The 72,089-nt window shown below is 42.8% G+C and overlaps 2 pseudogenes; one reads left to right on the top strand and one right to left on the bottom strand.

Moving 5' to 3' along the window:
* Positions 1-38,221: 38,221 nt before the first annotated feature.
* LOC101696302 (vacuolar protein-sorting-associated protein 36 pseudogene) lies at positions 38,222-39,381 on the top strand (annotated as a pseudogene).
* Positions 39,382-59,918: 20,537 nt separating this feature from the next.
* Positions 59,919-60,794, bottom strand: LOC101696662 (chromobox protein homolog 3 pseudogene; annotated as a pseudogene).
* Positions 60,795-72,089: the final 11,295 nt, after the last annotated feature.

Genomic DNA, 72,089 nt, shown 5'->3' with positions numbered 1-72,089 from the left:
GCAGTGGCCTGGGCTTGGGGGGAAGCGGCAGCAGCTGAGGCCAAGACGAGGAGTTATGGAGGCGGATGGAGTGATGGTGGCTGCCCCGCTGTGGTGAGTGTGTTGGACACCGCTGAGCTGCATACTCACAGGTGATTAAGACGGCCGATTTTATGTTATGTGCGTTGCACCCAATACAGTGGTTACATTTTTTGAGACCGAGTCCTATTATGTAGTTAAGACTGGCCCTGAACTCACTGGGTAGCCCAGCCTGACTTGGAACTCAAAGCAATCCTCTCGCCTCGGCCTCGCTCCTGCTGGGATTGCAGATGTGTGCCACCACTGCAGGCAATAGAGTTTTTTAAAACTGGAAAAAGGAGATGCCCTGATCATAAGAGGAAGTTCACACCAGTGCATCTGACTGGGCACCAGGGCTGCCTGAGGGAGCGCAGTCTCTAAGCTACCACACTTTGCCATATGAGCAACATGAAGAAAAGTCAGCCAGCACCTCACCATCTAGACAGGCCCAGAGGTGGGAATTTACAACACGGCCTGATGGGTGCTCCTGGGCAGTCACTGATGCATTTCAGTGACCACTTCTTGTGAAAGAAACTACATAAAAATATGAAGTTAAAGTTAATTTCTTTAACTAAGCAGAACAAACCAGTTAAAATAAATAAACTCCTTGTGAAAAATGAAATATTTGGCAAAATTTTACTCACTGGGAAAGCAGGAGCATCAGTATCCCATTGGAAATGGTCAGCATTTGGAAAACAAAAAGCTAAATTTTGGTGTGTTGCATGTGTGTGTATTTGTGGGTGGGGGCAGGTGTGGGTGTCTGCTTGAACACACACGTGAAAGGTGTGATTTGGAAAAGTGATATGATACCTGAAAAATATTTGTTATGAAAGTCAGAAAAGCAACACACTCAGACACACATACACACACCAAAACATCTCTCTATGACTTGGCAGAGGGGAGGAACCAAGAAGCTGAAAAAATGTTATTTTCATTCACATCAAAATTCTACTTTCTCCAGGTAGGGAAGGTATATACAGGAAGGAAACAGAAGATATGAAAAATGAGAAGCAAATGGGTTTGAAAGTCCTGTTTTCTTCTTGGTGTTTCCTGGTACCTTCCCTGGGTATTCATCCAATTACCTCTGATCCCTAGAGACAGTGCCAACAGCATGTCTAACCCTCTTCTTTGGTATGAGCCACTGTGTGCATCCCTTCAGAGTCCAGATGTTGGGCCAAATGCCCCATCTGGTAGGAGAAGGCGGGGCCTTCATGATGAAGTCATGAGTGCTCCAGCATCTCAAACGGGAGGGATGCTCTCACACAGGAGGTTGAAGGGAGCATCCCTGTCCTGTTTGTCTTCTACCTTCTGCCTTGTGCAGACCGAGTGCCAAGGTGCCATCTTGAAAGTGGGAAGCAAGCCTTGACCAGATGTGGAAACTGCCAGGTTTCCGGATGGACTTCGCAGCCTCTAGAACTGCAAGAACTACATTACCCTAGTTTATAAGTCAGCTGTCCTGAGCTAAGTTGTCACTGCAGCAAGGACAAACGAAGGCACTTCTAGTTCGGCTTATGATGCAGACTACAAATCCTGAAATCACAGTTGGAAGTCAGAAATCATACTCCCTTAGAGCTGGGAAATCCTTGCCCTTTACAAGCCTCAGTTCCTGCATCTGTTAAGTGTTGTAAAGTCCTGTGTTTACTCACTTTGTTGTTAAATGGAGCAGCTAGGAATGTTTTTAATGAATTATATTGCTTTTTTTTATTAGTCTATGTTTGCAATATAATGTTTACCCTCCTTGTGTGGAGTTGGTCCCTGTACGTAGCACATCTTCATTCCTTTTTCATACCCTTTAAAAAAGATGGAGGAAGGAAAAGGGAATGAAAAAGTAACAATTAAGATATGTTTTGTACAGTTTCCAACTCCATATAAGAAATGTAAATACCATCTTTAGGTTACTTTCCCTTCTATTTTAAGTTTACTGCTCTAGTTAGCATTTCTGAGAGGCACAGGATGACTGGTGATATGTGGCCCTGAGGGTTACCCTATTTTTCTACAGCCTGCGATGGATTAGGAAGGAAGCTCTGTGATACAACCCAAGGAGCAGTTTTCTTTGCTCTTCGGGATTCTGTGGCACACTGGGTGCCAGCAAGTCATGTCTGAGAGACACCGTGTGTCCAGACATCTATGGACAAAAACTGCATATAGTCCAGGCAGTCAGAAGTGCTCACCACATGAAATAGATACCACACCAGACTTACTAGTGTCACTATAAAGTACACATATATTTTATTTGGCAAACACTCATACATCCCTTAGCATATATAAAGTTTATTTCAAAAGCTCTACAAATAGTAACATTTAATGATGGACCCTACAAGAAAAACATAGCCCCTTTTCAGATGAGAACACTGAGATAGATATCCAGAGATTAAGTAATTTTCTCAAGGTCACTCAGCTAGTAAGTAGTAGGGTTAAAATTCTACCTAAGGCAACTCATTCCAAAGTTCCTGTTCTCACCTACCATGTTATGCTGCATAGCTGGAAACAATTATTTTTAAGAAGTTTCTTGATGTTATATAAATGGAAAACTGAAATCACCAATGTCAAACAATGAACTGAAGGGGTTGGTATTTAGAAGCCAACAAGCAAAAGTTAGAATGATTTCACTAATCTCCTCTTGACTGCTGGCATTGTGTAAGTACCTAATCCTATTCAAGCTGAGAATTAAACTTTAGCAAGTGGGTACCTCCTAAAAATCCTGATGGATACACTAAAGTGGGTTTTACAGGCAAAAGCTGTGTTTTAATTGCACTCCCTGGATTAGCAGAAGAGTGGGAGAGTCGGTTTGGGGCTGCAGTAGAGTCTCCCTCCAGTTGACTTCCTACAGCTCTGCAGAGGCTGTCTGAGGCACAGCAATGCTCAGAACTATGAACCTCAAGTCACAGTGGGTATTATGTAGAGGTACGCCCCTTCCTGGGGTGCCTGGTGGGCACAGACTTTCCTCAAGTAGCCCAGTCAGAACTTTGAAACCCATGAAGTCTTTTGTTTCCTTTGCTTATTCTACAGCTTGTCTGAAAATGTCCATCATCAGAGTGCAATACAGAAAGTCATCAACAAGGCCTGAACTGAAGCTCGGAGGAAACATCTGTTTGCTGAAGGACTCTCCATCTTTGCTGGGTGAGCTAGGAGGGTCTCGTGGCAGGGATGGGCTCAGGACAGTGCTACTGCATCTTTAGCGGGAGACCACTGTAGATAAATGTCTCTGTGAATGTTAGCCCCTTGGATGAATAAACACAGACTTCTTATGGAATAAATACACACAGTCGTGATAGCTGTTCTCTCTTAGGTCAATCCACAGCAATCTTCTACTGCTGGAGAAGACAGATGTGCAGCTTAGGACATTTCCTCCGTTTTACATCCCACAACACAGAAGGGCTCCCCTCCCCAGAACCAAGGGAAGCCCAGCTAGGGAGTGGCCTCACTGACATGGAGTGTGGCCCAGGTCAGCCCCTGCTGGATGTGGTGAGGGAGGCAGGGAGGGTGGCTAGGCTGCTGTTGCCTTGTGGGAAGAAGGGGGAGGTCCTGAGAAAGAAGGTGAGAATGGAAAGGTGAAGTGCAGAGACATGGGAAGAGTTAGCTGAAAGAAAAAAATGTCTCACGTGGGACAAACCCCAAAGGCCTGAAGAGCTTGCTGTATCTGTGGTTTCTGCCCATGTCTCCCACTCTCCTTCTGAGTCAAGGGTTTGGATTACCTGGGTGAAATCACAACTCCCAGCCCCCGAATTCCATACCGTCTTCAACCTTTTAACCTGAAAAGTGGTGTGGAGATATTCGGGATGGAGAAGTGGGATGCTGGTAAGAGAGATTGAAAAAAGAAAACAGTCCCAAAGGGCACATCTGCCAGTGTCCTTGGTGTAAACGGCCTGACCATCGTGACATCTGACTGCCAAGTGACTGCGCTGACTGCGAAGTCTGGAAGCAATGCCTAAGTCGCTCTTTTGAGCTTGTGTGAGGCACGTCACGTGACACCACGGGATGAGGCCTTGTCCCTCCAGAGCAGCACACATCGTCTGTGGGCACTGAATTCCAAAGCCTATTATGCCGCAGACCGTGGACTGGTTTCTCTTGCCTTTTCTTTCCCCCAGAAGTTACGAAGGAGATGAACATAAGCCAGGAAAGGCCGTGAAACTATAAGATGATTGTGCATCTCTGCCCAGTACCATGACCCGCTGTGTTCACACAGCTATGACTGTTAACTTGGTTGGCTTGGAAGCCACTCAGGGGATTAGTAAAGCCTACCTCAGGGTCTGTCCAGGTGGGCCGTGCAGGTGAGACCTCGGGACTACATCTGGGCCCTGGCCTTTATGTCCCTGTGCTCCCTCCTGCTTTGCTTCCAGGCTGTCATGGGCTGAGCAGCTTTCTTCCTCTACACCCTTCCTCCATGATGTTTCTGTCTTAGATCCAGCTAACCATGGATTAAACTGAAAAAACCATGAGCCAAAATAAACCTTTCTTCCTTTAAGTTGTGCGTGTTGGGTATCTGGTCCCCGCAACAAAAACCTGACTAATACAGAGGCCAAGTAGTATTCTATACTGCCCTGGTGCTGAGGTCTGCCCGGGCAAAAAGCAAGTCCAAGAGTAAGCAAAAAGCCACTTTATTCCTAGAAATGGCTGTTAGAGACAGGGATAGGGAACAGAGCTCATGTGTGTGGGCAAGCGGGCTTCCAAATGGAAAGCTCCCTGGAAGGAAGAAGTCAGAGAGGAGTGGGCACTTGGAGAATGGAAAACATGACAACTGAGGGTCTGAGTTCTCTGCAGGTAGAATGGGCCCCAAGCAAGTTTAGGAGGAAGGAGCAGAGAGAGGACATTGTCAGAGAGGACCCAGCTAGACATCCATCCTGACAAACAACACTGGACAAGAGCAGGCCCCAGAGGCTCCCCTAGAGTCTGGCTCCTGCTGAGGAGTGAGAATTACAATGCAATGCGGAGGCGCAGAAGGGAGTGCTGCTCCACAGGGGAGTTTTCTGCAGAGACCAGGCAGCCATGCTGAGCCCTGTCTCTCCACACAAAAGGGAGGCAGCTGTCAGTCCACACCCTTATGCTGTCTGGCTTATTTCTGAGCTCAGACATTAAAGTCTGGGTCACAGAGCAACACGGCTGCTCCCTCAGAGTAGAAGATCGGCCTCGACCTGCAGGGAACCCTCTCCCCTCCCCAAGTCTGGGGCTCTGCTTCTTTGTGGGTCCTCATGAGGCTGCTGACAGGCACTATGTAATTTGCCTCCATAAAGTTCAGAAATTGTTTGTAAGAAGTAATTAATTAGAATAACCCCAAGGCCATTTGGATCCAAAGCTGAAAATTTGCTCTCTTTCAATTCTCATCTTAAATTATGTCTGCCCGGCTTGGTGGCTGCAATTCAGACAGACTGCAATAAAAACAAATGAGTAAAGTGTCAGTCAGATATACCCCGGGTTTGATTATCTGTACTCCTTTTACCAAATTCAGGGAGAAATGGAACTCAAAGATTAACACCTTGTCTTGTTAAACCCGTAGTCCATGCCTTCTCATTCAAGGAAGGAGTTATTGTAGAGTCTTACCCATCACCTGGGGTGGCCTCCCAAGAGCTTTCTGGAAGGGTGCGTTGGAGCAACCACTGGGACAGCTGTCGCTTCCCACAGTCTCTCAGCCCTGGTGGAGTGGCACAAAGACAGGCTCCTTGCCTTGAAATTGCACATGCCAGGTCCAAATACTTTTGCATGCTACGTGTCTCTCCTGCCCCTTCTTAGCCTCCATTGCACTACTTTTTTATTATCCGAATAGAAAGAAAGAAAAGAAAATGGAGTGAGATGGAGTTGAAATACACAAATGAACAATGGTCACTGACCTCCAGAGATACTCCACTTTTCAGAAACGACTGATGAACTGGACTTTAGTACTGTTCTGATGTTTTGGTGGTGTTGTTGATGTTGTGGTCCTGGGGTTTGAACCTAGGGCTTCTGTACTGAGATACAATCACAGCCTCCTTCTTTTTTTTTTTTTTTGTCTGAGACTGGGTCTCCATAAGTTGCCAAGTTGCCCACCCTGGGCTCAAACTCAAAATCGCCCTGCCTCAGCCTTCCAGATGCTGGGGTTACAGGTGTCTGTCACCACAGCAAAACTGACATACTGTTTATTTGTTAGTAGGATAAACCCCAAAGTTTCTTTTCCTTTACTTTTGTACCGATCTCTGACTCATCCCTCTTCCAAGATGGGCTGATGTCACCTGCTGAGAATCTGCTCCTCTGCCTTCCGAGCTCTTCCGAGCATTAGCTGTGTCAGGATGCAGGGAGGGCTGTGGTTTTGCGCCTTGCTCCATTCAGAGAGCTTTAGAGGCGCAGTCCTCAGGGCTTGTGCCACGTAACAAGACCCACCTGGTTTTCGAACCTTGCTCACCAAGATGGAAAGGATATTTACTTATCCAAAACTAAAATATCAACTTTTCTCCTTCTCTAATCATAGCAACCAACTTTGATAAATAACGGCTGGCCTTTAAAATGCAGCCCTCAAACCTCCTCATTAAAAGGAAAAAAAAGTAAAATCTTGGAAATAACTATCCCTCCTGGTTCTGTAACTAGGTGGTTCACTTTTTAAATAATTGCTCTCACTATGAAAGTAGAACTTGAATATTAAAGAAAATTTGGAAACCTAGAAAAGGACAGAAAGAAAAAAGCATATTTAGCTTCATAACTCAAGAAAAATAATTGTTAACATTTTAATATTTTCATTTGTTATTTTTTCCTTAGATTTTTTGCTTCTAAAGTATTTTCTTGGATTGAAAATAGGTCAATTAACCCCATTAAGCTATTCATATAATGTAATTTAGATTGTGATTCCTTCCTTATTAGAATGCAATTCTAGCATAAATCCTCAATAGATTTTCTTTAGAACTTGATTAGCTCACTCTAAATTCAACTTAAAGTACAAATGGATGAGATGGTAAGAAAGGTTTTGGAAACAGCTAGGAAAGAAGCAGATGCACTGGGATTAGACTACATATGCTCTTTGACCTAGAAATCCAGTTTGGAGAGACTTGAAAGCGCAGCACTTACAAAGGTGGGACAAGGGCATCTGCAGCAGTGCAGGTGCAGGTGGAGACCTGCAGTCCTCACACTGGTCCGTGCCGGAAGGCTCAGCGGCCCCCGTCCGGGGATGGAAGGATAGCCTCTTCTCAGGGCTGCCTTAGCACAGATTCCTTTTCTTTTCTTACCTCCTTTAGATTCCCAGTCTGCATCCCACTTTTCCCCCTTGCCAGTAATCATACACCACATCAACTGTTCATTCTTTTAGGAAGGGCACCTAAATTGCCTTCAACACTTTTCCCACAAACAGCGCAACAGTGAACATCAGCACGAACTTTGCACTAGGGCCCTGCATAAAAATCTAGGAAGACATCGTGAATAAAACACATAGGTCCTCGACGTCGCAGAGTGCTTTCGAGCAGCTTTCCGTGTTGTTTTGCTCTCCCTATTGACCCGTGTGGCCGCCTTCCTCTCTTTCTCCCCAACACTCCTTACTCACTTTGGGATGCAGCGTGCTTGATACAGGGCCTCCCGGTGCCATCGTTCACACACACGTGTTTGACTATTGCTTCCTACTTGCTGGTCATTTGATTTTCCCTTTGATAGTTTGTCCCCTTTTCTTCTTGGTGTTCTTTTTCCTGATTATTGTGATGAAGTCCCTTAAATTTCAATCTTTGTCAGTCACACAAAGGACAAATACCTTCTGCTAGACCATTTTATATTTCTTAATTTTGTATAAAATTAAAATTTTAATTGAATTAAAATCTCAGTTTGACTTAGTCAAATCTTAATTTTTTATATCATGGCTTATGTTCTTAAGGTTTTCTTTAGGAATATCCACCTGACATGGATTTTAAATGCAACATTCATACCTTCTTTCTCATTAAAAGGAAAAAAATAAAATCTTGGAAATAGCTTTTTTCTTACTCTCTTTATATTTGACCTTTAGTACTTTAATTATCTACTGGAATTCATTCATATTCTTTGTATGATGTACAGTTCTTCATAGGACAAATGGTGTGGTATATCTTACATTAAGTTCCCTCCAATACATGGCTTTCTATGTGCTTCCATTAAATTCTATTCATCAAATCATACCTAAATAGTAAGTCAACATTTTTATGACAAGTTCAATGTATTAAAGCTAATTATAATAGATTTTGTCCTCATTACTTTATTTTCTGAAAATGACTTGAGAACTTGAAAACATGAAAGTTAAAGTAATAAGCCAATAAAATAAAAATTAAAATTTTATTAAGTATAGACATGACCCAAGAGACAAAAATTTTGAGAATCAACTTATCTGGCATACACAGAACTTTGTATCCAACATGTCAGAACCGACATTCTTTTCAAGTGCACATAATACAATAAACCAAAATGATCCTACCCTTGGTTTTCAGAAAAGTCAATAAACTTTGAAATTATTCACATCATCTGTTGTAAGCTCTCTGATTCTAATGGAATCAAAGTAAAATTTCAAATATAAAAATATAAATAGAAATTAAATTATATTCTCTTAAGAAATTGATAGGTCAAAGAAGAGATAGCAGGAATTAGAAAATAGAGAAACTAATGATAATAAAGAGATGCTGTGTCACTCAGTGCTCACTAGAGAAATAGATTTAATGCAGATACACTAATACATAAGAATTTACAAAACTGGCTTACAATGGCTGCCCACAGAGTCAGGTATGGAAGAGTGCAAAAGGGCTGTCTGCACACCTGAGATCTAAATGATCCAGCCAAAGCCCTGAAGCTCACTGTAGTGTCCCGTGTGCTGGAAGCCAAGAGACAATATTCAAGTTGAAGCTGAAGACTGGAGCTCCTCCCAAAAAAACAGAAGCAGACCTTCCTTCTTTGTCTCCCTTTTATATCTTTCACGTGACAAGCCTACCCAGGGTGGGTCTTCTGTCTTCAGTAAATCCCCTCAGCCATACCTAGACTATGCTGATCCAGTTTAGTTGGGTGTTTCTTACTCAAGTTGACACCAATAAACTATCACAGATGATCTAGCCAAATGCGGGGAATGCATGAACTTCTTAGCATGTACATGGAAAGACATCCATCTCAACAACTAAAATGAAATGAAAAAATAAAACAACAAATTAATACTATTATAATAGGAGAAATAAGAAAGAGATGAAATTAATGAAATAAAAACAGTAACATAATATGGAAAATCAAGTAAAAACTGCTTATTTAAAAATGATTAATAAAGTTGAAAAATTCTTAGAAAAAAATGATTATGAAAAATATAAAACATGCAAATGAACAAAATGTCAGGAATGCAAAAGATAACTTACTGTAGATTCTACATACATGTGGCAGATAAATAACTACAGCAAGAATCCTACCCAGACAAAGGCAGCTGGGGAGTGGAGGCCCCAGCCAGAAGCCTGTTCAGACAACATCACAGCTCAGGGATCCAGAAGACCACCATTCAGAGCCCAGAAATTGGTGCAGTGGTGAGCAGTAGAGAGAAGGCCTTTCTGAGACATGTCGAGAATTGAAGCCCACTGGGAGAGCAAAGTGTCACCTCAATAAAGGCACAAAAAGACTGCATTGGTTGAAATGAGAAGACCATGAAACAAGACTCGAAACCAGACTTCCAGATCCCCAAAGGCAATTCCAGGGGGCAAGGAAGTGTAACAATCTGAAATTCAACCACCTGGACTCCCTGAACTGGCAACAAAAGAGAATCTGAAAAAAATAAAATCAGAAATAATTTCTCAGAAAAGAATAGAGATTGTGTCCATAGTGATAGACATGATTAATAACTCTAGAGCAGACACAGATGAAAAATAGAGGAGCTGAGAAACATGATGGAATCCCAACATAGGCAACACATGGAATCCATAAAACATATCCAGGAGATTAAAAACTCTATTGAAAGTTTATGCAGTAGAATGTCCCAAAGTGAGGACATAATATCAGTATTGCAATTACTAACCAGGGAAAGAAAGATTTCTTAATAATAGTAAGAGACCATGAGAAATCAATCCAGCAGCTGCTAGATGATACAAAGAAGAATAACATAAAATTGATTGGAGTCCAGAAACAGGAGACAGCGCAAATGACATAAAAAAAACTACACACAGAAGTAATGGCAGAAAACTTCCCAAGTAGAAGAAAGAATTTGACATACAGATTAGAGAGGCATATAGGACTCCAACTAGCTGTGATAAAAAAACCTACATGCAAGCATATAATAGTCAAGATTCCAGAAACCCAGAAGAAGAACAAAATACTACAAGTAGTTAGAGAAAAGAAACAAATCACATACAAAGGAAAGCCCATCAGAATGACAGCAGACTTCTCCATACAAACCCTCAAGGCAAGAAGAGCTTGGAGTGAAGTATTTCAAGCCCTAAAAGAAAATAACATCCAACCCAGATTGATGTACCCTGCAAAACAATCTTTCAAAATTGATGGAGAAATTAGATACTTTCATAACAAAGAGCACCTGAGAAACTTCATGAATACCAAACACCGCTCCAAGAAATTTTAAACAATATCTGAGTAAAAGACAATGAGGGTCATAATCCCATGAAGCCCAGCAGAATGAATCCATCAGGAAAGACAAGAAATTAAATGCAAAGGGGGAGAATCCAACAACAGGAAAAGGTCATGACAAGGATGAGACAGTACATATCAGTTGTAACTATCAATGTTAATGGTCTCTTATCTGCTCTCCTATTTGCAGATAAAATGGATTTCAGATAAAGACTAATTAAGAGAGACAAAGAAGGCCACTATATCCTTGTAAAGGGAACAATTCAAGAGGAAGAGATGACTACCATAAATATATGTGCAACAAACACTAGTGCACACAACTGTATAAAACAAATATTACTGGACATGAAAAAATCAAATAAGCACTAATACAATAGGAGTGGGGGATCTCAGCACCCCACTGTCACAAAAAGACAGATCATCTAAACAAAAAACAACAACAAAATTCTAGAACTGAATCAAGCTTTTGAACAAATGGACTTAATAGATATCTACAGAGTGTTCCACGCCACAAAATCAGAATACACATTCTTGTCTCTTTTTTTGCTTTTAATTTATTGCTACATTTTAGGTATTCAATATAATGGCATTCATCATTGGAAATTTGGACCTTTACATAATCTCTCTTGGTTCTTATTTTCCTCCCTCCCCTCCCCTCCCTTCAACCCCTCCATCCCTCCCTATTTACAAAGACTTTGTTTCCATTTTTTCTTTTTCTCATATTAATTCCATTCCCTTCTTTCCTTCTCCATAACCCTCCCACTACCCTTCCGCTTTGCCCCTTTTCTTCCTATTTCACATTATCTATTATACCTTATAGTCCTTATTTACACTTTCAGTTTCTCACACTAGAGAAACTATTCTGTATTTACACATGTGTGTCCTGTTTATTTCACTTAAGAGTATTGCCTCAATGTGAATCCATTTAGCTATAAATGTCTCTAATTTCTCATTTTTTATGGCTGAGTAGTACTCCATTTAATTAAAAACCACATTTTCTTTATCCAGTCTTCAGTTGATAGGCATTTGGGCTCTTTCCAAGTTTTAGCTATTACAAATTGTGCTGTTAAGGACCCGAGTTCAATCCCTGGTAACAAAACAAAAAAAAAATTGTGCTGCTATGAATATGGGTACAAATATATCACTGTGGTATGATTCTTTTCATTCTTTGGGGAAGATACCCAGAACGGGAATAGCTGGGTCACATGGGACTTCCAGTCCTAGTTCTTTGAGGTATCCCCATATTGATTTCCACAGTGGTTGCACCAGTCTACACTCCCACCAGCAATGGAATAGTGTTCCACTTTTCCCACAGCCCCACCAGCATTTGCTATTGGTTGATTTCATGATAGCAGCCATTCTTTCTGGAGTGAGGTGAAATCTCAGAGTTGTTTTCATTTGCATCTCTCAAATGACCACTGATGTTGAACATTTTTTCATATGTTTATTTGCTATTTCTACTTCTTTGTCTGAGAAATGTCTTTTCATTTCAGATGCCCATTTTCAGATTGGGTCTTTAAATTTGGGAGGTCTGATTTTTTTTTAAGTTCTTTATAAATTCTACTTAGTAGACCTTTGTCTGAGGCATAGCAGGTGAAAATTTTTTCCCACACTGTGGGTTGTCTCTTCACACTTCTGGTGGTTTCTCTTGCTGTGCAGAAGCTTTTTAGTAAGAAGAGATCCTACTTGTTGATTGTTTGTGCTAGTTCTTAGGCAACTGAGGTTACGTTCATGAAATCTTTTCCTACACCAGTGTCTTCAAGAGTTCTACCTAACCTCTGTTCTAGCCGGTTCAGCATTTCTATTTTAATATTTAGATCTTTAATCCATTTCAATTTTAGTTTAGTGCATGGTGAGAGATACAGGTCTAGTTTTAATCTTTGGTAAGTTGAAACCCAATTTTTCCAGCACCATTTATTAAAGAGGCTATCTTTCCCCCAGGGAGGGTGTTTGGCTCCTTTGTTGAAGATGAGGTGATTGAGTTGTCTGGAGCTGTTTCTGCATTTTCTAATCTGTTCCACCAGTCCTCAGGTCTGTTTCTTTGCTAGTACCATGCTGTTTTTATCACAGAAGCTTTGTAGTATAGTTTCAAGTTGGGGGTTGTCATACTCCATGCCATGTCTCTGTTGCCCAGAATTGCTTTTGCTATTCTGGGTCTCTTCTTGTTCCAAATGAATTTTTGGATTGTTTTCTCAAGGATCGAAAAGTATGATGCTGGGATTTCAATTGGGATTGCATTGAATCTATATAGAAATTTTGGAAGTATGGCCATTTTCACTATGTTGATCCTTTCTACCCAGGAGCAAGGGATGTCTTTACATTTTCTGATATCATCTTCAATCTCTCTTTTCAGAGTACTACAGTTTTCAGAAAGGAGGTCTTTGATTTCTTTTGTTAGGTTGATTCCTAGGTATTTCAGTTTTTTGGATGCTGTTGTGAAAGAAATTATTTGCCCTATTTCTGTCTCAATGAGTCTGTTGTTCATTTAGAGGAAAGCTGTTGATTTTTGTGTGTTGACCTTGTATCCAGCTACTCTACTGAATTTGTTTATTAAGTCTAAAAGACTTTCGTTGGAGTTTTTGGGGTCTTCTATATAGAGTATCATGTCATTCTTCAAATAATTACAATTTAACTTCTTCATTTCCTATCTTTAGTCCTTTTATTTCTTTCTCTTGTCTAATTGCTGTAGCTAATGTTTCCAAAACTATATTGAACGGGAGTGGTAATAGGGGACATCCTTGTCTTGTTCCTGATTTTAGTATGAAGAATTTCAGTTTGTGACCATTTAGTATGATATTGGCTATTGGTTTTTCTTAGATGGCTTTTATCAGATTGAGATAGAGACCATTTTTCCAATTTTTTGTAGGGGTTTTATCATAAATGAGTGATGGATTTTGTCAAATGCTTTTTCTGCATCTATTGAGATGATCATATGGTTTTGTCCTTTGCTCTATTGATATACTCTATTACATTTATTGACTTGCATATGTTGAACCATCCCTGCATTGCTGGGGTGAATCCCACTTGGTCAGGGTGTATGATCTTCTTGGTGATCTTCTGCATTCTATTTGCCAGTAGCTTATTAAGGATTTTTACATTTATGTTCATTAGTGAGATTGGCCTATAGTTCTCTTTTTCAGTTGGGTCTTTCTCTGCTTTGGTGATCAAGCTGATAATTGCTTCCAGGAATGAATTTGGGAGTATTGCTTCCTTTTCAATTTCTTTGAAGAGTTTAAACAGTAGTGGCAGTAGTTCCTCTCTAAATGTCTTGTAGAATTCAGCAGTGAAGTCATCGGGACTTGGGATTTTCTTAGTTGGTAAGTTCTTAATTACATTTTCAATTTCATTGATTGATAATGGGTTTTTTAGGATTTTTAGGTCATCTTTGTTCATCTTTGGTAATTCATATGTATTTAGGAATCCATCTATTTCTTCTGTGTTTTCCATCTTATTGGCGTGTAGGTTCTCAAAGTAGGTATTGATCATCCTCTGGATTTCTGCTGGGTTTCACCCTTTTCATTCCTAATTGCATGGGTTTGGGCCTTTTCTTTCCTTTTTCTGATAAGTTGGCTAAGGGTTTGTCAATTTTGTTTATTCTTTCGAGGAACCAACTGTTGGCTTCATTGATTTTTTGTATCGTTCTCTTAGTCGCCATTGCATTGATTTCTGCTCTGATCTTTATAATTTTCTCCCTTGTATGAGCTTTGGCTTTGTCTTGCTCTTCTTTTTTTAGAAGCTTTAGGTTCACCATCAGGCTGTTTAATTGGGCTCACTCTGTTTTCCTAATATGAGTATTCACTATGAATTTCCCTCATAAGACTGCTTTCATTGTGTCCCATTGATTCCAATATGTTATATTGTCAATGTCATTTAATTGAAGGAACTGTCTGATTTCTTCTTTAATTTCCTCTATGACCCATTGGTTATTCAGAAATGCGTTTTTCAATTTCCATGTGTTTATGAAACTTTTGAGGTTTCTTTTGCTATTGATCTCCAATTTCATTGCACTATGGTCTGATAATATACAGGGGATAACTTCAATTTCTCTGCACTTACTTAAACATGTTCTATGTGTGAGTATGTGGTCTATTTTGGAGAATGACCCATGTGCAGCTGAAAAGAATGTATATTCTGATTTTGTGGGTGGAAGACTCTGTAAACATCTGTTAAGTTCATTTGTTCAACATTTCGATTGAATTCTAGTATTTTCTTGCTTATTTTTTGTCTGGTTGATCTATCTGTTTGTGACAGTGGGTTATTGAGGTCTCCCACTATTATTGCATTAGTGTATATATGATTTTTCATTTCCATTAGTATTTGTTTTGTATAGTTCGGCACACTAGTTTTTGGTGCATAGATATTTATTATTGTCATCTCTTCCTCTTGGATTGTTCCCTTGACAAGGATGTAGTGTCCTTCTTTATCTCTCTCAATCAGTGTTGGTTTGAAATCCACTTGATCTGCAAAGAGGACATCTACTCCTGCTTTTTTGCGGGGTTCCTGTTGCATGGAGTATTGTTTTTCATCCTTTAACTTTTAGTCTATGAGTTTCTTTTTGAACTAAGTGTGTTTCTTGTATGCAGCATATTGTTGTATCTTGCTTCTTGCCCCATTCTGCCAGTCCATTTCTTTTGATTGCTGAATTGAGACCATTAACATTGATGGTTATAACTGAAACGTATTGACTTGTCATTGCCATGACTTTTTCTGTTTGTTGGATTCTCCCCCTTTGCATTTAACTTCTTGTCTTTCCTGATGGATTCATGCTGTTGGACTTCGTGGGTTTGTGATCCTCGTTGTTCTTTCCTAGGATATTATCTAAAATTTTTTTTAGTTCTGATTTGGAATTCATGAAGTTCCTAAGGTGCTCTTTGCCATGAAATTATCTTATTTCTCCATCAATTTTGAAAGATAGTTTTGCAGGGTATATCAATCTGGATTGGAGACTGTTTTCCTTTAAGCCTTGGAATACATCACTCCAAGCTCTTCTTGCCTTGAGGGATTGAATTTGGAAGTCTGCTGTCATTCTGATGGGCTTTCCTTTGTATGTGATTTGTTTCTTTTCTCTAACTGCTTGTAGAACTTTGTTCTTCTGTTGGGTTTCTGGAATCTTGATAATTATATGACTATGAGTAGATATTTTTTTTGATCAAGGCTAGTTGGTGTCCTATATTCCTCACTTATCTGTATGTCAAGTTCTTTTCCCTTGCTTGGGAAGTTTTCTGCCATCACTTCTGTAAACAGTTTTTTTATGTCATCTGCACTCTCTCCTGTTTCTTCATTGACTCTGACCATCTTATGTTATTGTTCTTTGCATTGTCTAGCAGCTGCTGGATTAATTTCTCATGATCCCTTATAATTTTAAAGCAATTTTTCTTTTCCCATTCACTAATTGCCATCTTATCTTCTATATCTGAAATTCTGTCCTCACATTGGCTCATTCTGCTGTGTAGACTTTCAATAGTTTTTAATCTCCTGGAAATCTGTTTGCATCTGTTTTATGGATTCCATTTATTTCCTATATTGGGATTCCATCATGTTCCTCAGCTCCTCTCTAGATTTATTAATCATGTCTTGCACTAAGGGCACAATTTGTCCTGTTATCTGAGAAATTATTTCTGATTTCATTTTTTCCAGATCCTCTTTTGTTGCCATTTCAGGGAGTCCAGGAGGTTGAGTATCAGTGTTCCATCTCCTTTCCCTTTGGGGTTGACGTAGGTGATCTGGAAGTCTGGTTTTATGACTTGTTTCCTTGTCTTCTCATTTTGACGGTGTGGAGGGGTGGGGGGGTGTGTGCTGCTGATGCCTGTGCGGCTCACCTCATCTGCACTGGGAGTGGTGGTACAGTCACCCGGAACCCTCCTCTGTGCTGAGAATACACATTCTTTTCAACTGCACACAGATCGTTCTCCAAAATAGACCACATACTTGCTCATAGAACATGCTTAAGTGAATACAAAGGAATTGAAGATATCCCCTCTATAATATCAGATCATAGTGTGATGAAATTACAAATCAATAGCAAAAGATAGCACAAGAACTTCATAAACACATGAAAATTGAGCAAGACTATCCTGAACAACTGATGGGTCACAGAAGAAATTAAAGAAAAAATTAGACAGTTTCTACAATTAAAAGACAATGCCAGTACAACATATCAGAATCTATGGAACACAATGAAAGCAGTCTTATAAGGGAAACTCATAGCAGTGAATAATCACATTAGGAAAACAAAGAGAGCTCAAATAAACAACCTAATGCTAACATCAAGCTTCTAGAAAAAGAAGAGCAGGACAAACTCAAAGCTCATACATGGGAGGAAATTATAAAGATCAGAGCAGAAATCAATGCAATGGAGACTAAAAGAATGATGTGAAAAATAGCAAAGAGTTGGTTCTTCAAAAGAATAAACAAAATTAACTAACCTTTAGCCAATCTTATCAAAAAAAGGAAAGAAAAGATCCAAATCTATGCAATTAGGAATGAAAAGGGTAAAATTACAATGGACCCAGCACAAGTCCAGAGGATCATCAATACCTACTTTAAAACCTATACACCAATAAGGTGGAAAACACAGAAGAAATTGCCAGATTTCTAGATATGTATGAATTATCAAAGTTGAATGAAGATCTAAAAATTCTAAACAATCCAATATCAATTAATGAAATTGAAAACATGATTAAATCTTACCAACAAAGAAAAGCCCAGGTCTTGATGGATTCACTGCTGAATTCTACAAGACACATAGAGAACTAGTGCCACTACTGTTTAAACTCTTCAATGAAATTGAAAGGGAAGCAATACTCCCAAATTCATTACTGGAAGCAAGTATCACCTTGATCCCAAAAGCAGAGAAAGACACAACCGAAAAAGCAACCTATAGGCCAATCTCACTAATGAATAGATGCAAAATTCCTTAATAAGATACTGGCAAACAGAATGCAAAAGATCATCAAGAAGATCATACACCCTGACCAAGTAGGATTCATTCCAGGGATGCAGGGATGGTTCAACATATACAAAGCAATCAATGTAATACACTATATCAATAGAGCCAAGGACAAAAACCATATGATCATTTCAATAAATGCAGAAAAAGCATTTGACAAAATCCAACACCCATTCATGATAAAAAAAAAAAACCTGCAGAAAATTGGAATACATGGTCTTTATCTCAACCTGATAAAAACCATCTATGAAAAACCAACAGCCAAGATCATATTAAATGGTCAAAAACTGAAATTCTTCATACTAAAATCAGGAGCAAGACAAGGATGTCCACTATCACCACTCCTGTTCAATATAGTTCTGGAAACATTAGCCACGGCAATTAGACAAGAGAAAGAAATAAAAGGAATAAAGATAGGAAAGGAAGAAGTTAAACTGTCATTATTTGCTGACAACATGATACTCTACATAGAAGACCAAAAATCTGCCAAAAGACTTCTAGACTTAATTGACAGATTCAGTAGAGTAGCTGGGTACAAGCTCAACACACAAAAATCAATAGCCTTCCTGTACATGAACAACACACTCACTGAGAGAGAAATGGAGCAATCAATTCCTTTCACAATAGCATCCAAAACAATGAAATAACTAGGAATCAGTCTCACAAAAGAAATCAAAGACCTCTAATCTGAAAACTATAGCACTCTGAAAAAAGAGATTGAAGAGGATATAAGAAAATGGAAAGGCATCCCTTGCTCCTGGGTAGGAAGATCCAGTATAGTGAAAATGGCCATACTTCCGAAACTGCTATACAGATGCAATGCAATCCTGGTTGAAATTCCAACACCATACTTCACAGAACTAGGGAAAACACTCCAAAAATTCATTTGGAAGAAGAAGCAATTCTAGGGAACAAAGACAGTGTAGGGGGTATCACAATTCCCAACTCAAAACTAGACTACAAAGCTACTGTAATAAAAACAGCATGGTACTGGCAAAGAAACAGACTCTAGGACCAGTGGAATAGATTAGAAGATGTAGAAACAACTCCAGACATATTCAGCCACCTCATCTTTTACAAAGGAGCCAAACACCCTCACTGGAGGAAAGATAGCCTCTTTAATAAATGGTCCTGGAAAGATTGAGTTTCAACTTGCCAAAGATTAAAACTAGACCTATATCTCTCACCATGCACTAAAGTAAAATCAAAATAGATTAAAGATCTAAATATTAAAACAGAAACACTAAACTGGCCAGAAGAGAGGTTAGGTAGAACTCTTGAAGACACTGGCGTAGGAAAAGATTTTATGAACAAAACCTTAGTTGCACGTGAACTAACACAAAGAATCAACAAGTGGGATCTCTTCTTATTAAAAACTTCTGCACAGTAAGAGAAACCAGCAACAGCGTGAAGAGACAACCCACAATGTGGGAAAAAATTTTTACCAGCTGTTCCTCAGACAAGGGTCTACTATCTAGAATATATAAAGAACTTAAAAACATTAGACATCTCAAATTTAAGGACCCAATCCAGAAATGAGCAGCTGAAATGAACAGACATTTCTCAGACAAAGAAGGAGAAACAACAAATAATCATGTGAAAAAATGTTGAACATCACTGGTCATTCCAGAGATGCAAATGAAAACAACACTGAGATTCCACTTCACTCCAGAAAGAATGGCTGCTATCTTCCTATTTCACATTATCTATTATACATTTTGATCCTTATTTATGCTTTCAGTTTCTCAAACCAGAGAAACAATTCTTTATTTACACATGTATGTCCTGTTTATTTCACTTAAGAGTATGGCCTCAAAGGTCCAAAGTTGAAGGGGAAGTGGGAGGGGTAGGTGAAGGGAAAAAAGGGAAAGGAATTAATATAAGAAAAGGAAAAAATGGAAGCAAAGTCTTTGTAAATAGAGTGGGGTGGAGGGGTTGAAGGGAAGGCAGGGGAATGGGGAAAAAATAAGTACCAAGATATACTATGTAAAGGTACTAATTCCCAATGATGAATATCATCATATTGTATACCTAAAAGGTACCAATAAACTTAATGAATTAAAAAAATAACTGTACCAGTAAACATGACACCTCATTATAAACTAAGCTATTTTAAAATCACAAATTGGGCACACAAAAACAGAAATACTAAATGTTTCATTATGAAATATGGTTTCACAAAATGATAATAAATGTGGCTCTACAATTAGTAGCAAATATTTTAGAGAAAAAAATCTTATATAATATTTCTGAATAATTTAGACAGAATAACTTTATTTCTTTAATTTCATTTTTTAATTAGTACATATTTGCAATATATAACTAAAACTCTGGAAGGCATAAGCATAGGGAAAGACTTTAAACAGAAACTCAATTGAAGAGGGAATAATTTTAAGAACCTATTATAAGATCTTTTATAGTTTTCATTTTAAAACTTTTTCAAAAGGATATTATTAAAAAAGAAAAATATAGAATAACTGCTTTTATGAGTATACATGCAAAAATTATAAACAAAATAATAGCACTGAATTTTTTTACATTTATATAAAAGTGTGACCAAATGAGATCTATTCCATAATAGCATGTTTATTTCAAATTTGAAAATCAATGTAATTCTATACATTAACAGGAGTTTCAAAAAATTATATAGTTATTTTTGTAGATGTAGTACAAGTATTTGATGAGATTCAAAATTAAATTATAAAAAATCTATTAGCAAATAAGGATAGAAGATACTTTTCCTAATTTAATATGATAAAGAATATCTATTAAAAACCCCACAGAAAAAAATAAACTTCATCATGAAATGTTGAAAGTTTTGCCTTGGAAGTGGGCAAAGTGAAAAGCATACATGTCACTCTCACACCCAACACTATGCAGTCATTCCTATCTAGGGAAGAAGACAAAAAAGAAATAAATCTGTATGAGCAGCAGCACCGGGATTATCATGACATCTGCTAGAAACCAGTGACCAATGTGCCTTCTTTGATAAGATTTCCACCAACTACTTCTGCTCTTTTCCCATTCTGGTACCTTTTGGGAAGCTCACTGCAGGAATGGTACACTGTCAAATTTGGTAGTTTAGAACAGGGGCAGGATCCTGCGACCTGAAAATTTCAGGGCATGCAGTAGCTGGTGTCAACCTCTCTGAAGCCACTTGACCAGAAGGAACACTTGGCCAGGCTCTTTCCTGGGAAGGCTTCGGGGAAAAGCAGAGGGGGAGCTCCAATATTCCCCAGTGGGGAGACAGAGGGGAAGACACCCCCTCCCTAGAGAAGTTCACCCTGGAAAGTACATCTTGGGAGTACGCAGGTGGGAACTTGTGACCCTGGGCTGGTAGTGTTTTTCATGCTTTCCTGTGTTTGCCCTTCAGATCTCTTTCATACAGAGCCATTCTTCTAGAACTGCCAGCATTTCCTACGAAATAGTTCTTGATTAGGTTCCAATCCCTCTGGATTTAGAAATGTACAGTATACCACATTAGACATTTCCCTCTGCGTTCTTGAATAGTCTAGGAAGTCAGACTGGAAAAATAAGTATTTCCATTATTTTCACAATGGGAAATAGATATTTCAGTATCCAAGTATATGGAAAAATTGTAGTTTGGTAAAAAAAATAAGTCTATTTACATCCCTTCTCATGAGAGCAGAGGAATAGATTTTCAATGAAACTTTTTTTAAAAATCATTTTCTATTCTCATTAAGAAACAAAAGATCCATTCAAAATGTATGTTCCATCTTTATATGAAATGTTACTGCCAACAATACTATATTAAGAATGCTTCATATGAGAGATGGAAATTATCCTAATAGATATTCAGTTAGCAAAATACCCCTGTTTCCAGATCCGCACTACCTTTATTTAGTTGTAATAAAAACTGAAATAGTAGTTGAATTAAAGTGTAGATAAAAATAAATTGTTTCCAAAGATTACACAAACTCTTTATCATAGAGGTCACAATTCATAAAAAGAACATGATCAAAATGTATTTTCTGTACTCAGCCTGCCAATTTGTCTTATGTCCTTATCTTTCAAAATAGAGTTTTAAACAAATCAAGACTTTTAATGGTTTTCCCTGTCTTTGTTTTTCTGATCAATATTTTTACCAATGACTGGGGTACGGACAGCCATGATATACTGTCCTAGTAACGTTCGTGAGAGTGTGTGGCCCAGACCAGCCTGGCTGTCCCAGTATGAGAAGTAGAAATTAATATAGCAGATGGTAGAACAAGGGTCCAGTGGGCCACCGTATTGGATGGGAAGCAGCACTGTGAGTATTTGGTTGTGCACCAGTGGTACTGTATGACTTCCCGTAGAGTTGATGTGTATCTTAGGCTAGCATAGCTTTGGGGGAAAGCAGTCATTGCTCCCAGGTGTGCTGAGCCCATCATAGAGATCAGCTGTATGACAGAGTTCTGTTCCAGATCAGCTCAGAACTGGGGGATCCAAAAGAACTGCAGTGAGTTCGAAGGAGGACGCCCAAGATGGTAGGACATCTCCCTTGGGAGAAAGAAGATTTGCGACGGACAGCGCACTGTGCTCCTGTCCTCGTAGGACTGTGGTCAGTGAAGGAGGAGGCCGTGAGCTGTGGCAGTGGAAGGCTGGTCGCATCCTTTAGGGGAAAAGCTGTGAAAGAACAAATGTGGAGGAGTGATTAACTCTGGCCGAGCTGCGCACACAGAGCGCCTGTCGGCGATGTTGAGGGGAGCCTCAGGTCAGAAACCACAGACCTGCGGTGTCTGAGCCTGGAGGACTGGTCCAAGTCGTCTCTGCAGTGCCCTCCACACCAGACTTCTCAGGGCTGTCTGTGTGAAATCAGGCTTTCCTGGGGTGTCTTCCTCCCACCTCTCACTGTGACATGAAAGAACCCTTGTGTGCTGCCTCCTTCATGACCCAAGCAGAGCTCTTTCTCCTCTTACTTTTACTTCCCTGTAGCTCTTGCCACACTTGGCCTATAGCATTTTTCTCTTTCTCCTGTCTTTCTTCCTGGTCTGATGGTCATTTCTGACATGGTGGGGCAGGTTCTTACTCCCTGCCAGCTCCATGCCCTTTGTCCAAAAGCTTCTTGCCAGGTTGTGTATACACATCTTTGCTAATACTCACATAAGCAATGCTGAGAAATAGATGCATCATGTACAGGTACAATTCCCAATGAGAAATGTAATTGTGTTGTATACCTACAATGTGCCAATAAAAGGAAAAAAAAGAATCTGTGTAGAAAGAGGGGTTGGTGAGAGACCTCAAGTACTTTTTTATGTAACCAAAACAATATTGTACTGAACTTTGATTTAAAAAATAATTTCTTCTGAACTAAAGTCCTGCATATGCTTTTGCACACTGAAGAAACTAGTATTTTTGGAGGTCAACCAGACTATTGCTTGGGTTGAAAAGAATAGAAATCAAGAAATCAAAACAACAGGGTCAGGATTTGTTAGAGCCTTCTTTGAGCCCTTGTGTTCTGATCATGGCGAGTTTGTCTGGCTGAGAAAATAACCCCAAGGCCGAAAGTGTTGGTTTTCCAGAATCACTGCGTGGAAAGTCCTGCCTAACCATCTGTGGATCTGTGGGTTCTTCCTGGGGAGTGCAACAGGTGTACCTGAGACCATTTGTACCTGAGCCTCACCCTGTGGGGAGACGTTTCAGATGGACCAGCTTCCGCAGGAGCTGCAGCCCAGGGAGCTCACAGCTATGTGCAACTCGTCACCATCCCTGGACAAAGCCAAGGCGACTTGGCTGTGAGAACAGATATTTCTGAGAGCAATGCATTTGGGTCAGCTAAAGGTAAACATATTAGAAACGTTTCTTGCAGTGGCAGAACTAGAATATGCTTTGATGTCATTGATTAGAATAACTTTAATTTAAAAATAATTTTTCTATGACCACTTGCCCACACATTTAATATTCACCAGCATCATATCATAAGGGTTGGAAAGAGGCATACACTGCCTTCAGTGAGCTCAGAGTGCAAAGAGGTCCCATCTGCCACTGAAGTTCACTGCTGCCACTGGCTGAGGCTCCACTGTTTGTCACAAGGTGAATTTCTACATTGGGTTTTCATTTTGTTTATGCACTGAGTTAGGTTGCAGTTCATTACGTATGGGCTCAATGCGTAAGTACAGAGGCTTTCTTAGGCCAAAATTAGTTTGATCTAACAGGAGAGAGCCACTCCAGCCCAGCTCCCCCGGGTGGGTAAAGAGGTCTTCTTGCTTTCTCACTCAGAGTGACCTAAACCAAAGATAGCAGCTTCTTCGGGATGATTCTAGGAAGCTATCTGGGCCCTTCTCCTCTAGCAACGGCAACCTACCCGAAGACCTGTTGGCTGTGACCTCCTCAACCTCCATCTGAACAACTCTGGACAAGTGTGCTCTACCATGGCCCTGGGACACTGTCCGTGGGCCTCCTTCTGGAGCCCTTCCGCACTTCTCCTTATTCACCTGGATTACACTTTACTTGAGGCCCAGCTTTGACAGCTACCTCTTCCGAGACTACCCAGCTCCCAGGAGAGGTGGGCATCGTGTCCTCTGGGCTGAACAGCTCCTGTTCATCATGACTGCAGGATTTATTAGCTGTCATTTTGACTGTGTGTGAGGTGTCATTTCTCCCACTTCAGTCATCACGTCTTTCAGGGCAGGCAGTGTCCTATTCCTCCCTGTATGCCCAAAGCTCACCCCGGTCTGTGTTGAAGAATTGTGCTAACCTAAAGGAAGCCAACCCGCTCATCATCTTAGTGCACTGCATTCTCAGATTCTGTCAGGCTCCCGCGTCACATGATGTGAGCCAAGACGTGTTTTTCTGAAACAGCCACAGCACCGAAATAGCCAAGTTCACAGAGGGAGTGTGGGAATCACTTGTGGAGTAGATGAAGAGATGAGTGTTCAAGCTGGTTCCTTTTGAACTCAAGCTGTTTATTAGCACAAAGTGGAGTAAATTAATTTTTCTCATATCAGATAAAAGAGTAACTTGATCAAAATTTGATAGCATCTTGTAAACAGAATGCTTAGCTAGCACAATAAATAGCTGTCCAGCAGTCCTAATTCTTGCTCCTGAGACAAATCACGGCAGCAGATCGCCCACTGAGCCTATGCAATGCACTTGCTCGGGTCCGACCTCAGTCTGTTGCATCAGCCTCTGCAAGTGAACTGAGACAGCTGTTTTGCTTCATTTTCCCAAACATCCCAAGATTGATGTGAAATTACGGTTGAGAGCCATCCTGGCCTTATAACTTCCTGGCTGTGATCATTAGAACATTTTTTATTTCTCTGAGCCCCAGTAGTCTGGGCTGTAAAAGGAAGATAATTATTATGCTTTCCTCCTAAAACTGAGTAATAATTAGGTGGAATAATTCCATATGAAATATTTAGCATGGTACCTAAAATACCAAAGGCCTTGTTATTTTCATCTTACAAGTAACCTCATTTTTGTTATGAGAGTGTGGGGCACACACCACCTGTGAACTGCTGCTGCCACACTCGGCCAAGAACCTAACTCCAATTCTTGTCCCTGTAAATACTTGAAACTGAACTGACCCGATACTCCTAACTAAACTTAGCAAGTGAGAGAAAGGTATGTTTGTAAAGTTTCAACTCATCCCTTCCATCAGTCTCTGCCATCAAGCCCCAAATTCCCCCCAGTTATTTCTAAGCATCAAATCATTCAGGCCTTTTTCAGGTGTGAGGTTACCATTTCCCAAAGGAGAAGGAGAGCAACAGAAAACAACCTTGAGAAAAATGTCCTAACTACCACTTCTCCCAAGGGTGACTTCCAGCCGGAGTGACCAGCAGCACAGGAGCCCCTTGGGAAAGGCGATTGGGACTCCTTTGTTCGCCTCCTGGGTGTTCTTCTGCCAGGCATCCCTGTGACCCAAGAACTCTGCAGCATCCATCTCCTGGTCACGAGAAGCAGCCAAGGAAGCGCATTCTGTGCAAATCATAGCTCCCACACCCTTCAAGAGGAGTTCATAAGCCGATTGGTGGACTAGCATCAGGGAGAACAGGTGAATATTTATAAGGGGAATAAATGCTTAAGGCTGGAAAATGAGCCTCTTTGAAAAAAACCAAAAACCCATACGAATTTCTGCACTGTTTTCTTTAAGGGTGCTCATTTTTCCCACCTTAAGCCTTGGTTTTCCTTATACATATTAACCTGTTTGCTCAAATAGCAATAAATAATTTTGTTTTTGAGCTTATCAGAGAAGGAAAAAGGACTTCCTGTGCTGAATGTAAGAGGGGAAGAAGGAACAGTCTAGAGTTGAGAAAATTACCAAATATCAACAGAGATAGTGTCGGTACTGGGTCCACCCCTCCTGCTTCTTCACAACATCGTCAAAGGCGATCTCCTCGTGACCTGGGGGAGTACTGCTCTCCCCATCCTGCAGCACAGAAGTGGAGAATGACAGAAGAGAATTCTCACCCGCACAACTGCTGGGGCAGGGACTCTGCACAAACTCGCTCCATTTCACAGTCCATCTCCTCCTATTAGACATCTCTGTGGAGCAGAGAGGACGCCCACACCTCAGACTGTGCGAACTCAGACAGAATATCACACTCGTCTTGTGTGTGAGGAAAGCTCCACACGCCCCGGCCCGCCCTGAGGGCTGGCCTGCAGAGTGGACGAGACCCCGGGCTACCTGAGGAGTGTGCAGGGCCGACAGACTGATTTTAGGCATTTGGAAGTCGTAAATAAAACAGTTTGAGACTTGGAGCTAAAAGAAATTGGTCATAAAGTAAGGATGATTTTCCCCCTAAGTCTTCATGCTTTAATTAGTAGAAGATTCTTTTTTAAAACTTACTATGAAAAAGAAATGCAAGCTGCAAGACTGCATGTGACATTTCTTCTGTTTCCTCAGATAAGGAAAACGCTAACTTTGTTTAATCTTTCTTTGAATGAAAAATAAAGCTAAGAACATTTTTATTAACAGGTAGCTAATATCATAGGACTCAATGTGATATTTCTAAACAGGCATAATGTGTGCCTGACCAAACCCAGCCTCCCTGCATCCACCCACCCCAACCTCTGGTGCTCACTGGTCGGTTTTCTTTTTTTTTAATTTTCACATGCAAGAGAGAACATGTGCTACTTGAATTTCTGCATCTGCCATATTTCACTTAAGACTGTGTCTTGCACTTCCATCCGCGTTGCTGCAAAGCGACAGCATTTCATCCTTCACTGTGGCTGGAGGATGTTCCCTCGTGTCTGCATGCCACACGTTCTCCACCCAGGCCAACCGGTACCCCGGCTAAGGTGGGTCGTATCATACTGCAGGCCTAGGCATGCACTTTCTCCTTGGTGTGCTGACTTCATTCCTTTTGGCCATAGACTCAGGGGAAGAAAAGCTGGATCATACGGTGGATCTAGTTTCAGTTTCTGAGGCACCTTCATCCTGCCCTCCAACGTGTTTGTGCTGATTTACACCCTGCCCACAGTGGATTAGAGTTCATGTCCTCAGCAGCATAGGTTATTCTTATTTTTATTTTCATATTATAGTCATTATAACTGGGGTGAGATGATGTCTCATTTAGGGTTTATTTTTCTCTGGTGACTGATTATGATGAGCACAGTTTTCATGTATTCATTGACTATTTGTATTTCTTCTTTTGAGAAGTGTCTATTCAGATCATTTGCCCATGTGAATTGCATTACTTGGTTCTACTGCTGTTGACTTTCTATTTGCTGGATATTAATTCTTTGACAGATGAATACTTGGAAAATATTTCTACCCACTGTGCACATTGTCTCTGGACTCTGTTGTTTCCTTTACTGTGCAGAGCTTTTTAGCTGGATGTCGCCACATTTTGTCTGTTTTGTTTTTGTTTCCTGTGTTTTCATACTCACACCCAAAAAGGCATTGCCTACAACAATATCTTGAAGTATTCCCCTGCACTGTCTTCTACAGTTTCATAGTTTCAGACATTTGGGTCTTTGATCCATTCTGAGTTTATTTTTGTACAGAATGAGGAACAAGAGTCAAAATTCAATCTTCTGCATTCAGGATGCAGTTTTCCCAGCACCGTTTATTGAAGACACTCTCCTTTATCCAACGTACGTTTGTGGTGCCTTTGTGAAAAATCCATGGGCTGTTGCCCTTGGGTTTATTTCTGGGATCTCTATTTCTCAGCAGTCTGTGTGCCTGTTTCCGTGCCAGTATCCACTGTGAGAGTTTGTATGGCTCTCTTGAAATCAGGCATGTGAAGGCCCCAGCTTTGTTCTTTTCATTCAAGATTGCCATGGCGATTCAAGGTCTTTTGTGCTTACATGTGAATGGTAGAATTGTCCACAAAGATAAAGTATCAAAGCACTTGGTGTTTCCTCATTAAGTTCTCAAAATCTTACCATGTGCTGAGGAGAAACACTTCTCAGTGCTTTCTGCTCTTTACAAAGGCCTGAGTGAGGAGGAGGAGGACTCAGAAAGTATGATGCTTAGAGAGAGTGGTACCCACGAAATAGGTTTGGAACCATTATTCACAGACTTTCTGAAATGTCCTCTGAAATGTCTATAATTTGGCTTCCCAAAACGGAATTACATATCACAGAGTTTTTACAAGAAAAAAAGAAATAAAAGGAGCACAGTAGGTAAGCGAATCCGTCTGCGAAATTGTACCGGTTTAAAATGATGGTTCGTGCCAGGCGAGAAGCTAGGGCCCCCATAAGCACTGTCCCGTTTAACCCTTAGGACAGCTGTCATTACCCCTTTATCAGAATGGGACACTGAGATCTGGGGAGGTCAGTTAGCTGCCCGACCCATGTAAACCCTTGGAGGGGGAACCCAGTTTCTCTGATCCCTAACCTGCGTACTTGAAAGGCTTGGGTTCAAATTCTGGTTCCACCAGCTCTATGGACATTGGAAAATTTGTTAACTTCCCTGTGTCCTTATCTCCAAACTGGAGGCCAGTAATAGAGTACATAAAGCATAGGATTGCTGTCAGGATGAAATGACTTCAGATTTTCAGGTACTTGGACCTGAGATTCCCATCCAGGACTCCAGGGTGCCCCAGGATGCTGTGGCCAACTCATAGATTGTTGGGCCATTTATGTTTTTTCCAGCAAAATGTGGTGTTGCCTGACATTTGTCCGTCACTGAATGAACTACTCACTGTGGTTCACAGTTTCAACATCAAAGACCTCTGGGTTTCTTTTGATGGTGCTATGTCTTCATCAAGCTAGATTTCCAGCTCTGCTGTGATGAAAGGCAAGTGGCATCCAAGTCAGTGTGGAGCAGGCAGAGAGAGTGGAGAGGAGACGGAGATGGGGAGAGAGAGAGAGAGGGAGGGAGAGAGAGAGAGAGGGAGAGAGGGAGGGAGGGAGGGAGAGAGACAGGGAGGGAGGGAGGGAGGGAGGGAGGGAGAGAGAGCGCAAGCCCATGTTTTTGAGCCAGGCCAGTTATTCAGAAAAGAGTCACCAAACAGTAAGAAGCTACTGCAGCAGCCAGATGCCTTCTTCCAGCCATCCTGTGCCTGGAGAGGGCAGCCTCCTCCTCCCTCCTGAGGAAGCCCTGCCCCCAGAAGCACAGCTCCCTGCTTCCAGCTTTGTGTTCCTTCTGCACTGCTTCCAATACCCTAAAATACATACTATATTGGTTTACCTTTACTATTTTCACAGCATCCCCAACACTACCTAAATGCTTTCTTTCAGCTGCAAGACATTCTGCTGTTTCTTCTAGTCACAGATTCTGCAAAAGATGCTCTGAAACTTGAGGTTCTCAATGACCTTCAAGGGACCTTCAAACATCCAGCTCTGAACCTGTACGTCCTCCCCTTTTTAAGCCCCTTGCAAAGGGCATGCTTAGCACAAATTTTCTGTCCACAGACCCGGTGCTGAGCTACCTTAGCTTATTCCTTAAGGCCTCTTTTCTCGTGCTTATGGGTCTTCCAATGGGTCTCTCACCAGGTCACCCCTAATTCTGATTGGCTTCACTAACGGGCACCATTGCCTTCCTGGCCGTGAACACGCTTCCCGATTAGTGAAAGGGGATAGAGCCTCCATCCCAGTAACACGGCAGACCACTGTAGGCCGCACCCTCTTGGGTTTTGAGTCCACCTCTATGGACTCTCCTTCCCTGGCATCACATGTTGTCATGTCAATACCATAACCTCTTTGTCCATGAGTGCACAACAGGGGTGAGCACATCTATTTCCTAGAGACGGCGCAAGAATGAAATGGAATGCTGAACGTGAAGCTCTTAGCCGAGCCCAGCAGTCTTCAGGGTCATGAAAAGGGAACCCAATTCCCCACCCAGTGAGGACAAGGGAAAGTAGCACCAGGGGTAGTCAGAAAGGCCTCCAAAGTGTTTCATGACATTATTCCTGGATCCATGTCATGTTACGATACCTGGTAAAAAGAAGTTTGCAAGTATCACTAAGGTTAAAACAGGAAGATTACCTGGATTATTAGGTGGTCTCAATCCTTGAACCCTTAAAAATCAAGTGTCCTTTAGCTGGACTTGGGAGTGTAGCAGAAGAAGACGTTAGAGAGACCCGAAGGGTAACATGGAAAGGACAGGAAGGAAGGCAGCCTCGAGGGAAGATCTGCCACATCTGACAGCCAGCTAGGGACTAGGGTCTTGATCCTGCAATGACAAGGAACTGAATTCAGCCAACAATGGATTTAACTTGGAGGCAGATTCACCCCCAGAGTTTCCAGAGAGTGACAACGTCCTCCCAGTATCCTGATTTCAGCCAAGTGTACTCACAGTAGAGGACCCTGAGCTGCCCCAGGCCCCACAACAGAACCATGCAATGATGGGGTGATGCATGCATGTTGTTTAAGCTACTGAAGTCATGGAGATCTGCTCCTGCAGTAGTAAGAGAAACAGGCACACAGCCTGCATCCTGTATTTGGTTTGTGCAGGAAAAGGCTTTCAAGGAAATGCAGGCTCCAAGTCACTGTGCAGTGTCCCCTCTCAGACTGTGGCAGCAGATATTAGCAGTGGCCACACAAAGCCACCAGTTACAACGACACAAGAGTCAGGAGGCTGAGGGACTCAGAAGTGGACCTTGCCTCTCACGGCACCTATGGCTACAGCCAGGTCTGGTGCCAGGGAGGAAGCACAGAGAAACAGGAGGGGATGCCATCCGACAGGACTCAGCCGGAGACCAGGGGTCCGCAGGATCCTGAGCTTGGCATCCAGGGATGCATATGCTGCTGGAAAACATATTAAGGTCAATTCAGCCAGGAGATATGACGCGTGAGAAGAGTTACCGTGGTCCTCCTTCTCCATGGGGAAAGGTTCCAGGAGAGTCCTCTGCATGCCTGAAGCCACAAATACACACTATGCTTCACCTTGCACATACTTAGCTATGACAAATTTTAATTTGTAAATTAGGCAAAGTAAAAACTGAACCACAACTAACAGTAACACAGTGATTATAGTATGTATTGTAATAAAACTTATGTGAATGTCCTCTCTTTCTCCTTTCTCTCTCCCCTCTCTCAATATCTTATTGTACTTTCACCTTGAGACTTAAAGAAGCACTTTGCAATTTCTCTGTTTGAGCTGCCAGTGTCACTTGTGTTTTGGTGCCCTTATTAAGGAAAACATGGGTGACCTGAATACAAGGAGTGTGATATCGTGACGATCGATCTGATAGCTGAAGAAACATCCGAGCGGCCGCCAGGTGCAGGGAAGGGGTGGACACGCTGGACACAGGGAGGATTCACATCCCCTGCAGGACAGAGCCAGCGTGAGATTTCATCATGAAACTCGGAACACAAAGCAAGTTAAAACTTATGAATTGTTTATTCCTGGTATTTTTCATTTCATGTATTTGGACCGCAGCTGACCACTGGTGACTGAAACCACAGAAAGTGAACTTGTAAAGAACAGGAAATCCGCTGCTAACAGGGCTTTTGTTGGTTGTCTGCGTTTATTTCTCCTGCACAGACTTGGTGAACATCCGGTTTAGCACCTTCCAGAGAGTGACCACACCCTTAATTCAAGGATGAAAACACAATTTTAAAGGAACAAAATAGGATCTAACTTCAAGGATAAATGTGGATTTTAAATTTTTTCAAGCCTGTTCCAACATCTGAAGCCACCTGTCTCCCAGAGGTCCCCACTGACCCTCCATCCTGGAAAGGAATGACCTCGCTCTGCTCTCTGTGCTGCCCCTGCGTGCTGTGAGGCCTTGTATCCAGATGTCCCTCAAATCCTCACGCAGTCACAGGAGGGGCTTCTCAGAGGTGGCGGATCTAGGGTGTTGGTGCTGGGAGTGAGGCGCCCTGCCCTGGGTGTGAGTCCTACCTGCACCAGGAGCAGGTAGCCTGGATGGAACATAAGGTACGAAGGAGGGCTGCTGCCCTTGCTTGCTGCTCTTGCTTCTGCTGGCCCTGCTGCAGCTTGGCTGGTGCGGCCTCCTGCTCGCTCTGCGATGCCCTCTGCCATTCCCCCTGCCTGGGAGCCGGCTGACTATGGGCTGAAACCTCTACAAACTGAGCCAAATAAACCCTTCCTCCTTTAACTTTAGGTGTTGGGTATTTTGTCTCAGCAATGAGAAAAGTCACTAAGACCCGCACCCACAGTCCAAGCACATCACAGACCTAGTGTTCTGGCTTTCTTTTGTTATAAGCAGCTATAGGAGTACCTGCTTGACAAATATCTCCATGGTCTCTTCCTGCCAATCATAGTTCTGCTGTGGACAGGTGGACGATGTATCTCTCTGTTGTCGCTCTCCTTTGCTGTGCAGAAGGTTTTAAAGTTGGTGTAGTCCCGTTTGTTCACACTTGGTCATCAAGAGTCCTGTGCAACTTGAGCTGTTTTCAAAGTTATGGCTTCAACTATTTCCCCTGCACTATCCTCAAGCAGTTTTAAAGTTTCTGTTTGTTTATCTAGGTCTTCGACCCATTTCGATTTGATCTTAGCGAAAGGGTGAAAGACATGGGTCTAGTTTCGTTCCTCCGAATTTGCATGACCGGGACTCCCAGCATCGCTTCCTGAAGAGGTTGTCTCACCTGGACTGTGTTTGGGGGCCTACGTCAGACATCAGATGGCTAAGGACGCATGGGGCTATTTCTGTATCCTCTGCTCTACTCCATTGGGCTGCATGTCTGTCTCTGTACCAGCGCCACACTCTTCTTGTTACTCTAGTTTCCTTGGAATCCAGAACTGTGAGGCCTCCTGCTTTTCTCTTTTTGTTTGGGGTTGCTTTGGCTATTCTGGCTCTCTACTTGTTCTGTATAAATTTTGGGATTTTTTTTTCCAGTTCTGTGAAAAATGTTGGCATTTTACAGGGATTGCAATAAATCTATAGATTACTTTTGATAATATGGCTGTCTTTCTTCCTTATGTAACTAACTCCTAATCATGCTTCAGAATTTCACTCAAAGCATTCTTGACAGCCTTGTCTTACTACACCCCTATTCACTCTTCCATAGATATTGGGAGGTTCATTAAAAATTCCCCAAATGTTGGGGAGGTAGAAGTGAACAAAACTGAAATGTGTATTTTCACAGAGGTTACAGTCTAGAAGATATGAATCAAGCACTAATCAAAATCAAATAATTCACATATAATCACAGGTTGTGAGAAAGCTGCAGAGGCGGGATGATGGGAATAGTAATAAAGAAATCACTCTATGTCTTTTTCCCTGTAGCTGATTTATTAAGAAAAAATATACAGGTAATTTTCCCTCTCCCCATAGAAAGACACTCAAGAGATGTGGATGGTGGTTTCCGGTCGTCACCTTGGAGGTGGAGCTGCCAGGTGGAAACAGGGTCTGGTCCTCGGTTCTGCGAGCCCTGAACAACTCTGTGCAGTAGAAATTCAATGTGAGTCACGTGTGTCATCTGCACTCCAGCTGGAGACCGTGAACATCTTCTCTCCCTTAAGTTTTCTCTTTTCTCACATTAGAAACTAGATATTAATGTCTAAGATGTTAAAAGCACTTGCACACACAGGGAAAACTGGAAAGTAACCAGGAAAAGGCCCAGGCTCGGAAAGACCAGAGGTGGTCTTGTGTTATGTTCCTGGCTGCTCTTCGGCACAGGACAGCCTCCAACAATCAAAAATCCAAACACAAGAAACCAAAGCAATATCAAAAACACCAAACCATGTGGAAGGAGTTTCCAGAGTTACCAAATTATTAGATTCAATGTCCAGATTCAATGTACTCAGGGTATACAAAGAAACACACAAAGTATGGAATGTTCAAAGAGAAAACATGCAACAAAAATGGTTCCTGGAAAAGACCTTAGAGCAGATTCACTAGAAAGAGACTTTGAAACGATTGTCATAAAAATGTGCAAAGAAACTAAAGGGAGATGCAGAGAAAATCAAGAAAATAATGCATAACCAAACTGCATATATTAATAAAAAGGCAGAAAACTTTAAAACCATGAATTCTAGAGCTGAAATATATGATAACAGAAATAAGAAAATGCACTTGCGTGAATCAAAAGTAGAGAAAAGTATGAGCAACCTTAAAGATGATAGAATCTCGACTCTGGGGAATTAGAAAAAATGTTGAAGAGAAATGAAGGTAGTAGCCCAAGAAGCTTTGATGTCACATTAACATTAAGAAGACCAACATTTTCATTATAGGAGCCAGAAGAACATAAAAAGAGGCACAGAAAGGGTTTGAAAAATGAATGCCTGGAAACTGCCAAATTTGGTGAAAGACATAAAAATAACATCCACAAAGCTCAAAGAACTACAAGTGAGGTGAATGTAAAGAGATGCTTGCCCAGATGCACTATAAATAAACTTTGAAAGATAAGGAAAAGAATCTTGAAAATACTGAAGGAGAAGTGATTAGTCACATACAAGAGATTTTCAGGAAGACTATCAACAGACTTCTCAACAGCAACTTTGAAGACCAGAAAGCATGGCTGCATATTCAATATATTAGAGAACAAAGCTATCAACCAAGAGTGTTTGTTATTGTTTAGATCTAGAATGCTCCCCCAAAGTCTCTTGTGTTCCAAGGTGGGGTGACTGGAAAGAGACTGGATCCCAGAGCAGGGAGGTGCTGTACTCAACAGTGGATCAATCCACTGATGAATCCAGCTGAGTGTGCGGTTAGAAAGTGCAGCCCTTTCTAACCAGAAGAGGTGGTCCCTGGAGGTATGGCCTGGAAGAGTGCATCTCTCTCCCTGGATCTTCCCTCCTCTCTCTGCTTCCTGGCCACCATGACTTGAGCAGCTTTCCTCCGCCAGATCTTCACGATCCCCTCTGCCTTAGAGCTGGCCAAGTGCAGACTGAATCCTTTCCAGCTCTCTTCCTTCAAGTTGCGGGTGTCGGGTATTTTGTCCCAGTGACAAGAAAGTGACTAAGTCCTATATTCAACAAAACTGTCCTTCAAAGTCAAAGAAAAAGCTAAGACATCCCCAGATAAATCGAAGCTGTCAGGACTCATTACTATTAGTCCTATCCTGCAGGAAACGCTCTAAGGAACCCTGCCAGGTGAGCCGGAAGGTACTAGACAGAAATTCGAAGCCGCTGAAACAATAAAGATCTCAATAAAGGTAAATCCACTGGCAATCATAAGGCCATGGCTCCTTTTTACCTTTGCATTGAGAAATCTCATTTTAATAGAAAAGTGTGCAATAGCACAGATACAGCTCCTTTTTCTCGCTGACAAAGTAAGATAGGCTTCAGAGATAGGTGCAGTTGTGCTGGAGAATTCTGACTCTCATTAAAAGTTTTGAGCGTAGCAGAGGAATTCAAATATACATAACACCCCGAACTAACAACAAGACAGAAAGAAACGCACTCAGTGACATTTTAGCAGCCAGCCACCAATGGCTCGCACAGACCCATGGGCTGCAAGGAATCTGGGCTCCTGGGCTTCACACCTTTATATGTTCTGAAGAACAACCACAAATACTGTAGTTGAAAAAGCATTCTGTACATGTATTCAGTACTTCAGGGAATCAGAGCAGGCAAGTGAAGCGCCCTAAACCGTAGGAGTGGAGTTGTAAAGCCGTGGAGTTCTTACGTTATTGTAGTTGGACTGCTATGAATTCAGTATAGAATATGACAACCCTAGGTACAAGATGTGATCTGTACAGTAACCACAAAGAAAACAACCTTAGACTATGGACAAGAGAAACTGAGAATATGATTTAAACATTTCTCTCTAAAAACCAACTAAACACAAAGGACAATAATGCAGGGAATGAAGGAGAAAAAGCTTGTAAGACAAAACCTAACAAGAAGACAAAAGTAAGTTCTCCTTAATTATTAATTACTTTAAAAATAAATGGATTAAATTCTCAGAGAGAGAGAATAGATATGAGATTGGACACAAATAGGTTGGAAGTCAAAGAACAGAAAATGATATTTCACACAAATAATAACCACAAGAGAGCAAGGGAGGCTTTACTGGTATCAGATAAAATAGATTTTAAACAAAAAAGATTCCAGGAAAACAAATGACAGCATTATATATTAAAGAAATTTCAATACAACAAGAAAATATAAAAATTATAAAGATTTATACAGCTAGTAGCAGCCGATTCAAATATATGAAACAAAACCAGACAGAATTAAAGAGAGAACCAAGTCTACAAAAATAGTTCAATATTTTGATAGTGAGTAGAATAATGAGACAGAAGATAAGTAGTAAACAGAGGTCTTAACATGATAAGCTGAAGGAGTTGCCCTTTTTTGATTTCAAAACTTACTACAAAACTGCAATAACAAAATAGTGCAATGGTGGCATAATGGGACAGAAAGCCAGACACAAACCCTCCCGTGTGGAATCACTGCTGATAAGCTTGCCAAGATCTTACATGGGAAAAGACAGTCTTTTCAACACAAAGCTGGGAAAACTTGCCCACATGCAAATGTATGAAGTTGCATCCTGACCTAACATATGTGCAAAAATTAACTCAAAATGGATTTAACACTTAGAAGAAAATCTAACAAAATATAGGACAGAAATCTTCATACCTGGACTAGGATTTCTTGGACACTAAAGGCACAGCCAACAAAAGAGAAAACAAATTACACTTCATAAAAGTTGAAATTTTTTTCATCAAAATACAATTTCAACAGAGTAAAAAGGCCACCCACAGGATAGGAGAAAGTATTTGGAAATCTGTGAAAGAGCTGGTACTCAGAAATATATAGACAACTTCTATAACACAACAAAAAATGGATTAAAATGGCCAAAGGACTCAAACAGATACATCTCCAAAGAAGATAACCAAGTGGCTGATAGGCACATGAAGAGATGCTGGATATCTGCAGTCATTAAGGAATGCAAAACTCACTCCCTACAGGATAGCTTCTGTCAAAAAATGAAACTAAATGGAGAAAAACAAATGTCAGTGAGGATGTAAAGAAACTGGAACTTTTGTGCACTCCTGGTGGAAAATAAAAAGATGTGGCTGCTATGAAAAACAATATGGCAGTTATTTACAAAGTTGAAAGTAAAATTACCGTATCAGGCAGAATTCCTTTTCAGTGTACTCAAAGGGACAGAGCAGGTCTTTAAGAGGTACCCCTATATTAGTACACCTATATAGGTACACCTATATTCCTAGTAGCCTTATTCCCAACAGCTAAAACACAGAAGGAACTCCCAGGCCCATCCACAGATGAATGGACAGGCAAAATGCTATATAGTGAAAGAGTGAAGTACTCCACCTGTTAACAAGAGAAGTTCTGATGTGTTCTGCACCATGCATGAACTCTGAAGTCAGTGTGTGAAGTGAGACAGGACAGAGACAGACAGACACCTTTCTATAGAGGGACTGAGAGTAGTCAGCAGCATAAAGACAGAAAGTAAGATGCTGTGAGGAAAGAGGAGAGCTACTCCCCAATGTGTCAGAGGTTCCATTTGCCAGGGTGGTAGGAGTTATAGAGATGAATGGTGGTGACCATCCCATAGCACTGTGGACACACTTAACACCAATGAGCCGTACACTTTAAGTGGTTCAGATGGTGAAGTTTACCTTCCACGTGTGTTCACACTATGAAGAAAATGGGGAACACTGACAAAGGGGCCAGATCTCGTGTGTCTGTAATGGTACTTGAAAATGGACCATATAAAGGAGAAAGAAGGAAAGCAATAACCAAAAAAAAATTAAAGAAAATCCCTGAGGTGTAGTGCAGCTTCCATCTTCACATGAAAAAGCCTTCTTGAATGTGAGACAAAATGGTCCACTAGCCAAGCATAATAAAAATCCCGTTGGCAAGGTCACTTCCAGGGTTAGGAAGTAAAGCAGGAGAAGGGTAGGGAATGCATCTTAGTGCTGGTGGGTAAACTTGAAAAAGGGATATATAAGTCTTATCCACAAATAGAAGCATAGTTCACTATTAGGAAATCTGTTAATGTAGTGCAGCATATAAATGGACAGAGAATGAAAACTTCAAAAAAGATACTGAAATGATACTTGAACACTAACAAAGAGAAGACATAACCATAGCTGAGGTAGACATCAAGGTCAGTCTGATGTTGGCCAAGAACTTTAAAAACTAATCTGTTATAAAGTTGAATTATTCAGCATTATTTTGGAAATTTTTGGCCAATGCAATAATTTCTTTGCCCCTAACAATAAGTCAAAAGTAAAAATGAAAAGAAGAAATTGAATATCATAAATATTAGAAAAGAAGAGGCAAACTTACCATTATTTTTCTAGGCTGCCATTTTATACCTATAAAATTTACAGCAACTAAATAACTCTTAGAACTGACTCATAAATTTAGTAAGTTGGTTAATTAAAAATCAGGGTACAGCAGTTGAGGCCAGAGCGGCAGCAGCCATGGACGGCTCTGTGTGGACCGGAGGCCTCCTGGAGATCAGCGAAACCCTGGTGATCCAGCAGCGCAGGGTGAGCATCTACAAGGGCAAGGAGAAGATAACGTTTGATGCTGGGACCTCCTCCTCAGTACACACCGACTGATTTGGAGAGACCAGAAAAGTCATGAGTGCTGCACGGCCATTCCTTCTTCCCAAATTGTGTTCATTGAGGAGCACGCAGCTGGAATGGGGAAGAGTGCCAAACATAGTGGTTTATCTGCACCCAGCTCCTCCTAACACAGAGCCGGGCCCGTTCCAGAGTAGTAAGAACTCTTACATCAAGCTCTCCTTCAAAGAGCACGGCCAGACTGAGTTTCACAGGCATTTGTCAGAGGAAATGACACAGAGAGGATGGGAGAATATGCCAGTTACCCAGTCATTACAAACAAATAGAGGACCTCAGCCAGGAAGAGTAAGGGCTGTTGGAATTGTAGATATTGAAAAGAAACTGGAAGAAAAAAGAAAAGAAACTGACAAAAACATTTCTGAGGCCTCTGAAGACCTCAGCAAGTTAATGATCAAGGCTAGAGAAACGGTAGAATTATCAAAATCAATTGCTAATAAAATTAAAGAAAAGCAAGGTGACATCACAGAAGACGAGACCATCAGGTTTAAGTCCTACTTGCTGAGCATGGGAATAGCTAACCCAGTTACCAGGGAAACCTACAGCTCAGGCTCACAGTGCCACATGCAGCTGGCCACACAGCTGGCTGGAATATTGCAGGCACCTTTAGAGGAGTGAAGGGGAGTAATGTCACTCACAGAGGTGTTCTGTTTAGTAAACCGAGCTCGAGGAATGGAATTGCTCTTACCAGAAGATTTAGTAAATGCATGCAAGAAGTGCTGAAAGTACTGAAATTACCTCTCAGGCTCTGAGTGTTTGACATTGGAGTCATGGTAATTGAGCTTCAGTCCCACAAGGGAGAGGAAATGGTGGCCTCAGCCCTGGAGACAGTTTCCGAAAAGGGATCCCTAACATCAGAAGAGTTGGCTAAGCTTGTGGGAATGTCTGTTCTGGCCAAAAAAAGGTTGCTGCTTGCAGAAAAGATGGGCCATCTTTGCTGAGAAGACCCAGTGGAAGGCTTACGGTTTCATCCAAATTTATTTATGACACAGAGCTAAGGGTTTTGCTTTTGAAATACTTTGTGTCCAAACGCTTGCATCATGTGGCGATTGTATGGCATTGAGCTAATAGGTAAATCCTGATAAACTGGGAATTCAATAGAACTTCACAGTATAATATAAAACTTTTAAAGTCACTACCTACATATTATGGTCCTGGAAGCTTATTTAGTATGTGTAAAGAAAATATAGAAAAATGAATACTAGTATGAATTTAAAGTCATGCTATATCTGTGCAGAACCTTCAGAGTTTAACTTGAAACATGGCGAGTTTTAACTTGATCCCCATATCTAACCATTTTGTAGAGAATTTAAATTCTTGGGGGGAAGAAAAAGAAGCAGCTGCATGTTTGAACAGGTTAGATGATTGTTTTGGTGTTCACTGAATTAAAAATGTTTTACTCCATGTCTGATATACCCATTTGGGGCAGGGGGTGCCTAAGGAAGTGGTTGCTACAGGGTAGTTTAAGAACCCAACAACACTGGAATAAAACATCAAACTACAGAATGCTGTACAAGGCTCAACTAAGGGCTTTTCAAGGCAGTCCTAAGCATGTCTTCAACAGAGTAAATAACACACCTTTAGAAAAGGATTGGTGGGGTGTGGCCCAGTGGGAGTGCACCATGCACAAGGCCCTGGGCTCCATCCTCAGCACAGGAAAAAGAAAAAACTAAATAAACTCCAACTAGTTTCTTTTTATTTATTTATTTTTAGTGATGATTTCATGGCTGGCATTTAAAGAATGCAGCTATATAATTTTATTTTTAAAATGCTGTGGATTTTGAAGGTGAATTAAAGAGCTGTATAGACATGCTCAGAGTTGTGATTACAGATTTGGGTGGCAGACAGCTAGGAATTCCCTAGGATTGTTGTGCAAGTTGAAGAGTAGAAGAAACCAACTTCAGGAACCATAGTGCTCTTTTACCTGGAAGCGAAGGACGAGAAATAGAAAAGTAATACAGCTCCGTTGCTGTCTCTCAGAAGAGTCTTAACAATGAACCCTAAAAATCTTTGTCATATCCCAGCAATATTATTTTCTTTGCCCCGTATACTGCACTTTGTGTAGAGACACTGTCTTGGTAAAACGTGTTACTGAGAAAATGTAAACTGGCTAATATAAAAAAAAATCAGGGTAAACATCAATATGCTAGCAATAGCTGAACAAAATCTAACTTATGATAATATTTAAATAGATTAAATGACAAGGAATAGATTTAATGGAACATAATCCAAAACATGATAGAGGATGCTCTTGAAATACTTAACAATTCCATGGGTGGCGTATTTCTGTGTTCTCAAAATTCTTGTGCTGAAACCCTAACGCTCAGGATAGCTGTGTTTAGCATAAAGTAGTTAAAGTTAAATGAGGTCATTATCAGCAGAGGCCCGATCCAGTGGAAGTAACCAGTGCCCACATAAGAAGAAACACCAGAACCAGCGCCCTCTCCCTGCCCTTCTGCTGCCTGTCCCTCTTCTCTCCAGGGACACAAACTGAGGAAAGGCCATTTGAGCAGAAGCATGGCAAGAAAGTGGCCATATACAAGCGAGAAGAGAGGCCTTACCAATAGCCCAATTGGCCAGTGCCTTGATCGAGGACTTCTGGCATCCAGAACTTTGAGGAAATAAACATTTGTAGTTTAAGCCACCCACCCAATCTGCAGCATTTTGTTATAGCAGCCTGAGCAGACTAATGCATCATTCATAAACTGGTGATTATTCTCAGATTAGCCTATAAATTAAAATCAGTTCAGTCAAAATGCCAATGAATTCTTTTTTAAAACTCAAATGCCTCCTACAAGCCCTTTAACATGGAGAAAAATAAATTTATCAAATAAATCTGCAAGAAAAACTCATGTTATGCTAACATGTAAATCAGTCTCTGTCATTGCCTTACTTCTATTAAGAGAAGTAGGACAAAATCTGATTTAAAGGAGAAGCCAACGTGTGTCTCACACAGAGCAATTTCATCTTTGAGAAACCACCGGTAGAACATAGTTAGGCCAGTGGATGAAGATGCCTACTGTGGGTTGTTCATAACGGCCTGAGGTGGAAAATATCTCAGCCACAGAGACACTGCACCCAGAGTGCTGGTGATAGAGGAACTGAGAAGCCAGGCAGGGAATGAAGAAGCAATACAGAGTTGGGCAACAGGAGAAGCTAAGGACAACTCTGACCCAGACTGCAAAAGGAGGAAGTGATTTCACTGAGACCAGAGGATGAGCCTTCCTAAGCGCACTCATCAGCTTTCTCATGGCCAACACACGGTGCCTGACATACACAGATGGAAGGAGTAGAGGTTCAGTCCGGCTAATGGTTTCAGGGTACATAGTCCATGGTTAGCTGGCTTCAAGGCAGGAGCATCCTGGTGGAGGGTTGTGGTGCAGCAAAAATGCTTGGTTAGTGGTCACCAGGAAGCAGAGCAAGGAACAGCACCAGAGAGGAAGGGTGAGCAAGGGACCAGACATAGCGCCCAACGTCACGCCTCCGTGAGCCACCAGACACAGCCGCAAGTGTGCTCCACCAACTCCCTAGGCAGCTCCCAAAGCCCAGCAAATTAACCTTCCCTCTACCACCACACAGAGGGAGCCGGAGTCCATTAGGAGGCTCGGCAGGTGCAGGAAGGGCCCACAGAGGAAGAGCCAAGGCAGAGGCTCGGCGCTGCTGCTAAGAGCATGAAGCAGAGAAAAGCCCAGTGTCCCAGCCCCGCCCCCCTGCTCCTGCCCTGGTGAGTCCAGCCCGGAGTCAGAGGGGGGCGCATTGAGAAGCATTACTGCCTGGGATTTGGAAGACAGCGGGAAAGCTCGGGGGATGAATCCGAATCCGAGGGTAACAGGCAGCAGCTCAAAGAGCTACGCTGGGGCTTATTGATGAAAACATGTTCACAGTTCATCTTAAGAAAGAGATTTGCGTGTTTTTGTTTTCCAGATAGCACATACCCATAGACATGCACACCTAAGCACACTGGAAAATGCCTAGAGAATATGCACTAGAATCTTAATATTAATATTGTCTGGATAAAAATATTTTTGTCTTATCTATATCCTACCTTTATTAAATATATATATATATGCACATACCACTAGTAAATTAAAACAATACAGTGATAATTATGTTTCTATATTTAACAGAACAACCAGATTGCTGGCTTCTTGACTATAGGATACAAAAATAAATTATCTTTGTCATGTCAGGGAAAAAAAGAACTTAAATGTGAAATATACAGCTGCCTCTATTGATGTTGACTATGAGACAGAATCTTCCATAGTTTGCTGCTTTGGCTTGCCTTTTCCTACTCCTTATATAAATGAAGTCACATAGTGCATCTTGTTCATTTTTATTTCTAATAACACATTATGAATCGTGCCCTTTAGCAATCCCTTTCTTTCATTATCATGTTAACCTGTGCAATCCACACAATTATATTTTATACTTTTCGTAGCTCAATGCCATTTACTTTAAAAACAGGGATTCTCTGTCCTTTCTTTCTAACCGTTGCTCCTTCTTCCTGCGTCACCGTACGTTCAGCATGTGAGTGAGCCCGAGTACAGACTTCATGTGGAGGGAGGTCCTGAAGCCAAACGGAAAAGGTGAAGTGAAACTCTGCTGCTGCACCTCCTCCCTCCCTCTCAGCCTGGCTCAGGCGGGATCTGGTGTGCAGTGCGGACACCAGCAATCCCCACAGGGGACCTGGATGTGAAGAAGGCTTGACTGGCTATCGAAGAACTGAAAATGCAAATGCAGGCACGGCGCTTTTGCAGAGGTGACAAGTCCATCCGGGGTCAGAGAGACAAAGAGAAGGGATGGGATTACTCCAGTTACGTGCTTAAAGACAGGTCCAAGAAACAGCAGTGGAGACCTCCGCACAAAGGGTGAGCAGGAGCTCTAGCCAGCCTGGCTGGCATGGATGCCCCTGAGGGGCTCCAGGAGGCTGGCACTAAGAACCAACCAGTGGCTGTAGCTCCCGAACTTAGTGCCACCACCAGTGCACACATGGATGAGAGGAACAGGACGCAGACATGGGAAGCAAGTCCTCCCGCCTCCTCTGGCCATGCTCCCTCCACTTCCCCTCCTACAGGAGCCTCTGAACGAAGGACAGCAGGACCCAGAGGGTCCTAGACATGGTATCAAAAACTCAACACAGAAGGATGTTTTGAAGCTGAGAGATACAAACAAAAGTCACCTGTCACACAGCAGCTGTCAAGGTTCTGGAAACACTAGGACTCCACACCCTAAAGAAGGACTGGGGACCAAAGAGTGAAAATGGAGGTATTGTGTATCCTAGTGAGTAAGATGCTATGTTAGTCAGCCTTTTTTATCACTGTGACAAAGTACCTGAGAAAAACCACTCAAAGGAGGCTGGGTTTATTGTGGTTCGTTGTTTCAGAGGTGTCAGGCCATGGTCAGCTGGCTGCATTGTGTTTAGACCCATGGTGAGACAGAAGCATTATGGCTGAGGAAAACTGTTTACCCCATGGCAGCCAGGAAATGAGAGGAGAAAGAGCCCAGGAGGAAGGGGCCAGGGCCAAAATACAGTCCCCAAGGCCACCTCCCCATGGCCCCTCCCTTCAACTAGCCCCACCTGTCAGTTTCCGTCACCTTCCAACAGTGCCATAAATTATGAGCTCATCAACAGCTTCATCCAGGTCTAGTTACAGCCCTCGTGACCTGGTCACCTTCCAAAAGCCCTGCCTCTGAACACATGAGACTTTGGGGGACATTCTAGATCTAAACCACGACAGAAGCAGCTTCCCCAACTCAGCAAGTGCTGGAGAGAAGCAAGCTCTGCACCTTCTGGTGCTCACATGCCCAGCTATGCAGCTCCAGAAGCAGCGCCTGCTAACTCTTACCTCTTTCCCTGTGATCAGTCCCCGAGGAACCAGATAATGAGTTTGCATTTCTGAACTTTGACCTGAGAACTGTCCCTCAGGCACAAAGTATGGGCTTCTAGGTGACAGCCCCTCCGGCAGCACAGTGACCCACATAGCCACCTGTGTATCGCCCTCTCCAGCAGGACGGTGTGGGCCTCAGAGAGCCCGGCTCACAACCCACTCATCCATTCCTAGGCAAATAATGCACTCAACATGGGTTTACTAGAATCCTCTGCATTAGACTCTGGGGACATGGCAGTGAGCGACAGACTGGGGTTCTGTCTCCTCTGACGGAGTTTACGTTCAAGTGAGAGATCGGGACAGGCAGGCAACACACAGTATGCATCGTGAAAGGTCATGGAATAAGGAGCCCTAAGGAGAACAACAGGGCAGTGTGAGCAGGAGGGTGACAGGACTGCAGGGCCCGAGAGGGGCCCAGGACATTCTCAGACACAGTGACCTCAGAAAGACAACAATGGCGAGTGTCTCAGAAACACGGAGAGCAGTGCGTGTCTTGTCACGGGAAGAGGAGGACAGAGGTGCCGCTGAAGAGCACAGGCGGCAGGTTGGAGAGGAAAGCAGAAGGGCCAGGGAGAGCCAGTGGGCGGGCGGTCTGATGGGGAATCAGAGGGAGGAGAGGGGGGTGCAGGGACAGCCGGGACTGGGTGCACACCACCTGGGGAGAAGCTGGAGGAGGAACAGGAAGGAGGAAGTGGTCAACTTCAATGTAAATGTTTTCAAATCACCCTGGTTACATGGTGACACCTCATAGACCCTAAGAAGGAATCAGTTGAAATAGACATCATGGCACCACTGAGGAATAAGAAACACTGTTAAAACAAGAACATCTTTCTTATGACTTAGAAAACTTTTACACTTGTTTTTCAGACATAAAATTTTATTATTTATCACTTTTATACTTATAGAAAAGGAAAATATACATGAAATTAATTGCCTAAAGAGTTCTTAATCCTTTTTCATATTAAGAGTCTAGCCATTCCAAACACTTCCAACATTTTTTAATTCAAAATTATCATTTGTTTAAAAAATATAACAATCAGTGAGTATACGAAACAAGCAGTTGAAAATAGGAAAGATGTAATTCCTGTCCTCACCAACCTCACAGCTCCGTGACCACACAGAGGGAGGAAAGAGGACAACAGGCAGAGGAGAAGCCGCCCTTCTGTGAGGCCCCCGTCACAGGGCGTCCTGAACATGAGCTCAGTGTCAGACAATGACTGGACTTGAACTCTGAGGCTCTGCTTACTCTGTGTGTGTCCTTGGATGTGTTGTTTCATCTCTCTGGTCACTGATTTGCTCCTAATAATATCTACCTTCTAGAGTTGCTTAGGGTTAAATAAAATACTGACTATAAAGCTCTTAGCAAAGCACTGGTTCCAACTGTGAAATTCATGATTACTACAAGAGCATAAATGCTTTTGGCATTTAAAAATATCTGGTGTGGTTCTCAAGTTAATTACATAGTCATGACACTCCTACCTCTTCTTGAACACAGGAAATGTAGCGTTATGGCTTAAATATGAAGTGTCCCCTGAAGTTTTGTGTATTGAGAGCTTGATTCCCATGCACTAATGTTCAGAGATGGGGCCCAGCTGGATCTCCTGGACTGGTTCATGAGGCTTCTAATTCTCACAGTCAAATGGGCAGATAGGACAGGGGACCAAGTTGGAGGAGGTCGATCCCTGGGAGCGTGACATTGAAAGGTGCATCCTGCCTAGCCCTCCTGTTATGGCTGTGTGTAGCCATCTCCCCAAGGCCTCGTGCAGTCAGAGGTGGGGCTTTTCAGAGGGGCTGGATCTAGGGTGAGTGCTGTGGGATTACGCCTGTGAAGCTGGGATCAAGAGTGTGTGATTACTAAATTAGTCCACTGTTTGGCTTGACATAGATCTGGGTGTGGATGACAGGAAAGCTCAGCTTGGGCTTGGGTGGCACAGCCCAAAGAGCAGGTAGCTTAGAAGGGATAAAAGGGAGAGACAGGTTGCTTGCTGCGTGCTGCTTCATTCCCAGCTGTCTTCTACCTGCCCTGCTTTGCCATGCACTGTTTCTTCTCTGTGATATCTACTGCCATGCCATCCTGCCTTGGAGCCAGACAACCATGAACTGAAACCTCTACAAACTGTGAGCTGCAAAGAAACTGTTTCCTTCTTAAACGTTGAGTGTTAGGGATTTGTCTCAGCAGTGAGAACAGTAACTGAGGCACCTCCCCATCCCACTCTGCTTCCTGGCCGCCATGAGGGAGCAGGTTTTCTCTGCCACACCCTCCCACCATGATGTTCCTGCCTTGGAGCCAGCTGCCCCTGGACTGCAACCTGTGAAACAGTGAGCCCAGATAAACTTCTCCTCCTTTACGTAGTGTGTTTCACACAGCAATGAAAGCTGACTAATACAATGGCTAACTCCTCCTTTCATTAACACTTGGGGGGGTCTCCCAAACATGATATATATGTGTGTAAAATTACAATGACACGACAATTTTTCTTCTAATTATTCCTGGAGTTAACATCCTGACTCATAAGGTTCAGAAAGAAGCCTTTTTAGCTTCCACTATGTCCAGGAGATTGGTATTACTTGTCATCCTTTCCATGTGGCAGAAGTTTACATTAAGGGTGAAAGGAAAGCAACTGGACGCTGGCTGGAGACCCTGAGGGACACAGCAACTCCTGCCCCCTCTCAGCAGGTCGGAGGAAGTGCTGAGCGAGGCCTCCTGGGAGCCCCTGCTCATCGGGCTCCCGTGCGAGTCACTGTGACTGGCAGTACTCTGTCTGTCTGCAAGGATCCACTTCCGAGGTGCCTGGGCCCTGAGGCTGGGACACCGCTGAGGTTCACATGATGCTCTTCGAGAGCCTTCTTTGCAACCCGTGTACCAAAAGCGCTCGGTATGTGGCCTGGTATCTTCCTAGCCTTGCATTTAAAGGTCTGATTGGGCAGTGTGCCCTTTCTGATGTCGATAAAGACAGCACAACTGTGATGTTTTCTAGCTTTACATCTTAAATGATGTAAATTGTTTGTTGAAATTTTCTTGGCAAAATCTTCTTTGAAGGAAAATGGGTAATCTGTCTCAAAAATGTAGTTGCATTCTCCTTCTCTTCTAAATTCTGGACTTGGTTAGAAGCCTCATTTACCATCTGGCTCATCTGTGCAAATTCTCCCCCAGAACTGTATTATGAACTAAAAAAATACACGTATTTTCTGCTACTACGCTAGCATGACCAGCAATGTTTCCACATGTATCAAAAGCCCAGAGTCAGAAGGACACTGGATATCAGGTGGTGTAGGGCCATCAGTGCAAACAGGACTGGTTCCAGTACCATTGAGAAAGTATAAAATACTTTAGAATTCCTAAATAGCTTAAAATATAGGTCAAATATAAATGTACTTTTTCACTTATTCTCTACGTCTTCGTTGTTTTGGATCTCATTCATCTGTGCGTGTCTGTGATACACAATGATTCCAATCATCTTGGGGACTGGCACATTCATGCATCTCAGCGTCCTAACCTTCACTTCTCCTTTACCGCTCCACCACCCTTTCGCCCCCATCTCAGGGCTTCTTCCCCTCTCCATGAAGTCTAGCTCCCTGTTTTCTATCATGCCTCTTTTATTTTTGCTCTTAAGTTATTTATGTTTTGAGTTTCTCACATATGGGAAACCACGTGATATTTAACCTTCTTTGTCGGATTTATTTCACATAACACTGTGGTCTTAAAATGCCTCCATTTTCCTACAAATGACTCAAATTTATCTTTCGTTATGGCTGAGTAGTACTCCACTGTGTATACATACACTAGATATTTTTATTCATTTGTTGATGGACATATAGGCCTTTTCCAAAATTTAGCTCTTACTAATTGTGCTAAAACACACAAAAAATAGACCCTAAAGCATAAAAGAATAAAAGAATGGGCAATTGAAATGAAGGGACACTTTTCAAAAGAAGTACAAATAGCCAATAAGTACACGAAAAGATATTTTAATTGAAATGAAAAACTGGAGGCTTCGTAAAAATAGAGAATGGTCACAAAGAGTTAACGCCTCAACTCCTGTTATAAACAAATAGCTGAAAACCACAAGCAGATTAACAAGTTCTTATCCAGGCAACATATGGTCTTTAACTACAACAGATATATGAATATGTTCTATGTTTATAAATTTCTAATTCTCAAAATATTTCAAGCGTCTCAAATTAATTTTCAGCATGTGTTGCTTCTTAAAACACATCCCATTTCATTTTATTTCCACAAAATAAAATGTTTTTTCACTTGAAGTTTTATCTAATGTGGATAATCAAATGTCATCCGTGGAGAGAAACTCATTTCACCCAAATTATGGATAAAAGATAATCTAACTCAATGGTGTTTATTTTCTCTGCAAGTCTCACCCATCCTATTTTCTACACTTTCCTTCCCGCCCTGCCCTAGCTTATACATGACTCTTTCCATATTTCAGCCTCCCTACACACCCAAGGTAAGAAGGGGCTGATGTGAGGGTCACCCTCACTTCCACTTCCCCTGTGTTTGTGGATGCGGAGGTCGTGTTTCCTTCTGTCTGGGTCACCCAGTGGTCTTGCACTACAGTGCGCTCCCAGTACTGCTACATGTTTCACCTTCTTTAATTCTCACATAAACTCCGGGACAGGCAGGGTGGTGATATCACAGCCATTTTCATAAACTGCATAAGGCATTAAATACTTTCACAATATAATAAAGATACTGAGGACTGGTGCTCAGATAGTAACCGTTTGTCTTAGTTACATTTCTTGTTGCTGAAGCAAAATACCTGGCACCCAAGTTAAAGGAGGAGAGGTTTATTGTAGCTCACAGTTTGTAGAGGTTTCAGTCCATAATCAGCTGGCTCCAGGGTAGGGTGGCCCGGCAGACCAGCACTGCAGAGCAGGCTGGAGGCAGCAGCAGCGAGCGACAGCAGCAGCCCTCTTCCTGTTCCTCATATTCTGTGGAGGCCCAAACCTTTAGGGTAGGCAGCACTCACAGGCAGGGGGGGCACTCTTCATCCTAGCATCACACCATAATTCCACCCTCACATTCTGGTTTTGTTTGTTTATTTACATACATTTGAGGTCAGTGCCTTTTTTTTAATGATCAAATTCTTTACGTGTAATTTATTTTGCATTTCAATTACTTTGTTTTGTTCTAATTTTTTAATTTTAATGTAATAAAAGTAGATATTAATAAGGAAAATATAAAAACCATTCTATGAAAAATAATGTTTCAAAACAAAAATTACTAGAGAATAACAATGGTAAATATACTATGTATCATGACCTAAAAGAATATATTTTCATTTGCTAATTTATCTCTCAGCTCATTTCCTAGTAATACTATACCCTTTTTGCATAAAACATTTTAATCATTAACACTCAGTTAATTATTTAATTATTAGTATCTCACACTCAGTATAATTTTGAACAATCTTATTTCATAGTATCTATTATTTTATTTGGACTTTAATTACACTTTCAGTTTCTCATACCACAGAGACAATGTGATATTTACACATAGTGTTCAATTTATTTCACTTAAGAGTATGTTCTCAGGATGCATTCATTTACCTAGAAATGTCTCAAGTTTATCTTTCTTTAAGGTTGAATACTACTCCTTATAGAAAAAAAAAAACACATCTTTTTTATCTATTCATCAGTCAGTGGGCATTTGGGCTGTTTCCAAGATTTAGCTACTACAAACTGTGTCACTATAAACATGAGTGCACAAATATCACTGTGGTATGAGGCTTTTTTTGGGGGGGTGGTAATTCTTTTGGGAAGATACTCAGAAGGGGAATAGCTGGGTCAAATGGGACCTCTAATCCTAATTTTTTGAGGAACTTCCACACTGATTTCCACAGTGGTTGCACCAGTCTACACCAATCTACCAACAGTGGAGCAGGGTTCCTTGTTCTCCACAGCCCAGCCAGCATTTGTTGTTGATTGATTTCTTGATAATAGCCACTCTTTCTGGAGTGAGATGAAATCACAGCATTGTTTTAATTTGCATCTCTTGAATGACCAGTGGTGTTGAACATTTTTTCATGTATTTATTTACTGTTTCTAATTCTTCATCTGAGAAGTGTGTATTCATTTCAGTTGCCCATACATGTAATACACCATATCAACAGAGCCAAAGACAAAACTTGTATAATCATCTCAATAGATGCAGAAAAAGCATTCATGATAAAAACCCAACAGGAAATTGGACTAGATGCTCTTTATCCCAATCTGATACAAACCATCTATGACAAACCAACAGCCAACATCATACTCAATGGTCAAAAGGCGAAAGCTTTCCCTCTAAAATCAGGAACAAGGTCCACTGTCACAATTCTTGTTCAATATAGTTCTGGAAACATTACCCAGAGCAGTCAGACAAGAGAAAGAAATAAAAGGAATAAAGATAGGAAAGGAAGAAGTTAAATTATCATTATTTGCTGATAACATGATACTTTACATAGAAGACCCTAAAAATTCCATTAAAGGACTTCTAGACTTAATAACCAAATTCAGTAGCACAGCTTGATACAAAAGGAACACTAAAAAAATCAATAACATTCCTGTACCCAAACAACAGACTCACTGAGAGAGAAATTAGTGGAACAATACCTTTTGCAATAGCATAAAAAAAGAAATACTTAGGAATCAGTCTTACAAAGGAAGAAAAAGAAAAAAAAAAACCAAAGGAAGTAAAAGACCTCTACATTGAAAACCACAATACTCTGAAAAAAGAGATCAAAGTGGATCAGAAAATGGAGACATCCCTTACATGTGGGTAGAAAGAACAAACATAATGAAAATGGTCATACTCCCAAAATCGTTATACAGACATAATGCAATCCCAATCAAAATACCATTAGCATACCTAACAGAATTAAAGACATCATTCCTAAAATTCATTTCTAGTCAGAAGAGGCCTAAATAGCAAAAGCAATTCTGAGCAACAAAGGCAAGGCAGGGGGTATCACAATCCTGACTTGAAATTATACTACAAAGCTATGGTGATAAAAATACCATGGTACTGGCACAAAACAGACCTGAGGACCAGTGGAACAGTTTAGAAGATGCAGAAAGATCCCCAAACACACTCAGCCACCTTATATTTGACAAAGGAGCCAAACATGTGCACTGGAAGAAAGAGAGCCTCTTTAGTAAGTGGTGCTGGGAAAACTGGCTGTCCACGTGCCGGAGACTAAAACTAGACCCATGTCTCTCACCATGCACTAACATAAAACCAAAATAGATCAAAGATCTAGATGTTGAAACAGAAATAGTAAATCTTCTGGAAGAGAGAATAGGTAGAATGTTTGAGAATGTAGGAGTAGGCAAAGATTTCATGAACAAAACCCAGATCACAAGGGAAATACTACAAAGAATCGACTGGGACTTTATGAAAAAGCTTTTGCACAGCAAAAGAAATCACCAACAGAGAAAAAATGCAACCCACAGAGTGGAAATAAATTTCAGTGGTTCTTCAGACAAAGGACTAATTTCTGTGGAAATAAATTTCAGTGGTTCTTCAGACAAAGGACTAATATCTAGAGTATATAAAGAATTGGAAAAAATCAGCCCACCCAGCGCCACATTCTTAACGCCAGCAGCACACTCCCTAGATCCAGCCATCGACACAAAGCCCCACCTATGACTGCACACGGCTCTGGGGGCACATCTAGACACAGCCATGACACTTGTGTTCCTCCCTGCTTCCAGAAGACAGTGGGCATACCGCGGAAAAGTATCCTTGAATTTCAGTTTCTTTATTTGCAAAATGGAGATAGTGAATAATATATTAAAACACTGAACATAATTCACTGCACACACTAAGTTTTTTCTTAGTACATGTTTTCAGTACATAATGATTACATTTACCATTTATCACCACACCTTAGTATTTCTCCTTTTCATCCTCACCCTTCTCCTCCCTCCCGCTCCTGCAATTCTTGATTCCCTTCCCTTTGCAAAAGCTCTATTTTCATCATCTTTTCTTTTCCTTTGATTTTTTCCATCCTCGTTCCCTAGCATCCCTTTTCCCCATTTCTTGTTCCCCCGTCCATCTGAAAAAGAACTCCCTACCTCCTATTTATCATTTTTCCCTTTTCCGCTTTCTCTTTGTAATAAATAGTATGAAGAGTCTACTGAGTACATAATAGATGCCTCATAAACGCAGACCTCCAGCCAGACGACATCAAGGCTCATTGCAGACAACGCTGTTGATAAGTGAGAGAGGATTCACAGGATTGGAAGGTACTTACAAATTAAGTGAGACAGCGACTACCAATAACTAACAGTATTGACTGAGCACCTGTCTGCTTATTCTACAATGCTTAACTTGTATATCTAGGCACTTAGAGCTCCATTTTATACGTTAAGAAGCTGAAAGACAAATGGAACAAGTAACTTCCCAATGTCACACAACAGAAGTGACTTCAGGAGCTAGCTAACTAGTTCCTGGTTCTCATCTACTGGACAACTCCATTACTAGGGGAGCACACACAGCAGGGTTGGGGCACAAAACCTTCTCCTGTTTAGGGACAGGAGATAGGGCTTCATAATTTTGATTTCAACAAATGTACCTTAATATTGATATTTTTAGTGTGACAGGAGCTGCACATTCTGATTCTGATAGAAATGTCTCATATATCAGAGAAGGGAGAAGAAAGTTCAGGTAAAGTTCAGATAAATTCACATTACCAAATAATCGGCTGAGGAGCTTTCATATTTGAGAAAGAGATAAAAGTGAACACTGAAACCATCAACGTGAGTCAAGAACTTTCAAAGACCCTTACTCTGGAACTAAAATTTTCAGCCGGGCCCAGCATCACCCCATCCCAACTGAGGACCGGGCTGTGAACCTCCACTCTCTGGTTTTACACCAACCGAGGCCGCAGCAGTCACGGCCTCCCCAAGAGCCCCACGCCCACCCCTGGCTGACTTGGCACCTTGTTTGCTACGAGCTGCAGCCGCGATTCGAGCTCCTTCTCCTAGGACCCAAGAAGTATGTTGTGCGATCCAACTGTGGTCTGCGTCCAGCCTGTGCTCTCTCCCCTAAGCTGCTCACAGCTGCCTGAGGGCGGTGTGCTGTACCTTGGCATGGAAAATAAGACCAACCTGGGACAAGATGTTGTTGGAGAGTTGTGATCTACTGGACATTCTGCAGGAGGGTAAAAGGATTTAAGCTGAGAGCACTCAAATAGTAGGGAGGCAACCAGAAAAATAAAAGCCATGACCCTTTTTTAATTCATTAAGTTTATCGGTACATTTTAGGTGCACAATACGATGACATTCATGACTGGGATCTTGCACCTTTACATGAGTCTCCTGGTTCTTACTTTTTCCCCCTTCCCCTGCCCTCCCTTCAACCCCTCCACCCTTCCCTATTTACAAAGACTTTGTTTCTGGTTTTTTTCAAAGAAAAGGTGCAAAAGAGAAGGGGTGGGGAGTGGGAGGGGTAGGGAAAAGGAAAGAAGAGAAAGGAATAAATATGAGAAAAGGAAATGACCCTTTCGGATAACATACAATCAAGCTTAGAGTACAAGACAATACTTACAAATGAAAATTAACTAAAAATGCTAATCAGTTAAAATTGAATCAAACATGAGAGGCTTTGGTTTTATTTACAGTAAGAGAGATTATTCATTTATGAAACAATTAAGAGGGTCCTACACTGAAGGTTAGACAACATCCAGGGTCCTCACGGAAAATTACTTCATCCTCTGTGGAAGTTGTACAGCTTGAATTCTTTGGCACACCCTCCTTGAAGAGAGAGTTTATCACTGTGTTTACTGTACTACCCCATGGGGTTTGTGAGTCTCTTTTGGATATGTATGGTAGAGGCGATGCTATGTGATTTCAAAGGTTAAGTCACAGGGGCCAGGTAGTTGTGCCTTGTTTACTGAAATGCCGCTTTTGGATGCCTGAGCCATTGGGGAAAAGGTTCAACTACTCTCAGCTGCCATGCTGTGTGAAAGCCCAGGTCACATAAGCAGGTTGTGTGTCAACAGGATCTCTTTTAGCAGTTCCACTGAGCTCAGCCTCCAGTACCAGGAACATGAGTCCAAACCCTCTCAAAGACGTATCAACACATTGTCATTCTGACACCTAACGTTTTCAAGTCTTCTACAGAGGGCCTAGACATCATGGAGCATCACAAACCATTCCAGCTCTGCCCCATCCAAATCCATGCCTCACAGGCTCTGCAGGCAGATGACATGGCTGTTGACATGTGCCACTGCACTCAGGGCTCATTGCTACCCAAAAATCAGAACATCTTCAGATGTTTAGGCTAGAGCAAATTATGTGATTAAAGTCTCAGGTGTTTTTGAAATATTATTCCATATTATTATGAGTCAGATTTTACTTAACACTTGGTATGTATAATGCAGCTCAAAGACGAAAAACCAAGTTAAGCAAAACTATATTTGCCCAAGAAATTTCTACTATGCATAATTGAGTCTGAGTCATAGTGGACTATTCATAAAAATAACACACAAATCTCTGTCCTCAGGAGGCTGCTAATTAAAGTTTGCAAGAAAATACTTGAGGGCATAGATTCCCAAGCATCACTGTGCATCAGAGTTACCTGGGGAGCTTGGGGAAATGCTGAGGCCCAGGCCTTTTGAACTCAGTAGGCCTGAACCCCTCATCCATTGTTAACTTTCAGGTGATCCCACACATGTTGCAGTCTGAGAGCCATGTGTGCAGTGCTGTGGAAAGTCAGTAGAGCAGAGGTGGGCTGCAGACAAGATGGCGCCACTTCCTGCCCTCTGCCTATTGCAGGTAGGAAGATTTTGAGGTGTGGATTAGCTGGAAAGAAAACCAAGTGATCCTTTTCTTCCTTTTCCTCTGAGCGGCCAGATCCACAATTATGCTGCACCTCCCTCTCTCTTGAAGGAGCTTCCCCCACCCTGCACACATGCTCAGTCTGAGGCTATGTGGCCACGCAAGTCCACCACAGAGGCCAGGTGCATTGACCTTCCAGCCACGCTCACAAGAACCTACTGTGGGTCCTCAGCACTAGCAAATCTACAGGTACTACTCCTTCATTTAACCCAGTGTTTCTCAGCCTGGGATGCACATTAGAATTGCTGCAGAACTTTTCAAATTTTTAATTTAATTTTTATTAGTACATATTTGCAATTCATGGGATTTACAATCATCTTGGGAGTAGTTACATATACACATCATAGCTTGTTTCTCTTTTAATCCCCTTCCATTTACCTCCCTTAACCCCTCTGCTATTGGTTCCGCATCTCCTTTTTCATACTTCTTGATATTATTTGCCTTGATATTATTATGGCATAGTGTTTATACTAACTGGGGTTATTAGGTTCCTTTAGATGACACACCCTTATTCTGCTTATTTCCCCTTCCCTGCTTCCTCACCCCTTGCCCTTGTTCCCTTGGAACTGATCCCTATTGCAAGAGATCCCTCCCTTTTTCCTTTTCTATCCATCCTATATCATTTTTTTTGTTTGCACTTTGCCTCTTTCATATGAGAGAAACCATACAGTATTTAAGCTTGTGTGTCTGATTTATTTCACTCAACATTATATTTTCAAAGTGCATACATTTTCTACAAATGTCTCAAATTTGTCATTTTTTATAGCTGAGTAGTATTTCATTTTCTATCTAGATACCATATTCTGCTCATCCAATCATCTGTTGATGGGTACACAAGCTGCTTCCAGGATTTAGTTATTACAAACTGTGAAGCTATAAACATTGGTATACGTGTGTCTGTTACAAATGGCACACGAGAGGCCACTCAGACACAGGCTTTATGAGAAAAAGGCTAGATTTATTCTATATGAATGCAGACAGGGCTGAGATTCTGAATGGTTTCAGCCACTTACTCGGAGAGAAATTAAGTTTATATAGGGTTTGAGAAGGGGGCTATAATCCTAAGGAATCTGCACTGAAATGTTTATAATTGAGAGTCCAAGGACAGTCAGCACAGGTGTGCAGACAATTACTGGGCTCAGCACTAGGGATATTGTATAGTCCATCCCAAATTTTCTTTATGACCATCTGTTCTGTTTGTCAGGGATAGCATGGCCCTTTCCTGTGTTTGCTGAGAATGGCATGTTGGCTGCAAAGGTCTCATTCAGGCCAGGCAGGACATTCCCACGTTTTTGCTGTTATATACAGAGGGGCAGGAAACTGGATGACATTTCTCATGACTACTTTGAGCATGACAAACGGGCAATGTGGGCAGCCTAGATGAGAGAAAGGTCTTAGGAACAGGGATATAGAGAAGTCTGAGGAGGCATGACACCGGTTCAGCAAGGAATGGGTTAATCATAGAGTCTTGTAGAGATAATCAGGAAAGGCAAGGATTAGCCTTGGGGGTAGGGTGACCTTGGGGTGTGGTGACAAAAAGAAAAGGAAGGCTAACTGGGTCAAAGGGCATGGGAAGGGGAAAGGGAGATGTTTAATGTAGTAAGCCTGAGCATGAGAAATGATTCCATTCCTGAGGCAAGAAGTAACTGAGCAGGAGTACCGACAGAATGGAGAGCAGAACCCATGAAAGAACACATAATAGAAACAGAGGGTGCTGTAAGCCCCCTTTATCAAGCATAGATATTGTAGGCACTCTGTGGAATTCAGGATAGCTTAAAGGAAGTGGAGGAGATTACTTGGGATTTCAACAATAAGGGTGAGGTGAGTTTTCAGCCAGGCAGTTTTACCCTAGAACAATGAATTCCCTGTGTAGTTCCACAGATAGACAGCCATCGGGGTGCTGTAGACAACCAGGAAGGGTCCTCTCTACTTAGGCTCTAGAGACTCAGAGTTTGGCATCTCCAGGAGACTCTGGGGAAGAAGAAGAGCTAGCTCCTATGCTGGTGCCACTTATGAGGCAGGGGCCTGTATTAATTAGGAAGGAGAGATGGAGGAAGAGTGAGAGCAGCCGCAGTGGTGGTGGACCTTTGGGAGGCAGCCCTGGAGACTCAGGCTGGGTACAAACCAGCTGGTTCATGGAACCAGTCAGTCACAGTGATGGTGGCAGTGAGAAGGGCCAGGGCAATGTGTCACACAGCACCATGTCCATCTTGCTCCTCACTGGACCCTGGGCTGTGTGAGTGGGTGTCACGGACAGCCTTTTGGTGCAGGTTGAGGTCCCACTGAGCATGTGAGATTGCCAACTTAGCAGGACCCTGGCCTCTATGGTGTCACGATGTGAGGTAGCCCTGCCTGTTATGCTGTGCTGCCAGGCTCTGAGGGCAACAAGTGGGCTCAGGGCCAGGAAGGGCAGCAGAGAATCAAGCAGGAAATTGACCAGGGACAGCAGGAGGCTCTGGGGGAGGAGAAGGAGCAGCAGTAGCTGTAGCCACAGTTTTTCTGGAGAGAGTGGCACCGGGCTCATCCAGGGACTAACTAGAAGTGACAGGAGGCTCAGAGAGGGAGAGAGAGAGGCAGCTGTGGTGGTGGGAGGCTCTGGGGCGGAGGAAGAGCAGTCCTTGCGGTTTCACCCAGAGGCTCTGGGGAGGGAGGGGGAGCAGCCACGGGAGGAGGCTCTGGGAGCTGCAAGGAGAGAGCAAGGTCAGTTGGATCCATTGTCAGGAAAGAATCTGTGTCAGGTAGAGGAGGTGCAGATAGGGGAGAAAGGATAAGGGTTTGAGAGGCATCAACAGATGCATAAAAACAAAGAAAAAATGGTGCATAAAGTGGGAATGTGTCAAAGTATAAAGAATGCCTGTACATAGGGAACTTCGGACCATTTTCTCAACCTCTGGCAGTAGCTGTCTAAGTCTCACAGGATGCAGAAATCAAAAGTGCCATTCTCTGGCCACTGAGAGCCATTTTCTGGTTTGTATTATGGCCATGCAGTGTTACAGAAGAAAATCAGATGTTTAGGCTTCAGATCAGGGTATAGATGGAGAGATTTCAGATTCTTTAAGAGTCAGGCTAGAGAAGAAGAAGGAGGAATAGAAGAATGAACATTTCCTATTGGAGCAGAGAGAGAGGATTGTCATGCCCTGTGTGACAAAGACCAGCAACAGGGTCAACAATGGGATATCTCCAGCTGTGACCCAGGCTGTGACTGAACATGGGTAAGTGATCAAGTCAGGGGTCACCATGCTTGTCAGAAAACAAAGGGAAAAATGGTTCTTTCCCTGGGGATATCCGTGACCAGTGCTGAATTTAAAATGATATGGAAAAGCAGTATGGACCTCTCTCTGTCCTGGTGGGTTAGGGGAGAGAGAGAGAGAAGCTAAGGAGAAGAGAAGGTGAGACTGGGGAGCAGTTGCAGCAGGAGCAGCTAGTGTGTGTGTATGGGTTTTTTGGGGGGGGGTCTCAAAGGCACAGTGCACAGAGGAGAGAGAGAGAAAGAGAGAGAAAGAGATTGGCCGTGGTGTGGGGTCTTAAAGGCACAGCATGGAGCAGAAAAAGAGGGAGAGATCTTCAAGGCACACAGATCATCAAAAGGTGCAGAGTGAAAAAGCAGGGCCAAGGTAGCTAGGAGGTAGGAAAAAAGCCTTACCTGGTCTGAAGCTCTGGAACGGTGGGAGTTGGAGAGTTGCCTGGAGTGCTAGAGCAAGGTCTAGAGGCCTATGTCACTAGGGGCCTAAGTAGGGCATTCAAGATAGGGTGTAAAACCCTCCAAGGAGAGGAACCCTTTTCTGAGTGTTGGCACCAAATGTCACAAATGGTGCACAAGAGGCCACTTGGACACAGGTGCTAAGAGAAAAGGGCTGGATAGTCTGTCTGGATGCAGACGGGGCTGAGATTCTGAGTAGTCTCACCTGCTATCCTGGAGAGAAATTGAGCTCCTACAGGGGTTGAGAAGGGGACTATGACCCTAAGGAGTCTGAATCTGAAGTAGAATGTTTAGGTTCGGGTCCAAGGACAGCCAGCACAGGTGCGCAGACAGTTGCTAGCCTGCTCAGCGCCAGGGAGACTGTATAGTCCGCCCTAAACGTTCTTTAGGACCGTCTGTTCCGTTTGTTGATAGCATGGCTCTTTCCTGTTGTTTGCTGACAATGGCATGTTGGCTGCAAAGGTCTCATTCAGACCAGGCAGGACAGTATCCCGTGGTCTGATGACTTTAGCTCTTTGGGGAAGATCCTAGCAATGGCATATCTGGTTCATATCGGATTTCTAACTTCAGTTCTTTAAGAAATCCCCATACTCATTTCCATAATGGTTATACAAGTTTATATTCCCACCAACAAGGAAGGAGAGTTTCTCACCACAGCTGCACCAGTATTTGTTACTGTTTGATTTCCTAGTGATTGCCATTCTTTCCAGAGTGAGATGGAACCTTAGGGTTGTTTTAATTTGTATTTCTGTAATACTCAGAGATGTTGAACATTTTTTCATATATCTCTTGACCATTTGTATTTCATCCTCTGTGAAGTATCTGTCATTTCTCTCACTCATTTCTTGACTGGAACTTTTATTTTAGTGGTTTAAGTTTTTTTGAATTTTTGTATATTCTAGTTATTAGTCCCTTGTCTGAGGAATAGTTGACAAAAGTTTTTTCCATTCTATAGACAGTCTCTTCACTCTACTGATCGAATATTTTGCTGTAAGAGGCTTTTTAGTCTGATATAATCCCATTTGTTAATTCTTTTTTTCACATAAGTATTTTATTTATACACACACAAACAAACAAAAAACTCAGAATGGTCCTCAAGCATGTGAGCTAAAAATGAGTTCTGTTTTGAGTTTGGCTATGGATAATTTTCCCAATATTTAGAAAAGAAGAGGAACTATATCAAGCTATCAAATGCTGTTTTCTGATAAAGGAGGCAACTACAGAAAGCTTTTTATTTGTTCAAAGTAACCTGTGCTATTGATGCAAAACAAAACCCAACAACTTCCCCCAAATACTTTCAAAACCAACATATTAAACTTGATTTTCATTAGAAAGCTGTTTCTTTTCACACTAGTGAATCAAACACCAAGACCCACTATATATATATATATATAAATGATGTAAGTTATTGAGCTTCACCTTCTGGACAAGAATGCCAAGTTAGTCTCTCTTCATATAAGCAGTTACAATCTAAGGATGTTTCATATTTGCCTCTTACCAGCACCAAGTCAGCCTCATCTGAATCTTTCCATTTCATGAGAAATATCAATTCTCCACTACTGTCTGTGGCACCAATTATTTGTTCAGAATCAAGACCTCTAGTAAATCCTCTAGGTTTGTCAGCAGCCTCTCTTTTCTTCTTTGATTTGCTATCATCAGATTCACTGTCAGATAAAGATTTTCTTTTTGTACCGTCTTTTTCTTTACCAGCTTTTTGAGAATTAAGAAATGCTTTGGTTAATTCTGGACAATCTAAATTTTCTTCAGGTTCCCATGTATTGTCAGCATCTGTAAATCCCCTCCACTTCAGAAAATACTCCACCTTCCCATTCACTACACAACGGTCCAGTACTTTTCCTACCACAAATTCTTCGGGCTCTGCTTCCTCAGCTTTTTTACTTTTTCCATTTTGTTTCTTTCCAATTTTTTGCAATGTAGTTTTATTGGAGGCCATTTTTTATTGCAGACTTGCAGAGCTATTACTCACTGCCTGGGATTCTTGCATCGCAGATCCGCAGCATCTCGGCCTGCACCAATTCTTGCTATTTTTTTATGCCACTGAAATTCTGTTTAGAAAATCCTTTCCTACACCTATCTCTTCAAGTGTTTTACCTATTTTATATTCCAGAAGGTTCAATGTTCCTGTTTTAGGGTTTAGGTCTTTGATTCATTTTTATTTTAATTTTGTATATGGTGAGAGATAAGGGTCCAGTTTCCGTCTTCTGCAAACAGATGACCAGTTTTCTTAACACCACTTGTTAAATAGGCCATCTTTCCTTTAACATATGCTTTTGGCCTCTTTGACAAAGATCAGATAGCTGAATGAGTCTGAAGAGGTTTCTGTGTCCTCAACTCTGTTTCACTGGTCCACAAGCCTGTTTTTGTTTTTGTGCTAAGACTTTTTAAATCACATTGCTTTGTAGTAGAGCTTGAAGTCAGGTGTTGCTATACTGTCTGCTTTGCTCCTATTGCCAAAAATTGCTTTCACTATTCTGGGTCTCTTCTGGTTCCATATGAATTTTAGGATTATTTTCTCTAGATCTGTAAAGCATCCTGTTCGTATTTTGATTGGGACTGCATTAAATCTGTATTATAGTTTTGGAAGTGTGGCTATTTTGACAATATTGGCTCTGCCTATCCAGGAGCAGGGAAAATACTTCCATTTTCTTATGTTTTCTTCAATCTTCATCTTCAGGGTACTGTAGTTTCCTTTGTAGAGGTCGTTCACTTCTTGGTTAGATTAATTTCTAGATATTTTATTTTTCTTGAAGCTACCATGAATGGTTCTGTTTTCATAATATCCTTCTCATCCCATTCTTTGTTGGGGAACACAAATGCTAACGATTTTTGTGTGTCAATCTTGTATCCTACTACTTTGCTGAAGTTAGTTATTGATTCTAAGGGTTTCTTGGTAGAGTCCTTTGGGTCTTCTATGTAGAGTATCATATCATTTGCAAATAAGGATAATTTCAGTTCTTCTTTCCTATATGTATCCCTTTTATTTTTTTATCTTGCCTAACTGCCCAGGCTAATGACTCAAGTATTGTGTTGAATTGAAATAGTGATGGTGGGCATCTTTTTCTTGTTCCTGATTATAGGGAAAATGCTCTTAGTTTTTCCTCCTTTAGTATGATACTGCCTATTAGTTTGTCATAAGTGGCTTTTACCATATTCAGGTGCGGTCCTTCCATTCCTGTTCTCTTCAGAGTTTTTATCATGAAGGGTGTTGGATTGAAAGCCTTTTCTGTGTCTATTGATATGATCATGTAGTTTTTGACCTTGTTCCTGTTTATGTGATAGATTTCATTTATTGACTTATGTATGTTGAACCATCCTTGCATCTCTGGGATGAATCCTACTTGATAATGGTGTATGATCTTTTTGATAATGTGCTGCATTCTATTTTCTAGTATTTTCATTAATGAGATTGCCCTATAGTTCTCTTTTTAGTTGAATCTTTATCCGGTTTGGGAATCAGGTAATAATGGCATCTGTAAACAAATTTGTGGCCAATCCCTCTCTTTCAGTTTCTTTGAAAAGAGTTTGAGAAGTATTGGTGATATAACATCCTTAAAAGTTTCACTCCATCCCTTTCAGCTTCTTTGAAAAGAGCTTAGGAGTATTGGAGATATAACATCCTTAAAAGTTTTGTAGAATTTACCAGTGAATCTATCAGGTCCCCCGGCACCTCCTCGGAAGAGATGATCAACTGCACCTCACAACACGCTGGGACTTGAGGGTGCTATTAGCAGTGAGTTCTTAACACCACAGCTGAGGTCCTGACATTTGCAAAGGTTTTGCCTTTTTTCTTGTTGTTTGACTAAAGAAGTTTCAAGGCCGTCCTTGTAACAGTGCTGCACCCAGAGCACCTGCACTCTTTCAAGGTACTCCTGATTGTCAGGTTTGACTGTCGAGCTGGTGGGACTGAGAGATGCCTAGGAGATCAGGACAGCACTCTTGTAGCTGTGTCTGTCTTTCCAGATTTGATCGGCACATGAGTCAGCAAACTGAGGGGAAGAGCTGCCCTGGCAATGCTCAACAGGTGCACAGCATGGGTGGGACAGAAACGGTAGGAGGAGGAAGTCAGCCTGGGAACTGCAAGCCCCACTCTGCTCGCACAGGCACATCCTTCGCTGTCTTTGCCTGTGGACCTCACTCGTTTCTTATCCTTCTGGTATGCACTCCCCTCAGTGGCTCTCCACGGAGCTTCCAGGCCTTTGGCCTCGGATGGGCTGCATCCTGGTCCCTCCTGTTCTGAGGATTCCAGCTGTTGGGCTAAGGAGCCATTGGGTCCTCCGGGCCTCTGGCATGAACTGCCCAGCCTCTGTGCACACAAGCCAAGCCAACAGATCCCTCCTACAATGTCATGTCTGTGTAAACTCGATTCTGTTCCTCTAGAGAACCATCATGTGTGCACACCCCGGTAGGCTCACACATGCAGCAGTCACCTATCTGTGTGCCATATGTGTGCCAAGCACTCTGCTGGGCACTAAAGTCACAGCGGTCAACACAGCAGCAGCAGCCCTGCCCTCACCAAGCTGATGGCCTCTCAGAGAGCAAGGGTGTTTTGGAAAGTACTGACTTGCCATGAGCTTTGTGATGGGCAAAGTAAAGGCCAGCAGGGGACACAGAGCCACAGGCTCTGGGTGGATGTTCAAGACACTCTCTCTGGCAGGTGGCAGCTGGGTGTTGAGTGAAGGAGTAGAGGATTATGTGGACGCCAACAAGGAGGAATTGCCCTGAGCCAGGAGCCTCTCCCAGTGCTCCTGAGAGCCACCATCCCTGATGGAAATCAGTGGTTGCTACGATTTGTAGCTATGCTAATATTATAATAGAGCTTACTCACTAGAGAAAGGGAAGTGACTCATCAGAACCTCAGGCATTCACAGGAGGGATGTTCAGCAACAAGTGTCATGAATGGGAAAGGTCAAGAACCACAGAACCGAGTTCAGAAATAGGTCTGTCTTGGTGTAAATGTCTGTCTTTCTGTTGCTGAAACAGAATACCTGAGGGTGGGTGGCAATTATTTTTAAGTGGGGTTTATGTTGGCTCACGCTTCTGGAGACTAAGTCCTAAATCAGGTGCCACATCTGATGAGGACCTCATGCTCTTTCAACTCATGGTAGAAACCAGACAGGCAACTGGGCTAGACCAAAAGAGGCCCAACACCAGGATGGACACTCTTCATGACAAGCAGGACCTGCAGCAACTGAGCTAGTGCAATGAAAGAGAGTTCACTTCTACAAAAGAGCATTCATCTATGCATTCATGAGGGAAGAGCCTTCACATTCCAAACCCTCCTGCTAGGTCCCCACCCACTGGCCCTGCCACACTGGGGCCAACATATGACACCTGGGAACACACTCAAGCCACAACATTCTGCCTCTGGCCCCAACAGTCCATGTCCTTCTCACCTACAAAACAGACCCTTTCTATCCAATAGAACCAAAAGCCTTCCCTTGTCCCAACATCTGAGGCCGAAGGCCACCTGTGAGCCTGTGAAGCCCAAACAAGTTCTCTACTTCCAAAATACAGTAAGTATAGCATTTTAATAAAGGCCAGTTTGTTAGTTTTTCTTTTGTATGATTTTTGGTTTCTGTGTTCTGTCTGGAAAACATTTACCTAATCAAAGTTTTGAAAATATTCTTCTGATGTTTCTTCTAAAGATACTTAGTTTTCCGTCTATGGCCCACATCAGAATAGTGTTCGCTCATGGTGTGAGGTGAAGACCAAGCCCATTTCCAAGTGGATTACCACTCGGTCCGCTTCACTTGCTGCTCAGACTTTTCATCCCCCATTGGATTGTCGGGTATCACTGTCACAAATCAAATCCCTGCACAGATGAGGTCTGTTTCTGTGTATTTTAACCATTTCATTCCAATGATCTATTCATCAATCCTCATGCCATTGTCAAACTGTCTTAAATTCTGTAGTGTTATTGAAAATCTTCAAATCTGGTAGCTTCAGCTTTCCAACCTTGTTCTTCAAGTGTTGTGTATGTCTCGATTCATTGCATTCCTTTGTATATTTGATATCACCTTATCAGTTTGTGCTGGAAATCTTGACTTGACTATGACTGGAATTTCACTGAACTTGTGAATCAATCTGAAGATGACTGACATCCTAACAAGACAGAAACCCTGATCCCTGAGGTGGTGAACTCTGTTTCCTCACATCTTCATTCACTCTCTCAGCAACATTTGTTGAGAGTATCTTCCTCTTTGGTTAACTATGTCCTTTAGGGTTTTAAGTACCTAACTTTGAGGACTTCCTATGCATTATAAATTAAGTGCTTTAATAAATTTTATTTTCTAATCCCTTCCAATTATTTTTAACTCTCCCCCAGGACTCATTATTTAGATGTTCACACATTTTCTATTGGGCATATTCCTTACTCATTCACTCTCATGATTTTGTTACCTTTAATATCTTCTGAGAGTTTTTCACCTGCCTTTCAACTCATAAGTTATGTCTCCCTGCCTCTTGAAACATTTAGCTGGGTTTTTTCACAACTATTATTATAAGTAGACGTAAACTCAGTATTTCCAGCGTTTCTCTTAAACTCTGCCTCCACTTTAGTCTTCTCTTCCCAGTAGGGCATCCCTGAACTGTAAACCCCCAGAGGTGAGGACGGACCTCAAGGAGGCCCCATGGCATCTGGTCCTCACATGCATGAAATGTGCAATGGCTTCCTCCTGAGAATGGTAGCTCTAATGGCTTGGGTTTTCCTTTCCTTTCCTTTCCCTTTCTTCCTTCCTTCCTTCCTTTCTTTCTTTCTTTCTTTCTTTCTTTCTTTCTTTCTTTCTTTCTTTCTTTCTCTCTCTCTCTCTCTCTCTCTCTCTCTCTCTCTCTCTCTCTCTCTCTCTCTCTCTCTCTCTCTCTCTCTCTTTTTCTTTCTTTCAAGTACTGGGGATTGAACTCAGAGATTTCACACTAAGCTACATCCCCAGGTCTTTTTTATTTTGAGACAAGTTCTTGCCAAGTTGCTAAGTTGCCCTGGCTGAGCTAGAACTTGCTGCTGCCTCAGCCTGATGGAACTGGGATTACAGGCATGTGCCACCAATTTCTTTTTTATTACTCAAAAGTGTTATGGTCCCCTACCATCTCCAGGAGTAACATCTCCATTTCCCAAAGGCTCAGTAGCCTCCCCGTGGTCCTAAGCATCCTGGTCCACTGCAGCATGCTGCACCCCACGCCCTTGAGTACAGTGATGGAAAGAAATTAACAATGAGCTGCTTGCTGAATGACAGGCTTCAGTGAGGTCTCAATGGGCAGGCCCCAAAGCCAGAGCAGAATGCTGCCCTGGGACGCGTCATTGTCACAGGAGGCCACGTGGACACACAGCCCTTAACCATAAGAAATCCACAGGACACCAAGCCCCCAAACCACATTTCAGTGGCTTATTTTTTTTGAAAAAACAAGCTGTTCTTTCATACTTCTTAGAATCTAGATTGAAGGATAAATGTGCACTGTGGATAGAAACAACAGGTTTTGTGACTTTTCTGCCAGAATGCTGGTCTGAAAGACTTTGAAGCTGTTCCCCCTACGTGTCTGAGCCAGGGACACAGCTGACTTCCTGTGGGGCAGTGGGCAGGGTCGTGGCTAGCGCGCAGTGCAGAGCACAGCACAGAGCACAGACCTGAGAGGCAGGGCCCCGGGCCAAGAACCAGGAAGCGCCAGGAGTAAGTGTGGAGGTCAGAAAGCACCGAGCCTCTCTGGGCCTTGGGTTCCTGGCTTGGGAGGCGGGGTCCCCTCTCCAGCAGATCCCCAGGAGAGCACTCATTGCCCTCCCTGCAGTGTCAGCCTCAGCTGTCAATGGAGCTGTCTGGTGAGGAGGAAGACAAGTGTGGAGCCCTGGCTGCAGGCAGCACTCTGTAGACTCTGAAGCCACCCACCCGGATTCCCAGCCTCCTCTTGGGCTCCCGTTAGCTGGAGAAGCTGGAGAGCAGGGCCGAGGGGAAAGCCCAGTAGACAGCAGCAAGCTCCCACTAGCAGCTCCCTGGCTGGGGTGAGGCACCACGCTCTGGGAAGATCCAGAGGCCCACAGGTGGGAGAGGGAACAAGCAGGAGAGGAAGACAGTGGTGCGGAGGCGGCTGGCCCAGCACCTCCCCGTGTGGCCATGGCTCCAGGCTCTCAGCAGAGACCCTCATCTCCCTCCTCATGTCCAGTTTCTTCTACCTTCAAGGTCCCGCCCCATGCACTCCCCAGGCCTAGGACCCGCACGAAGGAGACACCTGCGTTTCAGGGATCTCCCGAAGCTGACGGAGGACGGGACCCCACTCACGGGAAGGTGCGGCGTCTGCTGCATTCCACACACAACCTCCCGTGCTAGTGGGCTGACTGACAGTGGGGCTTAATGATGTGAACCCTAACTAAAAGCCAGGAGGGAGATTTGTCTGAATTACTAAATTACCCAAATCATAAAACAGTGCCAATGAGAGGTGGGCCTGTTCCCCCAGGTGGGCAGAGAAACGCCCGGGACTGGTGACCATGGCTGACAGCGGCCTCTCTCCGCCCTCGCAGGGAGCTGGCCGGGGGCACAGTCAGCCTGACTCATTCACGGGAGCCTGGACGCTGCTCCCTCTGCCACACTGCCCCAAGCACTTCCTCTGGTAACAACAGATTTCCAGCTCACTGTGCCAGAGCAGGAGCTGGGTCTAAGGAGCTTTCGTACAGTAATGGTGTCTGTTTCCACTCCAGAGCGGCGGAGGCCTTGTGCCCGCCGTGGCCCAGGCCGCCCCCTTCTGCGGCTGCCCTGCCTTCTTCCCATTCCACCTCCCTCTCCGAGGGAGGCTGGTGGTCCCTGCCTTCCTTGTCTCACGGACAACCCGTGGTGACGCTCTTGGAATCCAGGCGCCTTGCTTCCTGGCCTTCTAATGCAGTTCCTACTGTTTCTCCTGAGCAGTTTTGCCTTCACGTCGAGCACTTCTCAACCTCTTCTGGTGGGTCAGACTCAGGCGGTTGTTCATTCATTCGCTTGTTTGTTTTCTCGGGGTGAGTGCTCCAGTTCCTAAGCCAGTTCCCACTTCTGCTCTGCAGACCTCGCCCTCCTCTTCCCCGTCTTCGCCCCAGCTCGGCTCTGCCCTGCACGAGGTGGGTCCAACTTTAGGCCGTCCTGCTCAGAACCTCCCTCACAAATGCTACTGATTGGCTCCCCGAGGGTGGTGCACAGTTTCCAAGCTATTTGTGTTAGGGAGTGATAAAGGGAAGTTTCTTCAGCTGAATTTCTCTTCGTACTACTAATGCATAGGATGGCAAGGAGCACAGTCTTGGTTAATTTGGAGTAAACCTAGTTATTGAAGTTTGGGAGCTGGGAAGGGCTTCCACACCCTCTGGCTGTGGACAGCATGTAGCTGGGGAGGCAGGGTGCCCTCCCACAGTGGCTGCAGGTCTGGGTGGTGGGAACAGCAGCAGGAGGGATTCTGTCCAGCAAGGCATCTGGCCAGCTGCAGCAGAAGTCTCATCTGGTCCTCAGTGGCCGCCGTCCTTGTTGTGGGCCCTGTCTAGATCCCCATCTGTCCCAGATCTGTCCCACACCATTCTCTGCAGCCTTCTGCCCAACAGCTCCTTCTAGTACAGCATGCTCATTCTTCCTTGCTCAATCCTGGTTAAATTTCCTTAGCTTACTGGGAGGATGGTTGGACAGTTCACCAACAGCTCTGGGCTGCCTCTGGCTGTCTTAGTTACTTTCTCCTGTTGCTGAGACAGAATACCCGGAGTTAAAGGGGAAAGGGTTATGTAGCTCACAGTTTGTAGAGGTTTCAGTCCATAATTGGCTGGCTCCAAAGCAGGGTGGTGTGTTGGACAAGCAACACAGAGGAGAAAGAGTTCATGGCAGGCAGAAGGTAGCAAAGCAAGCTAGGGACCTCAGGAGCTTCTTTCTGCCCCTTTTAGACTCTATCTAGGCTACTGGGATTAGGGCGATGCCAAACCACTCAGTGGACTGATTTAGTAATCACACGCCCTTAATCCCAGCATCACACACTCTAGATTCAGCCACCTCTGAGAAGCCCCTCCTGTGACCACATGAGGCTTTGGGGGAACAGCTAGACACAGCCATAGCTCTGGTCCTCTTTCTCCTCACATGGTCTTCTCAACCACACAACTCCTACTTCATGAATGCTGGGAAACTCATGAGGTTTCCATTCCACAGTCCCTACACCTAAAGTAGACCTTAGCATTATAATCCTGTGCTCTGCCAATTTAACAGATGCTCTTTCTTCCTCTCCCTTTTTGGAGGGAGAGAAGCAGCCCAGAGCCTTCTCATCAGTGTCCGAGTTCCCCATATCCCCTCGCAGCCTTCACCCCTGCTGCACCATCTGACTCTCCCGTCTCGCTCCACTTCCTTTCTCTGGCACGGGAAATTACTATGCCATGCTTCCCTAAACTTCCTTTTCCAGCCTCTCTGTTCTGAATGTTCAAAAGACACATCATCTTGCAATGGAAAGAGCCACTTCCCTTCCAGCCACTTATGATTGTCTCCAGGGTGTATTTGGAAGCTCACAGCCAGCTTGTTTGTCTCTGGCTGCAAGGTGGGCTCTGAGGGCAGTTGCTTCAGCAGGAGACAGTTTTATGAAGGCAGTGAGAAGCAGACATCCACTATTGCCTCAAATGTCACCCTGTCATCCTCAGATAATTTCTTGTTTGTACAGTGGGTAGGAGTGTCTCAGGCTATTCACTTAAGTGGATAAGAAATGTCACTCCGTTTTTGTTTTGTTTTGTTTTGTTTGCTACACTTAGCTTCTTTGTGAGGTCCTCAGCCTCTCTGATTTGCAGAAAGTAATTTAGTCATCTCCAGACAAAATCAGATTCTAGAATTTTCTCCACCACCTTGGCAAGGTCTGTGGATCAGAGCATGGCCCCTGGAGCCAGCCTCTGGGTGGATCCATCCGCTTGCTGGAGAAGGTCCCACCGACGTGTGGCTTTGGGGGTTCACTACCTCTGATGCATTGGTCTCTCCATCTGAGGAAACTAATACTTTATTGTCCTCCTGACTGTAAAGGCCTTAAGAACACAAGTGGCCCCAAGTGGTGTTCGATAGCATTAGCTCTCATATTCCCAGCAGGTAGCCTTCTCATTCTTTTCTCGAGTCCACTCCACTCCTGGGGTGGGAGGAGCCCCACCGTGTGTGTGGAAGCTGCTTCCGGAGGCGCCGAGGGAGACCACATGGGCCGGGCCGGGGGGCAGCTCCGCACCACGCCTTTTGTCCTCAGACAGTGGGGGTCAGCTGATCTCTGTTTCTAATTACAACACCAAAGCTGTAGAATAAGATGTGCATCCTCAGACAAGCTTTCATTTCCTACTTTATCTTCCTGATACCACATCAAACTTTGATCTGGGCAGGCTGAATGACCCACTCCATGGAGGGAGTTTGCAGAAATGGGAAATTATGTCTGATCCAGAGAGGAATGGGCTCCATTGTGGAGCAAATGTTTTCCAGACCCCCAGGTGGCAGTCAGCCAAGGCCATGATAAGCTAGAGGGAAAAGCAGGGTCATTGTCCCCATGTCCACCCTATTGCTGGCTGCCTGTGACTCACGGTGTCCTTGCTCTTCTCAACGCCTTGCAGTTAACTAGGTGATTTCACTTGATTACGTTGGAATCTCCCATCAGCTCTAAGGGCAGGGAATTAAATAGCATTCATTTTTTAAACTAAGTATAAAAATAATGACTGCAAGAAGTTAGAATTAGGAAGATGTAAACATCTTAAATCATAAAAATAAATAATCAGAATAGAAGCAAACAAAAGCATAGTTGAGGTTCTACACTAGCAAAATACTAAGCCTTGGACATCAGTGGTTTGACATGCCAAAGGGTTATTTCTCTATTGCAGCTGTTGAAAACAGGTCAGCTCATATCTGTGTCTTCTAGGGCAAGTGATGTCTTCCAGGGGAAGGTGACAAACTCTTCTCATTGGTCTGGGCCTGAAATGACACTTGCTTTGGTGTGAGAACCAGCCTCCTGATAGGCCCGGGACCTGTGCCTAGGTGGGCGACACACTGGGCTGCCTCCGAGCTTGGTCTGATCTTCATCCTCTGCAGGTTGAATATCTTCCGTTCTTCTTCCTGCCCACTGCTCTTCACATCTGACTCAACCGCCTTTCCTGCTCCTCTTCTCCCATCTGCGCCATCCAGCGTCCAGGGAAGTGAGCCCTCCTGCTGGGCAGGCCTTCCACACACCTTCCCTTCTAACTCCCTATGAACCTCTGTGAGGGCTTCCGAGCATCCAGTATCCAGCAGCATCTCTCTCCTTGTGCTCCCTGCATGCGCACATAAATGGGGGCCTGGGCTAGGGCCACCTGGGAACCGCCACCCTCAGTGCAGAAGCGGGTGGGTAACGGCAATGAGCCCAAATGCTTTCTGAATGAAAAAACATCTGGAACAACATCTGCATAACAAGTTTATTTTTAAGGTCTGAATAAAATGTAAATGGATTTGGGTGAATGGTGCCTAATCCTTGTTCACCAGACATTTGGTGTGAATTTTCGAAGTGCCTTGATTTGGGGGCACTCCTGACACCACTGCAGGGCATGGTGGGCAGAGGGTGGAGACCAGCACTCAGAATGGCACTGCACACATTCAGCGCTCTCCACTCCACTTCCCATGCTGCTGGGGTCCACAGCACAGGCCTTGCAACTATGCTGGCCGCGGGTGGCTGTTGAGCAGGGCAGTGTTCAGCTTCCAGCACTTCTCTTCAGACATGTGCCCTGGTACCTGAGTGTATATCCCAGCCACTCTGAGCTTCTGAGGGCACAGCACAGGCCATCTGTGGATGGGGGGTAGCCTGTCCCTGCAGCCCTCAGCCAGGCAGTCACAGGGGAGTCACAGGGGAGTCCTGCCCAGGACACTCCCTCATGTGGGCTGCCTGTGAGGCCACCGCGGCTCTCTCTGGCTTGAGCCTTATACAAAGTCCTAGTGAGCCAGAGGATGAATTATCATCCTAAAGGGCTGGCACACTGACGCAGTAATGAAGTGAATGTTATTTAAATGATTCCAGCTCTTTAAATTCCTAATACCTGTGGATAAACAAAAATATTTCTCACTCTTATGCAATTTGAGTTTTAAAATAAATATATTTAAAGGTAAGTCAAAGCACAGTCATCAGAATACAGTCTTTTAAACTACATTTTCTGCCTCCCTTTGAGAATAACAGATTGGCACAACCCAGTATTACTTTAGAGACGGGGGCTCAGGTCCCACCCCAACACTCACTCTCCTGGGGAGGCAGACAGCCCCTTAGAGAAATGAAGAACAGCTGGGGCCCAGGGGAGGAAGGAATG

This window comes from Heterocephalus glaber, unplaced genomic scaffold, assembly GCF_053883595.1.
Source record: "Heterocephalus glaber isolate CG9 unplaced genomic scaffold, H.glaber_assembly_v1.0 deba00001111, whole genome shotgun sequence".
NCBI classification, from domain to species: Eukaryota; Metazoa; Chordata; class Mammalia; order Rodentia; family Bathyergidae; genus Heterocephalus; species Heterocephalus glaber.
This window is presented reverse-complemented; position numbering and strand designations above follow the sequence as displayed.